The sequence below is a fragment of the Bos taurus genome, chromosome 19, assembly GCF_002263795.3.
Source record: "Bos taurus isolate L1 Dominette 01449 registration number 42190680 breed Hereford chromosome 19, ARS-UCD2.0, whole genome shotgun sequence".
In the NCBI taxonomy this organism is placed as follows: domain Eukaryota; kingdom Metazoa; phylum Chordata; class Mammalia; order Artiodactyla; family Bovidae; genus Bos; species Bos taurus.
The window spans coordinates 36,744,678-36,805,625 of record NC_037346.1 but is presented as its reverse complement, the minus strand read 5'-3'; the positions used below and the strand labels follow the sequence as shown (position 1 = coordinate 36,805,625).

Genomic DNA, 60,948 nt, shown 5'->3' with positions numbered 1-60,948 from the left:
GGCCCCAATTCTCCAAGTCCAAGGACACATGGATTTGGGTCCTTGAGGTTATGATGGTGGGTAGGCATGGGCTACCTGTGTCCCAAGCCCGTTTTCCCACCTCAGAGGACCGGGGCTATTTAGTGTTTGCCTTTACAACTCTGGAAGAGGTCTCCTGGCTGCTGACACGCCAGGCCCCTGGGCAGGGTGTTGAGCCCAGGTCATCCCTGTCCGCTGCCCTGCACCAGAGAAGAAATCATTCGCTCTTCATTGGTTTATTGAACACTTGCTGTGTTATGGGCACAGGATTGAGAGAAACGGGGGTAGGAAGGTATCAGTGGGACGACTCCTGCTATGCAGTGAGGTCCGAGTGTGTGGGGTCATTCACTAGTTTTCAGAGGTGACAACAGCACACTTGTGCACGACTGCTGCTTGAGACCGAGAGTCCTGGGAGGAGCCCAGTGAGTTCAGCGTGGTGGGAGGGACACACGAGCACAGAAGACCTGGAGCAGCGGGCTGGCCTGGTCGGCTGGTTGGCTGCCACGTCCAGGTAAGGAGAGGGGTTTCGTCCTCTGGGAGGCGGGGCTGGGGGCTCTCACTCTGACCCATGGTTCTCAGCCTCTTTGCCTGGGAAGAGTGCTGCACATAAGCAGTGGTTAGGGGAGCCTTGCTGCCGCCTCCACCCTTGGAGGCCTTCCCTGGTCATCCACTCAAGGCCCTCCATTTGCCCAATTCAGGTTTCTCCAACTGTAGTTATTTAGGGCAATCAAATTCCAGGTTAATCTGGCAGAGCTTCCGTTTTTCAATCATAAATGCCTCTAGATAGTGGATGAGCCAACCCTCACTAATCCTCTCTAAAGAAAGGGAGTGGTAATCCAGCACTTAAAATTCCAATGGCCCTCTGAGGGTCCCATGAAGTGCCTGGACTAGGGAGCAGGAGACGGTGTTTAGTCCTGGCTCTGTTAACAGTTCACCGTGTGACTTTGGGCAAATTGTTTCCATCCCTGAAAAATGATGATTTCTAAGGTTCCTGCCAGCGCTTTGAATGGAGGGATGTGCATTTCCATGTTGGCACTGGGGTGACTTCCATGGCCCTTCAAATGAAATGGCTCAAACACTTGGGAAAAACTCTTGGGGGGAATATAGAGAACTTTCCCACCTTGATTCCCAAGAGCCTCTGTTGGAAGGAGCAGGTGTTCTATCAGGGAAGCTAGAGAGGGGCCCACAGGTCTGCAGCTCTGGGGGGAGAGTCAGGATTAAGGAAGCAGACGAGCTTGGTGTCTGCTCAGCTATGTCACCCCATGCCCTTTCTCTTGAGCTTGCTAGCTTGAGCTCTGAATCTTTCTACAGCCTGAGTCACTTATCTACTGATTCACTTACCTTCTTGTTTATTTATTGAACATCCCCTTGAACGCCTTTGTGGTTGTGGCCCAGGCCAGAAAGCGTCAGCTGATGACCCCTCCCAGAGTGATATTGCCTTTATTTAGGTTGTTGAAGACAGAAAATACCTAAGACTCTCTAACAATTAGGGAATAAGGGGCGTGTTCCAGGGTCTGGAGAACCACACAGCATTCTCGGTGGCTTCAGCTGGCCCTGAGAGTGGGGAGCAGAATGTGCCTGTGTGTGCTGCTGGAGAAGCTATCACCTACCTTCTGTAGTTGCTCCTCCTCGCCCCTGGACCACTGGTTCTCGCTGATACCCTTGTGATGAAGAGAGGAGACAGAGAAGAAAAAGAGAAAGTGAAGCAGAGGAAGACTGTCTTGGGAACCAAAAAAGACAGGACCAGAACTGGGGACTCAGGAATAGAGTAATTTCTCTAGGAACTGAGGTTCTTCATTCACTGATTCATTCATTGATTCCTTCCTCTTTCTCTCCCATTTTCCCTCCCTTCTGCCCTTCCTTCCACAAATACTTCATAAGCGCCTCTAATAGAAACTGTGGGGACAGGAGATGGCAGACTTTTACCTGCCCGTGGGGTGGTTTTTACTCTCAGGACACCAGCCATGTGACCCAGCAGAACAGTGCAGGGCAGTATGCCAAGGAGGGCACCATGCCCAGGCCATGAAGACAGGGTTAGGGTTTTCAGTTTTAAGGTCCTTCTGGATTGATGGTTTCTTCAACTCTAGGCTTTAGACCCATGGTAATTTTGAACCTTTGGCAGAACTGGATTCATCGCCATCTCCTCATCCTTGCAGCTGCTCCCTCGGCGCACACAGACCACCTCTCCAAGGAACCAACCAGGAAGCCTATGCAGCCAAACCACTCTGGCCCCACCCTCAACAATGCCAGCCTGTGCACCCTGGCCAGAGCATCTCCCTCACCTCCCTGACAACTCGGTCTTCCCCAGGGAGCATGTGGGGGGAAGGTGTGGATAACACTTACCTGTTCCCTCTGACTGGATGGGAGGTATTCCTAGGGGAAAGAGAAGAAATAAGGGTTGCACTGCTTCCCTGGGGGCCCAGTGAGATGAAACAGCTCATGGCTCTTTGGGATCCATGCCTTTGGTGGGTCTTTGGGGACTCTGGTCTCCCCCTGTTGTCCTGGTGTGACTGGGCCACACCAGATACATCTGGGTAGGAGGCAGTTTAGGGTAGTGGGAAGTGTGCATACTGTGGAGTCTGCCTGGTGCTAGTCAGGCGTCCTTGGGAAAGTACTTAGCCTATGTGAACCTTAGTTTCCCTGCTGGTGATAAAGGAGATATTAGGAGATTTAACCACAAGTGAGCACAGCGTTCAGTAAATATTTCCCGTATACCCCCACCTCCTGCTTCCTGGGTTTCTGGATTTGAAAGAGATCTCTGAAATGGCCCAGGCCAAAACTCATTTTGTGGAAGAAACTGAGGCCAAAGTTTGGTCACAAGTTAATTTTCTCTATTTTATTTTATGGTGCATGTAGCAGGAAGATTTTCTCTATTTTTAAATGTGTTTTTTAAAGTTACAAAAGCAGTTTCTGAATAAATGCCCACTATCAAGTGGTAAGGTAGAGTTTAGTGTAGTAAAAGTCCCCCTTAACTTTTGCTCTCCCTCACCTTCACTTCTATCCTAGATGTAAAACACTGGTGACAGTTTGATATTTATCCTGGAACTCTCCCTATGTTTTCATGTGTGTGTGTGTGTGTGTGTGTGTGTAAGTATGCAGTGATTTTTTTAAACATGTAGGCTCGTATCTTATATATTGTTACATAACTTGCTTTTTCCACTTAGCCAATATCTTGGAAATCTTTATCTTTCCACAGATCTGCCTCATCCACTTCAATGGTCACAAAGGCTATGGATGTGCCAGACTTCCCTGGTGGTCCAGTGGTTAAGAATTCACCTTCCAATCCAGGGGACTCAGGGTCGAGCCCTGGTTGGGGAACTAAGATCCCACATGGTACAGGGTAACTAACTAGGCCCATGCTACAACTAGAAAAGTCCAAGTGCTGCAACCAAGACTCAGCACAGCCAAAAAAAAAAAAAGGCCATGGATGTGTCTAATATATTTTTATTATCCCCCCCCCATTGATAGTTTTTAGGTTATTTTCACATTCTTGCTATTTGGCACACATACCTCAGGGCTTATGTAGCAATAGCATTTCTATTTGATGGATTTCCTGAAGCGAACCTATCAGTCAGAAGGTATGCATGTTGCCAACTTTGATGGATATTGCCAAAATGTCCTCCAAATGGACAGTGTATTAAAGTGTATGTAAGTGCCAGTTTTTTCATATCCTCACAAAAACCACTTTTAAAAATTTAGTTGTCAATAAGAAAACTGCTCTCTGTTCAGACTTTTTTCCTCTTTGTCCTCCCAGGATACAGATTTCATGTCGAGAGTGCCCTCAGGGAACATAGATTCATTTTAATAATTCTACTTGAACCAAACAGAATCTCACAGAAAGCTTAGTCTTTGGGTTTACTCACATCAGAGGCAGATCTCAAGTTCTACCACCTCTCTCCATAGACCTCCACAGTACTGAAGGAAGGGCACCAGCAGGGTGCAAAATATTTGTCCCCACCCTTAGGGTCACTGCACTCCCCAGGTGCTGGAGTGGTTTTACCTGTTGCCTGGCATAATTAACACTCTCTGAAATGTCCTGATTTGGATAACAATTGATATGGACACTGTATCCCATTCCATAGCGTGAGTGACCACTACTGGACTGGAGTAAGGGATGCTGAGTCCTGGGCTTTAAGTTAGGGCCTCTGTTTGGGGTAACAGAACCCACCCATAAGCCTTTATCCCTGGGTGTCCGCCCACATCTGTCACTCACCTCCTACCTGCTTCCCCATTAGCCCAAAGAACTGGCTGGCTTTCCCCTTCTTCACGTTCCGGAGTTGAAGCAGGATGCTGGGGATGACATCTACCTGAAGAAGCAGAGAGTTCCTTAGAGTTGAGGGCAGGCTGACAACAAAACAGTCTGAACAATAACAATCTCAATAACCCATGCTCTGCGCTGGCATTGATCTCCTCACATTTTATACAATACTGCAAATAATAACAGCAGTAATAAATGGCTAACGTTAAAGTGTTCCTAAGCACTTTCATATATTAACACAATCCTTACCAAAACCACATAAAGAAAGTACTATTTGGGTCTCCATTTTACAGATGGAAACTAAGGCTCAGAGGGATTACCAGTCAGGATGTGAGATGAAGCCAGCCTCGAACCCAGGTCATCTAACTCAAAGGCTCAGACACTCCAGGCATAATCTCATTTACGCTTCACAACCACCATGTGAAATATCCATCTACAGATGGGGACACAGGTTTGTGATTAGGTGACTTGTCCAAGGTCATACAGGAAGTGGTAGAGTCAGAATCCAAACTCAGTCTGACTCTAGACTCCTGCTCTTCTCTCTCCCTCTGGCACTCCCCTCATCGTCCTGGATTTAACCTGGGCCTCTCATGGCATGTGGCCTGGGGCAGAGGCCACTCCCTCAGGCAAAGACATTTTCATCCTTAAGCTCAAAGTGAAGTCACTCAGTCGTGTCCGACTCTTTGTGACCCCATGGACTGCAGCCTCCTAGGCTCCTCCATCTATGGGATTTTCCAGGCGAGAGTACTGGAGTGGGTTGCCGTTTCCTTCTCCAGGGGATCTTCCCCCAGAGGATCTTCCCAACTCAGGGATTGAACCCGGGTCTCCCACATTGCAGGTGAATGCTTTACCCTCTAAGCCACCAGGGAAGTCCCTCATCCTTCAGCTGGTGGGGTAAAAGTTCTGGACCAAGGACTATAGATTTAAGTTCTCATTTCTCCATTAACCTTTGTGACCTTGGCCAACGGCCTCTCCTTCCCTGGAGCCTCTGATGAAGGGCCTGCTTGGCTCTGCTGAGACTGAGCGATGCTTGCTAGTGGAGAAAGTGATAGTGGGTGACAGTCATTAGACCATCTTCATGTCTTTGTATCCCCAATACCTGGCACAGTGCCTGGTACACACAGGAGCTCAGCATGTATGGGATGCAGGATGGTGAACGAAAGGCCCTTTCTCTGATAGTCTGGGAATAGGGAAGAGGATGGGGTTTCCTTTTCCAGGAAGGGTGAGACAGGTGACCAGAGCCCTAGAGTAACACGGGGTTGGGTCACGGGCTCTTCCATTCCCAGTTTCCCCAGGGGCAGCCCTGAAGCTTCAGGGACAAGCAGGGACCTGGCTGGGGTGAAGTGGAAACCCCCTCGGCTCTCCCAGCTTATCCCAGCTTTTGGGATCAGGAGTGGATTGTTTTCTAAGCCTTGGACTAATTCAGTCACTTCCAGTCTGTCTCTTCTCCAGGACATCAATGGCTGGGGCAGCTGTCTCAGGCTGGAGTCATCTAGCCTGGCCAGGAACCGGAAAAGTGTCTTTGGAGATTTGGACCCATTTCTGAAAAGCTTATGAAAAGCACTTTGCCTTGGTAAAAGGCAGTCTTCAAATGCAAGCTGGACAGAATGTTTTTTTCTTTTCTCCCACCCATTAGGTTTCTGGGGCCCGTTGGGAGGTGTCTTTTACTCAGGAAGGACTCTTGCCCTGACCAGAAGCTCTTCTTACCCCTTTAACTCAAATCCCCAGCTCCAGGGCTAACTGGGAGTCCTGAGAGCAAGGGAGAAAATCAGATCATCCCTAACAGAGGCATCATTCCTCATTCAGATGAGATGGTTCCTATATCCCAAATTCTGTGTCTTGGGAAGTAGAGGGATGTTAAATGAGAGTGAGCCAAGAAGAAGCTTCAGATGCAGCTGCAGCATGGAAAGCCCCACAAGGCACTGGTTGAAATCGATGATGTTTCCCACGTAACCGTGTAGAGTGGTCCCTATTACACAGCTTCCCAGCGCCTGGGCCATGTCCCCTGATGGGCACAGACTCCAAGTCAGAGCTGGAAAAAAAACCTTGGGGGCCATCTTTTTCCCCCCCTCTCCCATTTTACAAGTGAGGAAACTGATGTCCCCAGGTCACACAGAGTCGGTGGAGAAGCTGAGACTTGAACCTTTATCTCCTCAGCCTGCTGTCTTCTCAAAGGCACACACTTCCACGTTCAGACAAACCAGGAAGGAAGCCCACCAGAAGGAAAGCCACCAGGCATAGCTGTTACTTGATGGCTTGTCCTGCAGCCCCAGTGTCCTCACTGTCCCCGGATTAGGGGGAGCAGGCCCAGCCCTGTCCCATCTGCCCTCCCGGAGGCTTTCCCTGAGCACTTTGCCTGTGTGTCTCTAGTCCACTGGCCTCGTGCCCCTGTCTGATGGGAACCTCCGAGGCCAGGATCTTTGTCTCTCTGACTAGATGGGGTGGGGCACAGACGCTGTGTCTCTAGCTGTGAGATTTCTTCCCAGTGACAGCACTCAGGTCAGCTTAGTAGGAGAGGCTGGCAATCAAACCACTACTTGTCAGGGAATAAGTTTCTACACATGAGACAAAACAGTGATCCCACTCCAAGTTGACCCCCTTGAAAGGATGTGCTGGACAATGTCCTCCGAGGCACAGATACACAGAATAAGACATTGGGCAAGGTGTACAGTTGTGCTTTTGACGCTGTGTAATATTGGACGCACTGCTTGACCTTTCTATGCTTCAGTTTCCCTATCTGTGATATGGGGATAGAAATGGTGCCTTTCCCACAAGGTGCAGATGAGGATTAAATGGGTTAATATTTATGAGGCATTTAGGACAGTGTCAGGAACATGTATATGTTAAATAAGTTTGTTAAATGAAGCATGAACACACATACTGTTAATTCCATATATCACTAGGCCATTCAGGTATGAGATAAATCAAATCCCTTACAATTATACAGGTGACGTGACAAATAGATTCAAAGGATTAGATCTGATAGAGTGCCTGAAGAACTATGGACGGAGGTTCACATTGTATAGGAGGCGGTGATCAAAACCATCCCCAAGAAAAAGAAATGCAAAAAAAAAGGCAAAATAGTTGTCTGAGGAGGCCTTACAAATAGCCGAGAAAAGAAGAGAAGCAAAGGGCAAAGGAGAAAAGGAAAGATATATCCATCTGAATGCAGAGACCAGAGAATAGCAAGGAGAGATAAGAAAGGCTTCTTAAGTGATCAATGCAAATAGAGGAAAACAATAGAATGGGAAAGACTAGACATCTTTTCAAGAAAATTAGAGATACCAAGGGAACATTTCACACAAAGATGGGCAAAATAAAGGACAGAAACAGTATGGACCTAACAGAAGAAGATACTAGGAAGAGGTGGTAAGAATAAACAGAAGAACTATACAAAAGAAATCTTAACAACCCAGTAACCATGATGGTGTGATCACTCACCTAGAGCCAGACATCCTGCAATGCGAAGTCAAGTGGGCCTTAGGACTATGAACAAAGCTAGTGGAGGTGATGGAATTCCAGTTGAGATATTTCAAATCCTAAAAGATGATGCTGTGAAAGTGCTGCACTCAATATGCCAGAAAATTTGGAAAAACTCAGCAGTTGCCATAGGACTGGAAAAAGTTTTCGTTCCAATCCCAAGAAAGGCAATTCCAAAGAATGTTCAAATTACCGCACAACTACACTAATGTCACATGCTAGCAAAGTAATGCTCAAAATTTTCCAAGTTAGGCTTCAACAGTATGTGAACCGAGAACTTCCAGATGTTTAAGCTGGATTTAGAAAAGGCAGAGGAACCAGAGATCAAATTGCAAACATCCATTGGATCATAGAAAAAGTAAGAGGATTCCAGAAAAGCATCTACTTCTGCTTCGTTGACTACGCTAAAACCTTTGACTGTGTGGATCACAACAAACTGTGGGAAATTCTTAAAGAGATGGGAATACCAGGCCACCTTATCTGCCTCCTGAGAAACCTGTATGCAGGTCAAGAAGCAACAGTTAGAACCGGACATGGAACAATAGACTGGTTCCAAATTGGGAAAGGAGTATGTCAAGGCTGCATATTGTCACCCTGCTTACTTAACTTATATGCAGAGTACATCATGGGAAATGCCAGACTGGATGAAGCACAAGCTGGAGTCAGGATTGCAGGGAGAAATATCAGTAACCTCAGATATGCAGATAACACCACCCTTATGGCAGAAAGTGAAGAGGCACTGAAGAGCCTCTTGATGAAGGTGAAAGAGGAGAATGAAAAAGCTGGCTCAAAACTCAACATTTGAAAACAAAGTTCATGGCATTGGGTCCCATCACTTCATGGCAAATAGATAACAGTGACAGACTTTATTTTCTTGGGCTCCAAAATCACTGCAGATGGTGACCGCAGCCATGAAATTAAAAGATGCTTGCTCCTTGGAAGAAAAGCTATGACAAACTCAGCATATTAAGAAGCAGAGACATTATTTTGCTGACAAAATTCTGTCTAGTCAAAGCTATGGTTTTTCCAGTAGTCATGTATGGATGTGAGAGTTGGACTATAAAGAAGGCTGAGTGCCCAAAAATTGATCCTTTTGAACTGTGGTATTGAAGAAGACTCTTGAGAGTCCCTTGGACAGCAAGGAGACCAAATCAGTCAATCCTAAAGGAAATCAGTCCTGAATATTCATTGGAAGGACTGATGCTGAAGCTGAAGCTCCAATACTTTGATTACCTGATGTGAAGAACTGACTCACTGGAAAAGACCCTGATGCTGGGAAAGATTGAAGGCAGGAGGAGAAGGGGACAGAGGATGAGATGGTTGGATGGCATCACCAACTTGATGAACATGAGTTTGAGCAAGCTCTGGGAGATGGTGAAGGACAGGGAAGCCTGACATGCTGCAGTCCATGGGGTCGTAAAGAGTCGGACAGGACTGAGCGACTGAACAACAACAAAATACGCTTGCATCTCTTTGGAGGTCTATCAGGCCAGGGGCAACAGCCTTGAACATGCCCAGAGAGGGGAGGCAGACACCCTACCATGCAGTGTACAGCCTGCTCTCTTGCTATCATGCCCTGCTTTCCCCAAAGGTACCTACCTCCAGGGTCACAGCCACCCAGGAGCCAACTTCAGCATTGATTGCCAGTTCCTTGTCACCTGCCACAGTGCATGCAGACAGCCCCAGGAGGAGAAGCAAGGTGACGCAGAGCAGCATCTTGGGACCCTAGGGGACCCCTCTCAGCCCAAAGACTGCCTCAAGCAGGCTTGGTCCTCTCTCTGGCTCCTCTCAGCAGGTGGGGGAAGCTCCACCTGTTCCGTCTTTCCAGCTACTCGGCCTCTTTCTTCAGCTTATCTGATGCCCCAGGCCATTTCCTGTAACTCCCCACCCCACTTGCTGGAAAAGCCAGTGATATCATGAGCTGCCCAGAGAAGGGACCAGGCCTCCTCCACTGCCGCCCCCAGCAGCTGATCTTTGTTGCAACACCACCTTACCTTTGGCCGCATTCCCCCAGGAGGCAGGTGCACAATGGGGCAGTGTGTAGGGCCTAGTGCTTTTGGCTTCCTGACTAGAAGCCCCGAGGGGGCCTTGGCATCTTGGAAATGGAGAGGGGGAACTGCCTGGTTTCTTCCTTCCCCTGTAGGAGAGGCCTCTCCCCAGAACTTAGTATTCTACCACTAGTCTCCCTTTCCTGTCACTGCACCCCTTCCTTGGCATTCCCCGCCATGTCTTGCCCTAAGAGATCAGTTTAGTTCAGTTGCTCAGTCCTGTCTGACTCTTTGAGACTCCATGACTGCAGCACGCTAGGCTTCCCTATCCATCACCAACTCCCAGAGCTTGCTCAAACTCATGTCCATCAAGTCAGTGATGCCATCCAACCATTTCATCCTCTGTCATCCCCTTCTCCTCCTGCTTTCAATCTTTCCCAGCCAGCATCAGGGTCTTTTCCAGTGAGTCAGTTCTTCACATCAAGTGGTCAAAGTATTGGAGCTTCAGCTTCAGCATCAGTCCTTGCAATGAATATTCAGGACTGATTTCCTTTAGGACTGACTGATTTGGTCTCCTTGGTGTCCAAGGGACTCTTAAGAGTCTTCTCCAATACCACAGTTCAAAAGGATCAATTTTTTGGCACTCAGCTTTCTTTATAGTCCAACTCTCACATCCATATATGATTACTGGTAAAACCATAGCTTTGTCTAGACAGACCTTTGTCAGCAAAATAATGCCTCTGGCTAAGTTTGTCATAGCTTTTCTTCCAAGGAACAAACATCTTTTAATTTCATGGCTGCAGTCACCATCTGCAATGATTTTGGAACCCAAGAAAATAAAGTCTGTCACTGTTTCCATTGTTTCCCTATCTATTTGCCGTGAAGTGATGGGACCCGATGCCATGGTCTTTGTTTTCCAAATGTTGAGTTTTGAGCCAGCTTTTTCATTCTCCTCTTTCACCTTCATCAAGAGGCTCTTCAGTGCCTCTTTGCTTTCTGCCATAAGGGTGGTGTTATCCGCATATCTGAGGTTACTTATCCGCATATCTGAGGTTACTGATATTTCTCCCTGCAATCTTGGTTCCAGCTTATGCTTCATCCAGTCCAGCATTTTGCATGATGTACTGTGCGTATAAGTCTTGCCCTAAGAGATAAGACAAGACTTAAAAAAAATACAAGGAGGAATTGGGATTTGCCAGAAAAATGGCCTCTTGCTCAAATGTCATCAGCTCTAAAATATCTTCCCACTGCTGTCAAAGTGGTCTTTTCAAAGCCCTAACCTGACCCGTCTCTCCCTGCTTACAACCGTCCAGTGTCTCCCCATTGCCCATGGTGTAAAGTTCAAGCTCCCTAGCATGGAATTCAGAGCCCTTCTCCACTTAGTCCAACAGATATAGAACAAGGGTCCTGTGGTCGGAGAGCTGTGAATTCCATCCCCAGGGCCCTCACTAAATAGCTGTGTGACCTTAGGCATGTTACGTAGAATCCTCATCAGTAAAATGAGATTATTAATAGCACGTATTTCCAAAGTTGTTTGAGGATGAAATTAGATAATGCGTGTGGGGCACTTAGCACAGTGCATGATGGTAAATATTTAATACCCATTAACTATTATAGACGCTGGGTGAGGCACTGGGCGACAGAAGATGAATAAGGCACTGTCCCTGCCCAACAGCATCTCACAGCCTCTAGGAAAGAAGAACTCTGGTTGGCAGATAAGCTGCATTCAGTTTGCTTGTGCCAGCAAGAGGTGGAGGGGAGAGAAGGCTGTGCTCCATGTCCTCAGTCTGCCCATTTCTTGCCTGCAGACAGCTTCCCCACCTGTTCCCATACAGGATAAGATTCCCCGCCCCTACACACTGTCCTTAGCTGTTTCTCTGCCTGGACTTCCTTTTCCACGTGGTAAACTCCCACTTGTTAAAGGTCTGCTTAGTGGTCACCCCCAGTAGAGTTTTTCTCTTTCCTGACTCCAGCAAGAATTAACTGGCCCCTTTCCTGGGCTTTCCCAATGTCTCCCACTCATATCTCTCACAGCTCTGCACAGGACGTGGTCAGAGGCTGAGCAGGTCGTGTCCTGCGCTGAGGAGGCTGCTGACCGGGGGAGTGCAGGCAGAACCTGGCCCTCGCTCTCTCATTGTGCAGTACAGCCTGGCATGAAGCTTCACCCCCTGCACGAAGGTGTCTGGCTCCATTTCTCCCACAGGGTCAGTTGGGCTGAAGACAGCCCTGCCACGCTGCTCTATTATGCCACGAGCGCTCTGAGAGTGGGGCTGTGATATATGCGTGCTTGGCACACAGTGGGTCCTTAAGAAACATGCAATCACTCCACGCCCAGGCCAGTGAAGGCAGAGATGTTATAAGGGCAAATGTGGAGGTTTAGGCAAGGCCACGTTACTTTCTCTCCTTTTCAGGAATCTCCTTGGTGAATCCCAACCTGATAGTTTAGGGACTTCCTTGGTGGTCCAGTGGTTGAGAAGCCTACTTCCAATGCAGGGGACACGGGTTTGATCCCTGGTCAAGCAACTAAGATCCCACATGCTTTGGGGCAACTAAGCCCGCGCCACGACTACTGAATCTGCTCTCTAGAGCCCAATCTCCGTAACAAGAAAAGTCTGAGTGCCACAACTAGCGAAGCCAGCATATAGCAACAGAGAGTCCAGGCACCACAATGAAGACACAGAGCAGCTAAAATGAAAACAACCCCCCCAAAACCCTGATGGCTTCAGAATCCCTGCATTTGCTAAAATGCAGGTTCCCCAGCTCAGCCCCTTCTGACCTAGTCAACCCTAGTTTGTGGGTCTGAATCTACACAGCCCCCAGCCAACTTTCCCACGGGCAGGGCACTTAATAACTTACAGTCCACTTTGGTTCTCCACTTTTGTTAACAAGTTTTTCCGTACAGAGATGAATGGCCCCTTCACTTTACAGACGTGGAAACTGACACTGGATTTCACAAGCCAGCAGGTTGGGCTTGGTCTAGGTTACACTGAGAATTACTGGTTGACTAGCATCCCCGGTCCCTGGTCAGCTGCTTTCCACTTTCCCACAAGAGCAAGCAGTCCATGGCTGGAGGCAGAGTAACAGCATTCACCTGTAGACAGGGGAGATGGCTTCCCATTCTGCAGGTTGAAACCCAGTGACCTTAGGACCCAAGGGCCCTCTCTGAGCTTCAATTTCTCCATCTGCAAATTGGAGCCAACCCTCATCTGGTGGTGGTAAGTGTTTTATGAATGCCCATCCTTAAAGAGTTCAGCACAGTGACTTGCACATAGCATGAGTTGAGTTAGTCCTAACTTAAGTTTTGTGATTATTCTACCTCTGGAACCCTGGACCTTAGCGCTGGTCTCCTGGCCCCAGTTTGACAGAGTGTGGTGGGGGCACAGCGGGGACGGGGCAGGGGTCACAGGGTAGAGGAGAGGGCGGCAGGAAGAAGGGAGAGAAAATCCCGAAGGTCCGGAAGGCTGGGAGGGAGGCCGGGCACCAGCTGGAAACCGCGGCTATTTGCAGCTTTGCCCTCGGGCTGCGGTCAGGCTGGCGCTCTCGGCCGGGCTGCCGAGCCCGCCGCCCCGCCCGGTGCCCTCGGCCACCCGGGCACTTCCCTGGCCTGCGGGTCCCTCCTCGCCCGATCCTCGCGGCCCGGCGGGGGGTTGGGGAGCCGCTGCTGAGCCGGGCCGAGGCCTCTGGAGCTGGCAGAGCGCGGGGCTGGGGCGGGGGCAGCGCCGGGGGCGGGCGGGCCGCGAGGTGAGTCGCGGCCGCGGCGAGGCTGCCCGGGCGCCGGGTGGGCGCGCACGATTGTTAAAGGCTGCGGTTTGGCTAAGATTGCGGAGCCGAGAGAGGAAAGGACGCAGGAGGGAGGACAGCTAGGAAGAGGGAAACACGAGCCGAGGGCGGGATGCGGGCAGGAAGCTGACGTTTCCTGAGCGCCGACTGCGTCCAAAGGAGGTGGAAAGACTATCCCCACTTTACCGGCCGGCTCGGGGAGGCTGGGTGCCTCGGGCGAGGCCGTCCAGCTGTGAAGCCGCGGAGCCCGGAGCCTGATCGGCCTCTTTCCCTGCGGCTGAGAACGCAAACGCAAGCCGGGGCAGGGGCGGGGCGGGCCGGAACGGGAAGGGGACCGGGGGCGCTGGCTCTCTGGGTTCCCCAGCCCGGAGGACGCCACAGAGACCCTGTTTCAGTCTCTCCCGCGCCCTTCCAGCGCCCCCATGTGGAGGCTCCTTTTGAAGCCCAATCCACTCGCCCACCCCACCTCCGCGCGCGCGTTTCTAGAGCTTGGCGTTGGCGGATCCGGAAGGGGCCAGAGCTGAGTCCTAATCTCACGGCCTGTCCCTTGGACAGAAAGACGCGAGGAGAAAGGGAAGCTGGGCCGCCAGAGGAGGCGAGCCTCCCTGGAATGCGCAGCGTGGTCGTTCCAGTGGAGGGGGCAGGGTGGTTCCTGGTACAAGTAGCCCGGAGTGTGGAATTGGGGCAATAATCTTTGCACCCTGGGCTTGGACCCTTTCACCGGCAATGGCTTAGTTTCACTGCGAATCTTTGAGATTACATTAATGCATTCATCCATTGATTCTGGATTTGATGAGACCTTACAACGTGGGAGTTGCCCCACAACACAGCTGAAAAAAACAGACAAGCATTGTAACATTTTTAACAGTGTGGAAAGTGCCATGGCAGTGGTATCTGGGGGAGAGAATAAGAATCCTGGGCCCTCTTTACCCATGTTTACAGTGTGGTTACAGTATGGGTACACTTCAGAATCCGCCTACCAATGCAGGAGATGGCAAGAGACGAGGTTCCATCCCTGGGTCGGGAAGGTCCCCTGGAGTAGGAAATGGCAACCCACTCCAGTATTCTTGCCTGGAAAATTCTGTGGATGAAAGAGCCTGTCCATGGGGCCAGAGAGAGTAGGACACGACTGAGTGACTGAACACATGCACGCACACTTCAGACACTTGACCTAGACAGAACACTTTGGGTTCGGAAAAGAGGGTCTCTACACATGGATTATAGATGGAGCAAATGAAGCCATAACCCTCTGTGCCCACACATTGTGTAGGCATGGCAGACAATTTGGCGGTGTTTGTTGCCTGTCAATAATATCCCAAGGATTTCTGAGAGGGCCTGAAGGTATAGGTGGCCCAGTACCAGAAATTCTTGCGTCCTGAGAATGATTGAAAACAGTTCCTTTCTTGCCCTTTTCATGAGACCCCTCACCCACCATCAAAGGTGCTTCTTGGCCCAGGCCTATGGCCCTGGGACTTCTTATTCCATCTCCCTTCTCCATCACCTTTCTCCCCAGGTCCCTGGCCCCCACCTACCCACATCTTTTTCACAATTAAATTCTATGAGGAAAGACAAATGTGCACAGTGGCTGGGAGGGGGGGGCGGTGTTTATCTACAAGAAGGGTAGAAGTCAAGAGAAGCAAATTAATTGAAGAAAAAAGACTTTTATTAGGGGAAAAAAAAAAGAGTAGAAGCAAAGTGTAGTGTCTAAGATGACTCCGGGTTTGAATTCTGACCCCATCACTTAACAGTGTGTAAACTCAGACATCTAACCTTTCTGACCTTCACCATAAAATAGGAATAATAATATACTTACTTCAAAAGGTTGTAGAGATGTTTACATGAGATAGTGCATAAAAGAACTTCATGAAGCATCAGGCACATTGTAGGCCTTAGTAAATGGTGGCTATTATGATTGCCATTAATACTATAGTTAAACAATAACTCTCATCCCTATTTTACAGGAAAGCCAGGTTAAAGAAAGTCATTTCCGGCATTCCCTGATAGTTTGTCGTCAGGTCAAGAGTTTCCTAAGGACAGGAACTGGGTTTCTCTCAGACTAGGAACTCCCTGTGGCTAGGTCTCTCCGACAAGTTTCAGTGTGCCCGGCCTTAAAGTCAGGGTTCAGAAGCTTCAGGCCTGGATGCTGAGGGAGGTATGTCGATCCCCCACATTAGGGAATGTGGGTTCTGCGCAGCCCTTGCCTCATAAGTGGCGGTGAAGTCTCGCCTGTGTGTTTGCTTCTCCCGGAGCCTCTGTGCAATAATGGCCGCCAGAGCCTGACCCCATTAGTGGGAGAGGCGAAGCTCATGAATCCAATTGGCATTTTCTTCCTGGATCTTAGTTAGCGAGTGTGGCAGAGAAGTGAACTGCTAAGTGAAAACATAATTATAATGCACCATCCTTTGTCTACCAAGTGAGGCCTCCAGACCCCACTGTCTGCAGAGCAGTTTGTTTCTCAAGTCAGGGAGGACACTGGAGCCAGCCTCTCAGAAGTGGAAGTGGCACCCATGAGCGGGCTAACTTGGCTAGTGCGGGCGGGGCATGAGACTCAGGATTGACCCCTGTCCTGCTCTCTCTGACCGAGGTCTGGAACACGTGGGCTCTCAGAGGAACGCTGGTTCAGTAAGACCCTGTACAGGCTGCCTGAGGACTGGGGAACTGAGACACGAGGCCCTGAGTGCCAGAATGGGGAGTGTGGCTTTTATCCAGCAGACACTGGAGTTACTGAAGGTTTTAGAACAAAGGAGTTATGTGGGATTGTGTTTTTTCCCCTTCATGGGTTCCCAAATCCTCCTCACCTCAAATATGCATATGTTAATGCCTAGAAAAAGGGCTGGCAGAATACACATAGGTGGTCATGGTGGTAAATTTTGAGATAGAGAAGTAGGTAAAGGGAGGTTTCCATTATTTATTCAGTACCCTACATGATTTGAATATTTTACAGTGAGAATATGTGCACTTATTACCTTTACAATTTAAAACAAGGTGAGAAATAATCTAAATGTCCATTATCAGGAAAATAGGTAAGTCCATTGTGGCAGTAGAATACTACACAGCAGTAAAAATGAATAAATTAGAGTGTCTATATCAACGTGGATAAAACTCATAAAGTGTTGGGCTAAAAAAAACCAGGTTATATCAGGATACCTAGACTATGGGTCCATCTACATAGAATTTAAAAGCATGAAAAACATATATCTGTATTATAAATGGACATACACATGTAGTGAATGTGTAGGAGGAGGAGGGAGGGAAAAAGCAAAGCAGCCCCCCAAACCAACCTAGGTAGTGAGCATTGAAGTTTGCTGTGAGATTATCTATACATTTTTATGTGCCTGATATAACTGAAGCATTTTGAAAAAAAGAGGGATTATAAGAAAAAAGGAAAAACAAAGTTGAAAACAGGAAAGGTTAACAGTATGAAAAGTGGAGGAAGTTTTTGTTTTTCTTTCGAATTTTTTGTTTTGTGTTGGGGTGTAGCCAGTTAACAATGTTGTGATAGTTTCAGGTGAGCAGGGAAGGGACTCAGCCATCTACATACATGGATCCGTTCTCCCCCAAACGCCCTTCCCATCCAGGCTGGAAATGCGGAGAAAGATTCAGTGACAGACTTGGGGGCAGAAACCTGGCTGACCCGGGGTAGGCGGGCTCCCACCAGCGTTTGAGCCCACAGGCACAGGGTCTGCTTTCAGTTTCCTGTTAAGAGTCATGACAAGAGGGTCCTGAAGGCCCATCGTCAGCCAGTGGTCCTGGGGACTTCCTGTGGTCTGGATGCTGCTGCCCTGGGGCCCGTGAGGGGTGCTGACAGTCTTTGCTGCTGCTGCTGCTACAGTGAAGCTGTCCTTGTTTCTTACCAAAGAGTCAATGGAGTCATCAACCTGGGAGGGATTCATCTGAGGACCCAAGGGGTGACAGTGGCTGGACCAGTCAGTGCTGCTGGAGCCGTAGTTTGGCCCTGAGGCAGGGGGTGACCATGCCGACTTTGGCAGGAGTCAGCAAGTCTCTGGCACCCAGGGGGGCGGGTGGGCGAGGATAGTGTTGAGGCTTGAAGGCTCGGGGAGGCAAAAGCCAAACCCTGGTGCCTAGGCATGGAGAGTGGGCGATGCCCAGGCTTGGCAGACAGCAGGCTGAAAGATGCTGTGCCAAGATGGGGAGAGGGGCTGCCAGGGTTGGAGATCAGAGGAGCGGATGGGGGAGGGCCGGGACACTGTCAGGGCTTGAAGCGGGAGGCCGCCGGGGGCAGGGTGGCGGTGGGTGGACTGTGAGGATCAGTGAAGCCAGAGGGTGGCCAGGAGGAAGTGGGCAGTGCCAAAGGAGCAATGGGAAAGAGTCAGAGCCAGCTTGGGGCTGGGGGGCAGGGAGCCTTCACACTTATTCTTTCCTTAGTTCTCATTCAGTTTTGTAATAAAAAGAGATGCCTCTGTCAGTGAATTATAAAACCCTAGAGTTCAGGGTTCAGAGAGACCTCTGGGGTCATCGTTTCCAATTCCTTCTTTGTACTGGTGGGGCCAGTAATACCCATGATGAGGGACTGACCTTTCCGAGGCCACCTGGTGAATCTAGTGACATGACCTGGATGGAACTAGGCTTTGTGTCCTTGTCTGTGCCACACCAGTAGAGGGTAGCGTGGAGAGCTGGCAGGTGAGGGGCACCAAGAGTAAAGGACTCTGGTCTTGACTAAGGGGGCTAGTGGTCCTTGGGGAGGTGAGGTCAATCCCAGCAGCAGTGGAAGACCACCTGTGCCCCTGGGGAAATGTTCTGGGTTAATAGTGGAGTGTACCTCCTGTGAGCCGGGACCTTTGGGAGGGATGTCATGGAAATTGTAGTTTTGGTGGAACTCCAAAAAATAGAGAGGTGTTAAAAATCATTAGGAATTTATTTTCAATGGAAATCAAATATCCACAGTACTAGAAAGGATTTTACAAGGCAAAAATACAACATGAAGGTGGGTACCTGGAGCTGACCTTGGTTACTCTGCTGTCAGGGGGGATCAGTCTGTGGTCTTCCTGTTGGCAGATAATCCTAAGGCCTGCAGGCCTGTCGGGGGGACGGAGCTGAGGACTTTCTCTCAGCTTCCATCAGCTGCAGCCCCCCAAAGACATACTGCAGGCCAAGGCAGGTGTCAGTTAGGAACTGCCCCTGGACGACGTTGATCCCTCTTCTCATTTCAGAGTGTGGCAGACTGAGACCCAGGGAGAAGTATCATAATCTCCAGCACAACCACTTTTGCATCATTCCATTTATTTCTGAGATGTGTTTGGGGCCTTGCACATGACCGAAGGGGTGCTTGGCATTCTGGGAGGGCGTTGGTCTGAACCAGGATGTCCCAGAGGGAGGTGCTGCTCCTGGATGGGTGTTGAGGGGACCAGGCCTGGCTGGGCATAGATCAAGGGGGTCATCTGCCCTGTTGTCCTCTGGTCAGGGGAGGGGCCGGTTGGGGCCTGAGTCTGGGAATCCCCCTCCCCACCCCATCCTGATTGCTTTGGAAGGGCGGCCCACCATCAGCGAAAGGGCGGGGTTGCCAGCAGCTCCTGGGGGCTGCAGGATGGGACCCATTTAGCCTCTGCAGTCATCTGACCCTCATGACTCAGGCCTAGCCCTGCCCGTGGAGGGCAATGGGCCAGTCTGAGCTCATCACCATTGCTCAGAACAGAAGTGGTAAACAAGTTTGCCCTCTGCCTCCTGCCCCTGAGAGGAAGCAGGGAAGAGGGTGAGGTGGGGGCCTCCAAGCACTCCACCCGGCCTAAGCCATCTACGTAACACAGGTGCGTGTCACGGGTGTCCATGGGGCCTGTAGGGTGTGTGCTGGGCTCTTACATGTGGGCAACATGTACAGAAGCGTGTTTACCTTCACACGCGTCCTTGGGGGAGCTGTGGCCAACCTTTTCCAGGGATCATTTCACTTCATCGCTGGTGTCTGGGGGCCAACAGCTAAAGGCCCATGGGGGTGGCCTTAGAACTGGGGGTCCCTGTGGAATAACACCTGGTTTGACCTGCTGGATCTCAGCCTCCTGACCATCAGGCCTCATGGCTCAAACTCATGCTGGGGCTGGAGCCGCGTGGCCTCTGGGAACCTCTCAGAGGCTGCAGATCTTCCTGGGCTGTTGATCTGGGCTGCCTGGGCCTGTGACAACATCCAGCAGGCCCAGTCCTGGGCATCTCCCCTTTTGCTGTGGGCCCTGGCTTGCCTCCCTCTTTCCATCTCGCTCCCTCCTCCCCTCTTTCCTGGGTGCCCGTCTCTGTCCCCTCCTTTCCTTTTATACCCACTTTCCAGCTTTCCTGTCCTTCCTCTCTTCTCTCAGCCCAGTAACTAGCATTGTTATCTGTAGCCACCAGATGGCACCAGCGTACCATGTGTCCCGTCCTAGATGAGGGTACACCCGTTCCATGCCCCTGGCCCAGGGTGAGTAACCACCCTTAACCCTTCACAACATCCACACCCTGCCCAACACCTTCCTGAGACTTTAAACATGGAGGAAAACAGATGCAGCCAAATATGGGCAGGGCCAGGGTAGGGGCCCCGAGCTCCTTGGAGAGGCTCTAATGCCCCTTAGGGTAACACCTATCTCACAAAGGGTATTTGTACACATCACAGGGTTTCCACCTCAAACCCGTGAGCTCCTGGGTAGTGTGCACTGTACACACAAAGAGAATGAAACCCAAAGGAATGAAGTCACTCACCCAGGGTGAGACGGCAAATGCAAGGGAGCGTGAACCTCAGCTTTGCAGGTTCCCAAACCTTGGGGTTCCTGGGCTGGCAGCAGTTGGGCAGGGGTCACCAGAGCAGCTAGGGCCCTTGAGCACTCTCTTCCATGCTAAGGCCCCTCCACTGTCTCTTTGGTGTCTCTTTCAAACCTGACACAGAACTTCACCAGGAAAGTGCCCGCTATTATTTTAGTCTCTGGGTCGTCTCAGGATTTAGGCATCTTTACACTAACCGGTTTCTTCTTTTCCCTTTGGCCTCTCTATGTAGGTTCACGCTCTGTTTCTTCTAGCAAGGCTGAAATGCAGAAGAGGCAGCCCCTCTCTGCCTTCTGGGAGCCCCCAGGCTGGTGGGAATCACAACCTTGCTCCAGGAGCCAATCGAAAGGGGGACGCAGAGGTGCAGCTTTCTGGAAACCTCTCCTGGTATAGAGCCAGGGCCAGGTGAGGGTATTCAAGGCAGGCCTCCTGGAGGAGGCAAGGGTCAGGGCTAGGGAAAGGTAGGCTCAGTGAAGGCAGCACCCTGTGGCAGCTGCTGAGTGATCCTCATGAATGAGGAGCAGCGGGGGTGGGCTCACAGCCCTGGAATCAGGGGAGGGGATGACACTGTCCCTAACTTGGGCTCAACTTCCCTCCTGGCCCATCCCCCCACCCCACCCCTCACCCTCCTGTCCCACTGGGAGGCCTGTTGTGGGCTGGGGACAGGAGGCCCAGGGTGGGGTCCCTTCCCCAGGGCCGGAGCAGGATCCTGGGCCGGCTGTGGCAGTGCCCAGGAGCCAGAGAGGAGCCGCCGCCCCCCACCCCGTTGGGCCCCTCTGTAATTAGGGCTATTTTTAGGCCCTTCTTCCTTCCTATTTCAGGCCTCTGGACTGGGCCAGAGAGTGGGCTGTCCTGGGGCCGCGGGCTGGAGCCGCTAAACTGGGCCGTGGCGTGGGAGCTGCAGCCACAGCACAGACCACAGCCCGGGGCGGAGTTCTGGCAGGGGGAGGGAAGTGGGGACGTGGCCAGACCTGAGGCAGGGCCCAGTGGGGGCGTGTCCTTGGTTCATCTGACCCCTCCCGGGGCCCCTCACTGATTTGCCCCCGCTCCCACCTGCCAGGGTCCATCCTTCTGCCCCTCCTGGCAGCCTTGCTGACTCGAGGCTGTTAGCCCTGGGCCTGTCCCACAGGGGTGTCCAGAGTGTGTATAATAGTTTACTGGGCACTTACTATGTACCAGGCACTGATCCAGCACTTTACCTGTATGAATTCATTTACTGTGTACAACAACACTACGCGGTCAGTGATGAATTATCCTAATTTTACAAATAGAAAACCTGAGGCTCGAAAGGAGCCCATTTTTTGTGTGCGGGGCTCAGGGAGCATCCTGTGGAAGGATGGGGGTTGGGGAAGGGTGCTTCGTCCACTTCCTCGGATCCCAGTGCTCCGTCAGGCGCGACTCCCAGGAAGTGGCTGCTGATCTACCGGTCCCTGCTCTGATGGCCCATGGCCTGTCCTGCAGGCGGAAGGGTGGGTCTTGCCCAGCTGGTTCCAGTTAGGCACAAGAAAGCTGGCGAGGGGTATATTTAGCCCTGGTTTCTGGAGGAGCCAGAGGTCTTTCATCCTTGGAGGCGCTGGCCACAGCAGGACTCAGCTTGCCAACGCTGGGCTCCTGGGCTGCAGGGCAGACAGGCTTTGGGCAGGGAGCGGGGTCAGGGAGGAGAAGGGGCACATGTGATCCTGTGCATCTCTGTGGCTGGCGGGGGCAGTGTGAGTGCCAGTCAGGGCCTCTCAGTTCTGAATGCCATGCTCAGGATGTGTCTAGGTTTGCAGGCTCTGGAGAACTGGGCTACAGTCTATGGAGTCGCAAAGAGTTGGACACGACTTAGCAAGAAAACAACAGGCATTGGAGGGCTGGCCTGGAGGTAGACCTGCTGCCTGCCCCTGTGAGCCTGGGTCCAGTTAAGGCCTAGCGTGTCTGTGGCATGGGGTTAGCCGGGCCTGGGAGTCTGGGGGCCTGTACTTAAAAGTAAGCAAGAGAGGTGCTCAGGGGACAGAATTGCAGGGACAGGAAGAGGGTGGCCTTTCCATTCTCTCTAAGGAGACTGACATGTTTGGGCATTGATGTTTTGGAGAAGGTGGAAGGTTGTGGGGGCAGGTATATCTGTGTAAGAGAGAAACAGGCACACGGAGAGGCTATTACATGGTGCCAAGTGGTGCTAGGTGGTGAGGGTTTGGGGTGTGCGGAAGGTGTGCGTGTGTTTGACTCAGTGCCACAGGCTTTAGGCGGTGGGCACCCTCCGTGTGATGGGGCTGGTGGGCTGGGACCTGTGTGGTGTGGGTGACTGTGTTGCTGGGATCTGGTGGCGCCTGGGAGTGAGATGACACACCAGTGGCTGTGGCACTGCTCCGCTGTAAGTGACTAGAACAACATGTGACCCCATCGTGATGTTTCTGGGGGGCAGCCTGTGAGTATGGTGGTAGATGAGGGCTGTTTTAAACTGTCCAACTTTGATCCTGTGGGGTTGTGTAATTATCCCCCTGGATGTTGGTCTCTGTGCGTGTGAGCCTGGGAGTAAACACATGTGTGGATGCAGAGTTTGGGACTCAGGCTGTGTGTGTGTGTGTGTGTGTGTGTATGTGTGTAGGCTGTCATTCTGGGTGTGACTGGGTATGTGGATGTAGCAGGGCTGCCAGCTTCCCACTGCACATGAGTCCCGCTCCCACTGCAGGTCATGGCCCACTGCCCTTCTGGGGACCCCTACCCCAAAGCCACAGGCCCTCTGGGCTGGAGGGAGGGAACCCTACAAGTCATAAGCGCCTGTCTCTCTCCTAATCCTCTCACCCCCACTCCCTCCGACCATCCCCACAGACGGCAGGCTTCTACCTGCCCTGGGGCGGGAGGCAGGGGAGAGAAAGAGGAGCCTGCCCGCCTGCCCGCCGCCCCTCTGTCGTCTCTGCACTCAGACAAAGAGCTCACCCTGGTCTCTGTGGGCGTCTGGGAGACGCTGGGGGGATTAGCTGCCCGCGCCGCCCTCTCCCAACCTCATGCCAGCCCACCCGGCTGGCACCGACACCTCCGAGCCCAGGGGCGGTGCCCTCACCATGGAAGCCTCTCCCGCCTGGAGGGTGTGTGTGTGTGTGTGTGTGTGTGTGTGTGTGTGTGTCCCCTGCCCCACACCTGGATGGGAGCAGAGGTGCAGCCTGATGAGAAGTGGGGTGCACAGCTTCCACTGCTGGTGGCGCCACCTTCTCCCCTAGGTTCCCACTTCTCTGTCGCTCAGCATGTGCTTGGCAGGCCTACATCTGGGGCGGCACCCCTATGTCTTTGAACCTCTCATTCCTGGCTCTTGCACCCCTCCCCCACAGTTGACTGCAGCTCCGACCTCCCATTCCTTCCCTCTGCATTCCTGGGGGAGGGTGTGATCTGGCCAGTAAGTGCTGAGAGCAAGGGAGAGAAGGCTGTGGGCGCCAGTGGGCGCCCCTCTGGGGAGGTCTCGGCCCACCCTAGAGAGGTGAAAGCGAAAGTCACTCAGTTGTGTCCAACTCTGCGACACCATGGACTATATAGTGGAATATATAGTCCATGGAATTCTTCAGGCCAGAATACTGGTGTGGGTAGTCTTTCCCTCTTCCAGGGGATCTTCCCAACCCAGGGATCAAACCCAAGTCTCCCGCACTGCAGATGGATTCTTTACCAGCTGAGCCACCAGGGAAGCCCAAGAATACTGGGGTGGGTAGCCTATCCCTTCTCCAGGGATCTTCCTGACCCAGGAATCGAACCAAGGTCTCCCGCACTGCAGGCAGATTCTTTACCAGCTGAGCTACCAGGGAAGCCCTAGTGAGGGCAGACTGTTCAGAGGAGCTCAGTGCAGGAGACATGGGAATGACATCGGGTCTCCTCTTTCTGGGGAGCCACCTATGGCTTCTCCATGGGGAGGGTGACTGTAGACTGGTCTGGTCGTACCACCTAAGGTTGAGGCTTTAAGTCTAGCACTTCCTTGGTACTGTGCAAAATCAGAAATGATTTTCAAAGTTCTTTCACATTTACTCTCAAGGATTTTCTCAACAGGTAGGGCAGGTATTGGGGTTTCCCTGGTGGCTCAGTGGTAGAGAACTGGCCTGCCAATGCAGGAGACGTGGTTTCGATCCCTAAATTGGGAAGGTCCCCTGGAGAAGGGCATGGCAACCCACTCCAGTATTCTTGCCTGGGAAACCTCATGGACAGAGGAGCCTGACTTCAGGCTACAGTCGGGTTGTAAAGAGTCAGACTCAACTTAGTGACTCGACCGTAACAACAAAGGATGGGTATGGCTGTGTTTCCCAGTTCAGAGGCGTTTGGATTGAGGCTCTGAGAAGTTAAAGGATTTACTCAAAGTTACACAACTGGTGAGCAACAGATACAGCCAAGATCTTGGTCTGTAAGTGTCAGGGGATACCCTTTGGATCCCTCCTAATCCCCGTGGCTGGGCCTCTGCCTCGTCAGTCCCTGCCACCCCTGAAGACTCTGCTGCTTCGGGAGACTCTGGAATGGGGGCAGGCCAGTGGGAGCTGGGTGAGCGGACCCTGCTCCGCCCTGAGTCACACCCCATCCTGAAGCAATCGGGGGCCTGTGGCTTGGACAGTCCTTGCATCCATCCTGGGATTTGCAGGTATTTACGGATGCTCTCGTCCTCCTTTTGACAAATGCGTTGGGATCTACTTTGTCCCATATCCTTCTTTTCTATCAAAATATTATTCCGAGGTTTAGTCCCCTCCTATCTCCTTTCATTCAGTCTTTAGTGGAGACAATGAGGCACCAGCCCCATTCTGTCCACGGAAGGGAAGCTGCCAAGCATACCAAGAAGCTGGGATTTCCCAATAACTGCAAATGGTCATGGAGGTTAGGGATCTGGCTCCATGCCTTCAATATAAGAGATGATCAGTGTGTGAAGATGGACGAATAGTGGTGAGTGGGTGGATAAATATATAGAAGAGGGTGAATGCACAGGTGAGTTGGGTGGGGGATGCATGTGTCAATTGGCAGGTAAATGGATGGATGGATAAGTGAGCAAGTGGAATGTGTGGATGGGTGAGTGGGTGGTGTTAAGATGGATGGGTGGGCAGGTATTTAGATAAAGTGAATGATTGAATGGATGGATTATTAGGTGGGTGGAGGATAGTTGGATGGATAGATAGATGGAAAAGTAGGTGAATGGTGGATGCATGGAAGGATGGATAAATGGATAGAAGAGTGGATAGATGGATGGATAAATAGGTGGATGGATGAAAAGGTAGATATGGGAAGGTGGGTAGATACGTGTGTGAGTGGATTTGTGGTGAGATTTGAGAGCCTGAAGGAGCTTTTGAAAGACAGGCTATACATAGAAAATGAATTTTTCACAAGTATTTTGGTTTTGATCAGCTCTCAATCATCTGAACTGATGGAGAGAAACAATGTTTAGAAAAATCTAGAATATGCTGGTTGGTTGCAACCTGATTTGTATCACACTCAGGGGTAGGTTTTGTCTCTGAAGTCTGAAGGTCTGAACGCTGGTGATGTGTCAGTCTTACGCGCAGGTACGGCTCATCTTGGGAGTCTAGACCTCAGGTTCCTCTCAGCCTGCCGTCATCTTTCTCCCTCCCATGCTGGGCAGGACAGCACCTCCTCCCAGATGGTTACAGACTGCAGACAGGGTGGTGTGATTCTCCTGCACTCTCTGGTGGGCTCCTTCCTTCTCTAGGGACAGTGGTTGTACTTCCTGAGGATCTAGGGCTGTCCCTCCAGGTTTCCCTGAGGTTTAGTCAGCACTGGAGGAGCCCACGACCACAGAGATTAGCCTGGCATCTGCTAGGTGGTGTGATGCTTGATAGTGCACTTCTGCTCTAACAATGGAAGGTGGACACTGACCTGCATTCCCAAACGAGAGGAGGCAGATGGAAGCTGTAACAAGACATGTGGAAGTCAGATGCCAGGAGGGGGTGTGCTTGGTGCGGGGATAGGCGACGTGGATTGTGTAATCATTTCTTTGCCCCTTCCCAGGTGTCAGGCCTCTTCTTGGCTTCAAGAGGATTCTCATTTGCCTTTCTCTTGGGGAAAATCTTCCCTCTGGGACCCTGGATGGCCTGACTTCCATAATTATAGGAGCCTCATGCATCGAGTACCTGTTGGAGGCCGGGCACTTTACATACAGCATCATGTTCAATTCGCACAATATGCTTTCAAGTGAGTATTTCTCACATTTTATAGATGAGGAAACTGAGGTCCAGAGAGATTAAAGAATGTGCCTGGTGTTGCCCATTTAGGAGGCTGTAAAATCAGGATTCCTATTCATGTTGGCCTGGCTTCTCTGCTGGTGCCACTTCTTATACTGAGCCCACCACCCCTTCTCTGCATCCTGCTCCAGTTGGTTAGAACAGGTTTAAGGAACAGCAGCTGGGAAGACACACCAGAGGGTAGGTGGTGCCCCAGAGAATGAGAAGGCTTGAGACCAAGGAGATAGTCTCTAGCAAGGACCTTCATGTCGTGTGTCTAGGCCATTGTACAGAGACCTGCTAGCCTCTGTCTAAAATATGAGGCAGCATGAAGGATTTGGGTGAGAACACCAGAAGGCTTTTCTGGCCTAGAGAGCTGTAGAACTCTGGAAAGAGCAGAAGAGGAAGGGCAGAAACATACATTCTTTGGGGAAGGTGACGTATAGTGGTTCCAGCATAGCTGATTTGCTGACCTGAGACAAGGGGGTGGCCCAGAGGTCATTTCAGGACATCCTCTTGCAGCCAAAGAGGCCAGAATGACCTGGGTGGGAGTTTTCCTAAGAGCTTTCCCAACTGAAGGTGAGACCAATCATGGGGACTGGTGCTGAGATGCCGAAGCTGGAATGGTTTGGAACTCATCTCAGGATCCCAAAAGTGGGGGGCCCAAAAGATGCCAGTACATACTTTTTGGGAGATAGGGAGGGGACAGCTGCAGGAGCCACAAGGGAAGCTTGTCCCTCCCGAGTCCAGGCAGTCCCTGAAGCCAGAAGCTTGCCCTGACCCTGGGGATGCTGAGAAGGCAGCAGGGATTTGCAGGAGCCTGAGCCCCAGGCTGGTGACCAGGTGGCCGGACCTCTGGCCTGTCCTGAGCAGATGGGTGGCGGGGAGCTGGAGGCTGGGCAGGACGGGGGTGGAGACTGGGAGGTCCAGGTGGGCCCGAGCAGAGGGTGGCCCCTCCTGTGTCTCCCCCTCGCCCTGCTGGCCTCCCTCCTTTCCCTTTGATGCTTCTCACCACAGACTTCAAACAGGCTGCCCTCTGCTCCTGCCCGCCCGCCCATAATTAGAGCCTGGCTCAGGCTGCCTCTCGCCCTCACTCCCTTCCCTGCTCTCAGTCTGGCTCCAGCTTTCTGACTCGTCTTTATCTCTCTTCTCTCTCTCTCTTTCTCCATCTCTCTCTCTCCCTCTTTTCCTGGTCCTTTGGCTCTCTCTGTCTCTGATCCTCTGTCCCAGGCAGGGACCAGCCTGGTCCCCATGCTGAAGTTCCCACAGATGCACACTCTCTCTCTTGTGTGTGTGTGTGTGTTTGTGTGTATATGTGTGCACGTGTGATTTGACTTGGGTCTCTAATGTGAGAGGATCTATGTATACATGTTTATATATAAATGTGAGTGAGAGCAGGAGGGAGCAGACAGGTGTGACTCTGTGTGCACATGTGTGTGCATGCATGTGCTGCTGTGTGAGCGGCGTCCTCCCCTTCTCTGTCTCCTTCTGTGTATTCTCACTCTGACTGGAGACTTGACTTCTCTGTCTTTATTGTCATATCTTCTCTCCATCTCTATAAGCTGTTTTCATCTTTCTCTTTTCCCCTTCTTTCTAATGTGATCTGCATCCCCTCCCCACACTGAAGGCTGCCCTCCTTCGCGCCTTTCCCACCCGGAACCTGGGTCTCAGGCCCTACCCACTCCCTGGTGGAAACTGCCGCCAGGGGCAATGAGCTAGGCCAGCTCCAGGCTGCCCACCTCCTTCCTGGTTGTGCCCTCGGCTCCCAGCACAGTCCCCGGGCCTCCTGCCCCTCTCTGGACTTATTTTGGGCCCTCCCAGGGTCTGTTTTTTCTGGGCCAGGCTGACCTCCCACCCCTTGGGCCGCCTTTGCAGCCCTGTGGCAGGCAGCACCATGTCATTCCCTTTCCTGGGGGGAAGGAGGTCTTGCCAGGAGCCTCTCCATGACCTAATATGGGAAGTAGGGGATCGAAATCCCTACAAGTCCCCGCCCCTCCAAGGCACTGGGCTCAGGCTGCACCTTGACCCATGACGGAGCCCACATATCTCAGTAGCATCTGCCCTCTGGTGTAAGGGCTTCATCCCCATCAGAGAAGAGGCTGACGCTCTCCTCCCTGTTACCCCCCGGGGCACCTGGCGGCACAGACCCAGGCCCTTTTGGAGAGAGTGACCTTGAGCATTGAGTGGTCTGGGTGTGGATAGACCCCCAGGGCTGAGAAAGCCCTCCCTTCTTGCTGCAGCTCTGGACTAGCCTTGGGGCCTCCCTGGGCCTGTTTTGCAAGGATGCCATGAGGAGGGTGATACTAAGAAAGAGATGACTAACCGGAGGTTAAACTTGATGTTTTCCAGCTGACAGTGCCCTTTCCTGGTCACGTGGGAGCCTTGTGACTCCTGACAGGAGCGTGGAATGAGGTGACCCCATCTTTTTACAGGTGAGGACACTGAGGCACAAGGATGTTCTGTGCCCCCTTCAGAGGGGGAGGCAAGTCTGCTGGGCTTGGGGCTCAGGGCCTGTGGGAGTCTAGGCTCCAGAGAGGTGGGGGAAGCAGGATGCATGTCCCGGCTGGGGCCTCACCTCCCTCTGGCCTCGGTAGTTCTGGCCAGTTTTAGGTTCTAGGCAAAGATGGGCACCCGTGGGTGGATGCGAGCTCGTGAGTCAAGGGCTTCAGCAGGGATTTCGATTTGGGGCATTTCTGGGCAGGACCCAGGAGATACCATGCCTGGGGGATGCTTAGGGGATCAGGAACTCCAGAGGCTGGGGGGCACCCCCTCTGAATTGGCAGCCCGGGCATGTGTGATTGTGTGTGTGTGTGTGTGTGTGTGTGTGTGTGTGTGTGTGCATGGCCGTGAGGGAGTGATGCTGGGTGTGTGTATGAGTGTGTACACAAGCATGAGTGACTGTGGGTGTGTGTGCACACGTGGTGTGCCTGAGAGCAAGGGTTTGTGGCTCTATAGACAAGTGTGTGAGAGGCTGTGGCTTGTGAGTGCCTGTAATCCTGTGAGGTCATTTTTGAATGTGAATGAGGGAGAGGGTTGTGTCTGTGAGTCCTGAACATCCATGTGTGGATGTGAGAATTGACTTGGGTCTCTGATGTGAAAGGATCTATGTAGTTTCTATGTACACACATTTACACATAAACGTGAGCGAGAGCAGGAGGGAGCAGACAGGTATGAGTCCAGGTGCAAGTGTGTGTGGATGCGTGTGCTGCTGTGTGAGAGGCGTGATGCCCCGGCTTTCTCCATCTTTAAGGTCCGCACCACCTCCTCCCTCTCTGCTCTGTCGTCCCTCCCTGTCCCCTTCTTTCTCCCTTTCCTACTTAGCCACCCTTTGGGGATCAAGTGCCAGGACCACTCCCCAATTCCAAAGGCGCCTGGGGACACTCTTTTGTCCCTTTGCTGACAGGAAGGAGGTCCTCGGGGCCCAGGTGGGGGTGGTTGGTTCACGATGGAGGGCATGGCAGCCCCTGTCTCTAGGCCTGGTTTGAGGTGGAGTGGAGAAGTGCCTCCTGGCCTCTTCTCCCGCGCACCATCCCACGGCCCAGGGCGGGAGGGGGATGAGATGGTTGTCCAGCGTCAGCATCCAGGTCCCGGTGGTCGGTGGTCATGGAGGCAGCTCCCAGGCCCGGACACTGGCTCCAGCTCTGCCTGAGTCTCACCAGCCCGTGCATCTCCGAGCCTCCGCTCCTCACCTGTGAATCTTCTCCTGAGTTAACACCTGGCTGCCTGGGTCTCACCCTCTCCCTACCTGACAACTGTGGCCTAGTTCCCCAGCTCTGCCAACTTGGCAGAACCCCCAGTCTGAGGTTCTTGGCTGAGGAGAAGTCTGGAGGTGTGAGGGAGTTTTTTCTGCCCTAGAAACGGGAGATTTGGGCTGAGATGGGCATGTTCTCCCCAGACAGACTTGTTCTAGCACACCTCTGCAGCAGGAAGGGACCCTGGGGGTGGCCATCTGAGGGAGACACTGGCGCACTGGCTCTGGGGAGCCCCAGTCTGAGGGGGAGCCCCTCAGTTTCATGGGAGCAACAAGACACACTGGATACCTGGAGAGCTGGGCCCATGCAGTGAAATAAGGACATGATTCCCAGCCACACAGAACTGTAAGATCCACAGTACTTACGGAGGGCTGGGCTGAAGGCAGCCGGTCAATTCTTTGAATAGATGAAAGGAGAAAAAGGAAGGAAGGGTGGGTAGAGGGAGGGTGTCAGGGTGAGAGGGACAGAGGGACAGATGGAATTGAGCTGTGAGGCCCTGGGCAGCTTCCTGAAGGCTACAGGGATGCAGGGACAGCTGCGTCTTCCCCCTGAAACTCCGGGTATTTAAAGCCTCTGGCATTTACTGTGAGCATCAAGGCCTCTCCAGGACCCTGGAGCCAGGACCTTGATAGAGTCCCTGCTTAGTTCTTTTCCTGCTTCAATCTCCCACTAATATTTTGAAGAGACTCCCTCCTGGAAGCCCAGAATCAAAGGTTCCCTTCCTGCCCTTGCTAGGAGAGGAAGGGGGTCCATAGCAGGGGGTGGTGGGGTCAGCCTGGGTTCCCTACCTTCTTAAGGGCTGCTCACTCCCCCTGGCTCCACTCTCTCCCTCCCTCCTAAACCCAGGAAATCTGGGGGCAGGCATCTCTGCCCTGCCCCTCCCACCGCCTGCCAGGGGGTGACTGCCAGTGGAAAGGGCCTCCAGCTCATCCCTGCAGGGGTCTCCACTTGCAGAGCCCAGGAGAACAGGAGCCCCTGGGGTGTCTGGAACCCACTCATTCCCAGGTAGCCTGCTTGGTCACAGCCTCAAAAGCAGGCTCAAGGAACCCCAGAGATGAGTAGGAGGGTAGAAAGCACGACCCAGGCCACCCACTCCCTGCCAGAACCATCCCACCCCCCATCCCACCCCCCACGGGGATCTGCTCTTTGCCCGGGGCCTGGTCTCTAGATTCAGGTGGTGGGAGCTAGTCCTGAGACCTGAGGCTGGCCCTGCCACATCAGCTGAGCATCTCAGAGAGAAGGGGGTATGTGCCCTCATCTGACAGGTTCCAGTTTCAAGGAAGAGGAGGCATGTGAGACCAAGGATAGGCAGATCTAGAACTAAATTGTGATGGCAGATCAGCCCGTTCTGTTCTTGATAGAAGATCAAAGTTCTGGAGGGCTGAGACTGGGCCACTCCTTTGCCAATGTTGAAAGCTCTTCTGACCCAAACCAGCTCGTATAGCAGTAGCTCCAATAGCTATATTTGCAATTGACTGATGCAACCCATCTCAGACAGGAACTACTTCAGTTTGTGATCATTTTATAGTTTGCACATTCACACACCTGATCTCATTTTGAGCCCCTGGCAATCCTGAGATGCAGGCAGGAGTTATGTTATGTCTCCCATTTTACAGGTGAGGAAACGAGGAGGAGAGCCCTGCTCATTCAGAAAATATTCTTTCATTCAGAAAGGTTTTGGGATCTCAGGCCCCCTCTTTCCCACACTCTCATTACTTACCACGTTTGGGAAATAATTTGGTTCAGTCCTTGGAGCCGGGGAAGCCTTGGATCCCTTGTGGGTGGGCTGTGTGTCTGGTTTAGACCAGGGTGATGAGGCCGAGGGACAGTGGATGGGCTCAGCCCGGCTGAGTGCAGACCCTTCCCATCCCAGCACAGCTCTTAGCCCCTCAGCTGGGGCCACAGCAGACTCGGAACTCAGGACTCCTTCTGGGGTAGTTGTGTGTGGTAGCTGCCCACTCTCCTCCAGGAACAGGGCCTCGTGGCTCCAGCCAGCATCCGGTGGGCTGCCTCCTGACTCTGGTCTTGCAGGGCTGGTGGGAGGCATAGGGTCCAGGTTTGGCCCCAGACTGGGTGGGCTGTTCCTCCTTGGGTGGGTGGGAAATGGGATCTGGTGCCTTCTTATCCTGGGGGAAGAATGCCAGAGTGGGTCCCTGCCCCCCGCTGGTGACTGGCCAGGCCACTGCAGAGCACAGCTTTCTCTGGGTGATGTCCCTCTCTTTACCCTGGGCCCTGGCAAGAGACCCCTCTTCTTCATGCCCACCCAAGAGTCCAGCCACCTCAGCTCACTCCCTCAGAGCTCTCTGTCTTCCTCCTTCCTTCCTACTCTGGACTGAGCTCCTACCAGTGCCAGGCACCTGGTGGGTACTTCATCCAGGTGGTCTCATTAACTCTGCCCGAGAAGAGGTATCAGTAGCTCTCATGTTAGGGTTGAGGAGCTGAGGCCATAGAAGGTAGAGTGACTTGCCCAAGAGCACACAGTTAGGGTGCTGGCAGAGGTGGGATTCAGTTCTTTAAGCTCCACAGAGAGTGGAGGTGGAAGAAATGCTACAGAGGGAGCTTGGAGCTTGAGAAGGGCTTGGACTACTTTGGTGGGGATCCCCAGCTTGATTTTGTGGGTGCAGGGCTTTTAAATAGGGAAGTTTCACAGAAGAGCAGAGACCCAGACTTCCTGGGTCCAAATCCTGCTCTGAAACCTAGATGTGTGTCTTTTGGCAAGTTACTTAACCTCTCTGTTCCTAGTTTTTCTCACCAGCACAAAGGAACCAGTCATAGTGCCTATCTCAGAGGCTGGCTGGGAGGGTTGAGAGTCCATGAACCTAAGGTGTTTTGAGCAGAGAGCAGTGCAGGCTGCATGTTATGCACCATGGGTTTGCATCAGCATAGGTGGCTCCTAGCTGGACCCCTTCCTTCTCCCTTTCTCACCACCTTGCCCTCCTCCCACCCATCATCCTGTTTGAGGACTGAGAGATGCTGCCCTGAGCAAGGAACTGAGCCCCTGCCCTACCATGGACACAGGCCACCATGTGCCCTGCCCATCTTTACTATGGCTGCTAGGCGCCTGGTGGGCAGAAGGTATGTAAACTAGACTCAGGTGGGGGAAGGGGAGCAGCATGGAAGAGTCTGAAAGAGCCTCCCCAGTGACTGCGGGTGGCTGCCAGGGTACAGAAGGGGCTGCTCCTTGTTCCGGCTGCGAGATGAGAGAGGGGCTTCAGGTGCTGGGTGAGGAGGAGCTGGGGCTGGCTTCCAGTAGGAGGACAGGGGTAGCTGGGCTGAGAAGGAGGGAAGTGGGGGTGACGGAGAGTTGGGGCTGGGGTGGGAGATGGGGCAATGGAATAATGGAGGTGCCGGGGAATCCGACTGAAACCCACCCTGAAGCAGGGAGTTGAGGACAGGCCTGGAGGTGGAGGAGGCTTGGCGAGAGCGTCGGCCTGGTGTGTCCCTTGATTTCTGTTTGCTCCTGCAGAGGCTGGGGCATTCTCCCCAGAGCCTGACAGCTCCCTGGCCAGTCCTCTCTCATCTCTCAGGGGCACACCCCGCCCAACCCCAGCCAAAGCCAGGAATGGAGCTGTGGGCAAGGGTTTGGTTGTCTGGGTGACACTGGCTGGAGAGGTGTGCCTGAGAGGCACCTGGCCTTTTCTGATGGTGGGCAGGGGCCAGTGGGGTGAAGGGGTCTGGACACAACCTCAGCTGCAGAAAAAGTGTGCTCTCCTCAGTGGGAATCAATAGTAGAGCAATTAATAGAAGAGCACCTTCAGTTCAGTTCAGTAGCTTGGTAATGTCCATGTCTTTTTGACTCCATGGATTGCAGCACGCCAGGCTTCCCTGTCCCTCACTGATTCCCAGGGCTTTCTCAAACTCATGTCCATCAAGTTGGTGATGCCATCCAACCATCTCATCCTCTGTTGTCCCCTTCTCCTGCCTTCAATTTTTCCCAGCATCAGGGTCTTTTCCAATGAGTCAGTTCTTTACATCAGATAGCCAAAGTATTGGAGCTTCAGCTTGAGCATCAGTCCTTCCAATGTATATTCAGGACTGATTTCCTTTAGGATAGACTGGTTGGATCTCCTTGCAGTCCAAGGGATTCTCAAGAGTCTTCTCCAACACCACAGTTCAAAAGCATCAATTCTTCAGTGCTCAGCTTTCTTTATGGTCCAACTCTCACATCCATACATGACTACTGGTAAAACCATAGCTTTGACTATACAGACCTTTTTTTGGCAAAGTAATGTCTCTGCTTTTTAATATGCTGTCTAAGTTTGTCATAGCTTTTCTTCCAAGGAGCAAGTGTCTTTTAATTTCATGGCTGCAGTCACCATAAGCAGTGATTTTGGAGCCCAAGAAGATAAAGTCTGTCACTGTTTCCCCATCTATTTGCCATGAAGTGATGGGACCGGATGCCATGATCTTTGTTTCCTGAATGTTGAATTTTAAGCCAGCTTTTCATTCTCCTCTTGACCTTCATCAAGAGGCTCTTCAGTGCCTCTTCGCTTTCTGCCATAAGCATGCTGTCATCTGCACATCTGAAGTTATTGATATTTCTCCCAGCAATCTTGATTCCAGCTTGTGCTTCATCCAGTCCGGCATTTCACATGATGTACTCTGCATGTAAGTTAAATAAGGAGGATAACAATGTATATGTATATATATAACAATATACCAGCCTTGTATATTGGAAGGCTTTCTCAATTTGGAACCAGTCCATTGTTCCATGTCTGGTTCTAACTATTGCTTCATGACCTGCATACAGATTCCTCAGGAGGCAAAAGGTGGTCTGGTATTCCCATCTCTTGAAGAATTTTCCACAGTTTGTTGTGATCCATACAGTCAAAATCCTTAGCATAATCAATGAAGCAGAAATAGATGTTTTTCTGGAATTCTCTTGCTGCTTCTATGATCCAACGGATGTTGGCAATTTGATCTCTGGTTCCTCTGCCTTTTCTAAATCCAGCTTGAACATCTGGAAGTTCTTGATTCATGTACTGTTGAAGCCTAGCTTGGAGAATTTTGAGCATTACTTTGCTAGCGTGTGAGATGAGTGCAATTGTGTGGTACTTTGAATGTTCTTTGGCATTGCCTTTCTTTAGGATTGGAATGAAAATTGACCTTTTCCAGTTCTGTGGCCACTGCTGAGTTTTCCAAATTTTCTGGCATATTGAGTGCAGCACTTTAATAGCATCATCTTTTAGGATTTGAAATAGCTCAGCTGGAATTCTATCACCTCCACTAGCTTTGTTCATTGTGATGCTTCCTAAGGCCCACTTTACCTCACATTCCAGGATGTCTGGCTCCAGGTGACTGATCACAGCATTGTGGCTATCTGGGTCATTAAGATCTTTTTTGTATGGTTCTTCTGTATATTCTTGCCACCTGTTCTTAATATCTTCTGCTTCTGTTAGATCAATACTGTTTCTGTCCTTTATTGTGCCCATCTTTGTGTGAAATGTTCCATTGGTATCTAATTTTCTTGAAGAGATCTCTAGGCTTTCCCATTCTATTGTTTTCCTTTCTTTGCATTGATCACTTAGGAAGGCTTTCTTATCTCTCCTTGCTATTCTCTGGAACTCTGCATTCAGATGGGTATAGCTTTCCTTTTCTCCTTTGCCTTTCACTTCTCTTCTTTTCTCAGCTATTTGTAAGGCTTCCTCAGACAACCATTTTGCCTTTTTGCATTTCTTTTCCTTGGGGGTGGTTTTGATCACTGCTGCCTCTATGATGCCTCCTCTTATGAACCTCCATCCATAGTTCTTCAGATACTCTATCAGATCTAATCCCTTGAATCTATTTGTCACTTTTACTGTAGAATCATAAAGGCTTTGATTTAGGTCATACCTGAATGGTCTATTGGTTTTCCCTACTTTCTTCAATTTAAGTCTGAATTTTGCAATAAGGAGTTCATGATCTGAGCCACAGTCAGTTCCTGGTCTTGTTTTTGCTGACTGTTTGTAGCTTCTCCAACTTCAGCTGCAAAGAATATAATCAATCTGATTTTGGTATTGACCATTTGGTGATTTCCATGTGTAGAGTTATCTCTTATGTTGTTGGAAAAGGGTGTTGGCTATGGCCAGTGCATTCTCTTGGCAAAACTCTGCAAGCCTTTACCTTGCTTCATTTTGTACTCCAAGGCCAAACTTGCTTGTTACTCCAGGTATCTTCTGACTTCCTACTTTTGCATTCCCGTCCCTGATGATGAAAGGACATCATTTTTGGTGTTAGTTCTAAAAGGTCTTGCGGAGAAGGCAATGGCACCCCACTCCAGTACTTTTGCCTGGAAAAATCCCATGGACGGAGGAGCCTGGTTGGCTGCAGTCCATGGAGTCGCTAAGAGCTGGACATGACTTGAGCGACTTCACTTTCACTTTTCACTTTCATGCATTGGAGAAGGAAATGGCAACCCACTCCAGTGTTGTTGCCTGGAGAATCCCAGGGACAGCGGAGCCTGGTGGGCTGCCATCTATGGGGTCGCACAGAATCGGACACAACTGAAGTGACTTAACAGCAGCAGCAGCTAGAAGATCTTGTAGGTCATCATAAAACAGTTCAGCTTCTTTGGCATCAGTGGTTGGGGCATAGACTTAGATTACTGTGATATTGAATGATTTGTCTTGGAAACAAAGAGAGATCATTCTGTCTTTTTTGAGATTGCACCCAAGTACTGCATTTTGGACTCTTTTGTTGACTATGAGGGTTACTCCATTTCTTGTAAGGGATTCTTGCCCACAGTAGTAGATATAATGGCCATCTGAATTAAATTCGCCCATTCCGGTCCATTTTAGTTCACTGATTCCTAAAATGTCGATCTTCACTCTTGTCATATCCTGTTTGACCACTTCTAATTTACCTTGTTCATAGACCTAACATTCCAGGTTCCTATGCAATATTGTTCTTTGTAGCATTGGACTTTACTTCCATCACCAGTCACATCTACAACTGGGCATTGTTTTTGCTTTAGCTCCATCTCTTAATTCTTTCTGGAATCATTTCTCCACTCTCTTCCAGTTGCATATTGGGCACCTACAGACCTGGGGAGTTCATCTTTTGGTGTCATATCTTTTTGCCTTTTCATACTGTGAATGAAACATGGATCACAGCATTGTCTAACTCAAAGAAACTATGAGCCATGACGTGTAGGGTCATCCGAGATGATGGGTCCTGGTGGAGAGCTGATAAAACGTGGCCCACTGGAGAAGGGAATGGCAAACCATGTTAGTATTCTTGCCTTGAGAACCCCATGAACAGTATGAAAAGAAGAGCACCTGTCCTTCTCTTCTTCCCTCCCTCTCCCTCCTCCTTATATTCTTTCTCTAGCTCTGGCATTCAGTAATTGTTTGAATTTATATGCAGAGCTAAGGATGTGAATTCTATGGTTTCCAGGATCCAGTTCCTTGCGCTGTGAGGAAGGAAGTCAGGACATGAATGGATGGAATTGGTGATGGGGAGGTAGGGATGTAGGAGTGAACTCCGCCTTGAGACCCAGCGAAAATGAATCACCTGTCCTGGATCTTTTCTCATCTTCTGGGATTGCGCAGAGGAAAGCAAGGGAAATGGGTGGAGATATGAATAAAAACATTCATTTATTTTTAAATTAATCTTCACAAACAATTAAACAGATAAGTAACTGGACATAAAATCCCAATTATGTGCATTGAATTCAGTGCTTCCTACCCCTTGGCTGTGGGAATACTAATGGCCCGACTTCTGCAGTGAGATCTTTCAAGTTGACTGATTTGATAACAACCTGCTTTTTAAACGTAGCTTCTCCATCAATTCCTAGCTTTGCAATTTGGGCAAGTCCCTTCTCTGTGCCGTTGTTTCCTCACCTGTGAAATGGGATAACAATGTACTTATCTCATGGGGTTATTGTGAGGATTAAATGAGTTAGTGTTTATAAAGCAGTTGAAAGAGTGTCTGGCTCGTGGAAAGCGCTGTTTGTCAAATAGAATGAGTAAATAAATACTTCCGAGCAATAATAGCTGTGACATGGTGACTTGGTGAGTTAGATTTTCTCACGTACATTAAAACAGAGAACTAACTTGAGTTCCCTGCCTGTCCAGTAGTTAGGAGTTGGTGCTCTCACTGCTGTGGCACTGGGTTCAATCCCTGGCCAAGAAACTAAGATCCCGCAAGTGGCCAGCTCCGCCAAAATGAAAAAAAAAAAAAAACCAACTAGAGAAAACTAGGAACTATTACTATTACTAATACTGCCAATGGGCAATTGTCCCAGATGAATCTTCCACACTGTCTTGCTGCAAGTTCATTTCACATGGTTTAATTCAATCCCAGTTGCAGCCTATACTGTCTTCCCGGGGGCAGTGTCATTGGATCCATATCAGCCTCTTTGTCACCATGGCTTTGCCAGAGCACCTCTGCCATGAGATGTCAGAGCTGTTTGGATCCCGTGCTCGCTGTGGCCCGGCTCCTCCGCGGGAAGGCGCTGTTCCCAACGAGGCATCAAAGCAGGTGGGCCGTCTGTGCTGGAGACCTCTCCCAGGAGTACCTACTCTGGATCCCAGGATTCCATGCTCTGTCCCAACCGAGCCCCTCATTTCAACCTTCTGCTTTTTATGAACCTGGAAGAAAAGGGAGCCTGGGAGTTGGGAAGGGAACAGGATGATTCTGAGGCCTGGGCAGGTTGCCTTCAATTTACCCTCTGGGCGCCTCCTATTTGATCGGCTTCAGGACTTTAATTTGCTTGTTGTTTGAGGTTAACCACCTTCCTTAATGAAGCTGGGGATGGAGAGGGCAGGTGGGGAGAGAAACCCCTGAAGGTGTGAGGGTGCGAGGGCTTCTCTCGGAGGCCCCCGGGTGGCTGCTGGGCTGTGAAGCAAGAGGCGGTGCCTGCCAGCACCCAGCTTTCCTCCCCGGTGTGATCCACGGAGGCACATCCTGACTGTCATGGGTGGGGAGGGGAGAAGGACCTCTGCCTTCTGGAGGCTCTGCCCAATTGCAGCAGGAAGGTTCAGGGAAGACGTCCCACCAGACCAGGGTGGGCAGAGCGGCTGAGGTGGATTCTCAGGGGATGGGAATGGCTGTGTTGGTCAGACTCGGGTGGGAGTCTAGGTGGCCAGTCATACAGTGAGTCCTCAGGCTCTGCTGGGGCTTCAAGTCCACCCCAGGGTCGGCGAGGGGACAGCTGGGCTGCCTTCCTCAATCCACAGCTGGAGGTCTGAGGCCCTGGTGTACAAGAGAGTCACTTTCCACATTCAGGTCTACCTGTCCTGGTGTCTGTGTGTGTGTGAGGGAGGAGAGAGCTGCCTCTTGCATCAGACCAGGGGCTCCATGGCAGGGCGGTATTTCATCGGAAGATGGGGGCTTTCTGAGGGCAGAAGCAGTGCTGCGTCAGTGATCCGTTCCTGCTTCCAGAGGGTGCTCACCAGCCCCGAGGCCCCCCACCAGCAGTTCTCGGCCTGCCCACTCCCCTCCCCCCGTCTTCCCCCCTTTCCCCCCCTCCCAGCACACACACCATCAAGAGACTCCTTTGAAGTGCTGAGTGTGTTGTTCCTAGGACATAAACCGCGCAGGCACAGCCGGGTGTGGAGCCCTGGTAATGAGGTTTTTCGGAGTGGGGCTCCCATCAGATAAGCAGTCCTTCATGGCTTTCCACTTACTATTCTAATGAGGGACGCTGCTGAGGGACAGGTGGGTCCAGGTCCCACGTGGTACCTGCCTTCTCACCTTGGCTGAGTTGAGCCCTGGGGCTGTACGACCTCTGGGGTCCCATGATGTCCTGTGTCCAAGAAGGCCTTTGGACAGTTCCTCTAAATGGAGGCAGGGACTGTGGTTGCCTTTCTTACCCCATGTAGAGCCTCCGCCGTGCTGTTCAAAAAGGCTTTGGGTCAGACGCCAGGAAGAACCTTCCAGGTCACAGAGGTACATGATAATAAGCCTGAGAGTTTCAGGTCCACGGGGAGGTAGAATTAGAGAGTCAGTCCCCTGCTTCAGGTTTTGGAGGGCCACCCTGCTGTTGTGGCACCGGGCAATGTTTGGGACAGGCAGGCAGGGGACAGCAGAGGGAAGGGGGCACCCGCATTAGCACCAAAAAAGACCTGAGGGTCATACACACCCAGGAAAAGGGAGACATTGGTCCTCTTCTGGCTTATTTTCCTCTCCCAGACATAAAAATCAGGTTCTATGAAAACACTGAGAAAAAATGTCAATAGTGTGGTGAGCTGAGGCCTGGCACCTGCAGCAACAATTAGCAGAGGTGTGGGAGACCCGGGTTCGATCCCTGGGTTGGGAAGATCCCCTGGAGAAGGAAATGGCAACCCACTCCTGTACTCTTGCTTGGAGAATCCCATGGAGGGAGGAGCCTGGTAGGCTACAGTCCATGGGATCGTAAAGAGTCGGACACGATTGAGCTACTTCACCCTCCAGACCTTGATGCTGGCAAAGGTGGAGTGCAAAAGGAGAAGAGGGTGGCAGAGGATGACATGGTTGGACGGCATCACCGATTCAATGGACATGAACTTGGGCGAGCTCCAGGAGATGGTGAGGGACAGGGACGGCTGGTGTGATGCAGTCCATGGGGTCACAAAGAGTAGGACCTGACAGCAATTAAACAACCCTCCCCTCGATGGACACCTAAAGGTCATTCTACTGGCTCCTCCAGGAGGACGGACCGGAGGTCGCCCCAGCCGTGCTCCTGCCTCCAGACTGACTGCTCTGTTGTTCCACCAAGAGGCTGCCCCACACTCCCCCTTGCTTACTTCGCGGTCTTAGACAAGTGGTTGCCTCAGTTTCCCCATCAGTTTCCCCATCTGTAAAGTGAGGATAAGAGAGTGGGAGAGGGATGACATAGTCCCTGTAAAGCTCTTAACACAGAATCTGGCATTCACTGGGTTTCTCCAAAGGCCCCTTTCGAGTGCCCTCCTGGAGGTTCTTTCTGCTGTCTGCCTGCCACCCCTCCTTGGTGTATGGAGTACGACACAGTGTCCCCTTCCCAGCCTACGTGGGGAAGCAGGGTAGGGGGATGTTGGTCCTTCCTGCCCTCAGTTTCCCTTTCTTAAATGTGGCTCCCCTCCTCTCCCCCAACTACCCACTGCGCCCCCCTCCCAGGCCTGCATGGTGAGATAATGTCTAAGAGATACTTGGAGTTACTTGGAGGAAGAGGCCAGACAGTGAGTGACCAGAGGTGATTATCTGGCGTGACTAAAGCAGCGGTTTCCCTCCCCCCCAGCCCAGGCAGAAGGGAGGGGGACATCCGAGGTCACGCTCCAGAAGGAACTTCCCAAGAAGGGCTAGACCTGGGGAAGCCGACCTTGGGAGAGAGGATTCAGGTGATTTTTCACAGGAAAAAACAATAACTCATCCCTTTTGGGAGGGGTTTTGAGGCAGGGGGCTGGCCAAAATGGCTCCATTCTCCCCTTGAACAACCACCCTATTTCCTGCTCTCAGCCTGTCCCTCCTTGGATGCCACTGTTCACCCTGGCCCTTGGCTCCTGCCCTTCTCCTCTCTACCTCTCAAGGGGACCTGGCTCCCTCCCAGGACCTCCTCCCCATCCTGCCGGGGTCCCCACTATGGCAGCCCAAGTTTAGACGCCTCTCTCAGCAGCAGAGATTCCTCTGCAGGAGGAAGATCCATTTTCCTCTCTCTCTTTACTCCTCTGCCCACCCCAACCCGAGAGGCCTGCAGAGGACCCGAAGGCTGCCCACTGAGAGTGGGGGTGGGCAGCAGGACTCCCATCAGCTCCCCCAGCCTCCTGTCCGTGGAGTGAGCCAGCAGGCAGGAGGGCTGCAGTTCCCACCCAGACCTCTGGGTGCTGCCCAACTGCTGTGGTTGGCTCTCCCCTGAAGGACCTGGCAGGTATTCACCTTCACTCCAACCCTCCTCTTACACCCTCAGAAGGGGCCGCCTTCATTTAGAAAAGAGAAGCAGCCACTAATACGAAATATTTTCATAAACATAATCTCTTTGATCCTAGTTATTAGTATGGCCGACTCCCATTTTACACATGGGAAAACTGAGGCACAGGGAAGCCAAGTGGCTCACCCCGGGTCCCACGGAAGCGTGAGGAATCCTGACAAAGCCTCGGGAAGACAAGAATGAGCCTGCAGAGCCAGGCAGCCTCCAATGCCTGTGTGTGGGAAGCAGATACTCTGGCTTGTTCTGGTCTCCCAGTGCCGCAGAAAGGAGAGTGGAAGGTGTGCCTAGGGGACTGAGCCTTGGTGAGGGGCTCCAGTCTAGCCTTTGCTGTGGTCTTACTGCTAAGTACATGCTTAGGATACAGAATTTCTGTAAGCAGTACTGAAGTCGATAGAATACAAAGTGCTCCATAACTCCATCAGGTAACTCTGGTTAATGGTGTGCTTCCTGCCAGAACTTTGTAGCATTCAAAAAAATTTTTTCAACACAAATGGGACTTTATTAACAAACAGTAAAGAACAAACAGTTCCTTGACTGGGTTTTCCATCATTCCTATCTCCATACACAAACAGCGATCTTTCAAACAGAGCACCCACTGTGGACGAAATCTAATTTGGTGAACCTTTCTTACCAGGAGGCATCGGGCAGTCCCATCACAGGTGATGATCAACAAGGAGGTCGGTCCCTTCACATTGGTGGGAGCATACTTCTACAAAACATTCGCTCCAGCTTGGGTTTCCTGAGACATTGTCCCGAACGAGCTGTGTGTATGTCACCATCCCTAGAGGAAGGTATCCTGGTCTCCTCCTTGGTGGTTTGATCCTGGGAGCAGGGTCTGCCTTTCAGGAAGGCCTTCCACAAGTCTGACCCAAATCCCGGTGGATGGATTGAGCTGTTTCCTCCTCGCATCTCCTGGGCAGGGTCTTCCTGGGCAGCCTGGCTCCCAGCTGGCTGCTCTGTTCTATACAGCAGTGTGAGTGCACTGGGAGGAAGGGAGCACTCCTCTCCTCTCCTTGTTGGAAGCTTCTTGCAGAAAAGAGGAGAAAGACTAAGGGAAGTCTGAAGAATCACTCCTGGTGTGTTCACTGAGAGCTGGGGGTGGTAGGCCCACAAGGCACCTTTTAACCTGCCAGTCTTAATGTCTGGGAAGTGCACAGAAGTCCTTTTAAGGCTAGAAATTTCAAAGCACTTCTCAGATACATACAAAAGCTTCTCTTGGGAGATGAGGGGGTTGCTGACTGTCGCTCCCCGCGACAGTGGGGAGGTGAAAGGAAGCAGACTCAGGTGTCCCTCTCTCCTTAGCTGTTTCTGGCATTGGCTCCTGCTCCACCACCCGCTCTGGTCCAGCTGGAAGATTGGAGTCATCCTGTATGCTGTGTCTGTCTCCACACTCACCTGGCAACTTAGAATATGTGGCTCCTTGGGACTAATCAAGTCAGAGGAGTCAGCATTAACCCTTCACGTGTTAACCTGATCCACAGGTCTGTGAATTCTCAGCCAAAAACCTGCCGATAGATCTAATCGAAGGCAGAACCTTCCGGGCAACACCCAACTCCTTCCGGAGGCTGTTGCTAATTTCACTCTTAATCTTCGCACCCAGCACTCATTCACACAGCAAGCTCTTACTGCACACCTAGGTGCTGAGATCCACAGTCTCATGTATGAGTTGTGTGTGTGTCCCAGAGACCAAGCTCTCACGATGTGATAAGCGCTTTGACTGGAGAAGCTGCAACAGGAGAAATCAATGATTAGAAACTCACTCACTGATGTGCTATTAGCTCAATTATCCCTAATTGACACTGTTCCTGGCACACTAACAAGCCAGGGGAAGTCCCAGGTGGAAGAGCCAAAGCTCTGGCTGGTTTTCCCCAGGAAGCCAGAAGGCTGGATTTGAACTGCAGACCACCTGACTGCAAAGCCCTTGCTCTTTGCACCCTTCTACTGCCGGCAACAATGCCAGTGGGTGGAGACAGTCAGGCCAAGGACCTTGTGTATGGTGCACAGGTGGGTGAATGATTAACTGCCTGAACACCTTGGGTCGCAAATGTCTGTTTCCTGTGAGCCTCTCTTGGTGGCACAGATTATGTCTTATCTGTGCCATAAGTCTGTTCGAGTCCCAGGCTGGGACTGGAGCCTGGTGCATAAATGAACGTGTGAATGGATGATGAAGCCATCAGTGAGTTCCACTTTGGTAGGAACATATCAGTGGGATATCAGACTATAGAGCCAGAGGCCCCTTCCCCTCCATGAGGCTCAGCACCTTCAGGAAATGTCACTCTTGTCTGGATGGGGCAGTGCCGTGACGAGGCAGAGAGAAGACTGGCCCATCCTGGAAGCCGTGGTGGGAAGGTTGGGCAAGTTTGGTCTGGGTCTCCAGGGGATCTCCAATGGTCATCTGTTCATCCTCCAGCCTTACCGCTCCTTTGCCCCTCAGGCAGGCGAGCAGGACCTCTTCCGAGATGACCACTTAGTTGCTGAAAACAGAGATTATTAAGTGAATATCAAGTGAAAAGGACAGAGACATTGGGAAAAGGTCTTTGTTACTCAGGTCACTTATCATGGGGAAATTTCTCCTCCAGTCACACTGTTCTCCCTGGGACAACAGAAGGCTTGAAGGCTACTGCCTACCTACTGTGAGTTCCCCAGGTTCCACTCTCTAGGAACTGCTCATTGGGCTGGTCCTTTGCAGAAATTTTTAAACTTCTCAGAATCATTGATGGACTTGGGGGTGGGGACCTTGATGGGGAAAGCATATAAAACACAGGTTCCTGGTCCAGTGAATTTCAGTGGGGACATTGTGGGAACATTTTGAACAAGTGCTCCCTGATTCTGAGGCAGGTTGGTGATCTGTGGCCTACATTCAGGAAAGGACCTTGAGCAGAAATTTGGTCTTTTTCACTCCAAGAGGGGCTGGGCTGGAAACCTCAGGGGCTTGGCCGTGGTCCATTAAAGCCCCCCCGCCCCCCCACCCACCCCCCACACACACTGGGACTGCTCTGCACCAGTATCACAACAGGCCTGAGGAAGGAAGGTGGTGGGGCTCCCACAGCCCAGAGAGGGCTTGACATGTCCCTGGGCCGATCTGGGGACTTAGCTTTGGTCACCAGTTTCCTTCTCTGGGTCTACAGTAAATCTCTTGCTGCGAAGGATATTCTGAAATAGGTAGTACTAGGGGCTGGAGTTTTTCTTAGGTCTAATATGGCCCAGGGAGTGGCAGCGATCCATGCGGACAGGAGGACAGCCCCCCTACCCCACGGTAAGGAAGGAGTTGGTGAGGAACCAGTCAGCTCATCCTCAGGCTGCACTTCCTGGGTTCATCCCAGGCTGAAAGCCATTCTCTCCTTTTCTTCTTAGAAAAGTTCAGGGGGCAACTTCTTGATGTCTATCCTTAAGCTCTCCTGCTTCTAAGCAGGACATCTCCCCTGTCAGGCCGGGAGAGGGAAAGCCATCTGACCCTCATCCCATCCTGCTTTTGAATCTATTAAAAATGCCCCCACCATCCCATCAAGCCATGTTCCTCACAGGCGAGAAGCTCCTCTCTGCCCTCCCTGCTCCACAAGTGTGGAAAGGAGGAAACCTCCAGTTCCTGTGACCCCCTATTCCTCAATCCTCGAACTCCAGGCTAGTGTGTATTGGGGTGGGGGGGGCAGGAAGACCAGTTTTTCCAGCCCTGAGACCAGCCTGCCCCTGGGGGTGCATGCGAGCCCAGTAGGATGGCAGCCTGGGCCTCTGTGGAATGCGGCCCATCCGGCTCTTGCTGCCTAAGTAAGGGAGGTCGGTGTAGCAGGAGTCCAGGGCTGGCTGGTCCAGAGACATCCCCTCCCACTCAGGCCAGGAATGAGTGCCAGCAGCATCCCTCCCAGCAGCCTTTCAGATCCTATTCCACTTGGCCAGGCCATTCCTCCTTCCCTTCCCCCTGCTTGGGGGAGGTGCTCAGATTGGCCTGCTCTGCCTTCCCACATTACCTTCTCCAGCCCCTGCCTCCTTACCCTCCCTGTCTGTAGGAGGGCTTCTTCGATTGAGGGGTCACTGCTCCCTCCAGGTTACAGGCACCCCAGGCTCAGGGACCTGACAGTCTTGGTCACTGTCTATGCTCAGAACCTGGCAATCAGTGTTCAGTAAATAATGCCCACTTTCATTGCCAAACTGCTGAATTAAATGCATGAAGATGAATACATTTGTAGAGGCACAGGTTGGCTGAGAAGCCAGGCTTCCCCCACCTGACGCTAACATGGCTCATTGGTACCCAGCGTGTCCTAGCCAGCGTGGGGCCTGGAAAGAGCCAGGGTGAGCTGCTCTGCCCGCTCCCCTGCTTGCTGATCTCATCTCTCCATCCCCTTACACCCTGTTGTATTCCCCCAGCCCTCCCCACTTCTAACCTTCTTTGTCCCCATCCTATCTCTGGCCCAGGATACACAGAGCCACTTCCCCCCATATATTCCCCCTGCTCCTGGAAGCTTTGTCCTCCTTGAGGCCTTCCTGGAACTTGATTGGCTAAGACTCTCTCTTTGGTGCCCTTTTCTCCCTCGGTGAGTCTTCACCATATGTAGCCCATAGCCACGTGCCCCCATCGACCATTCCTGCCTCTGCCTGGGGCCTTGGAGTCCCTTCTGGTAGATAGCAGGGTCAGTCTGAATCCTGAGGGTTGTTACTCTGAGATGAGCTGCAGGTGGAACAGCAGTGCAGGAGCAAACACTGATTTGAGTAAGGCCGGAACCCACTCAGTTGCAGAAGTCCAGACTGGCATATGTGGTTCTCCAAGTGGTCTCCCTGAGTCCTGTTAATAATCATAGCAATGACACCTGCCATTTATTGAGCACTTACTCTATGCCAGGCTCTGTGCTAAGAACTTTTATGTGGTATTTCACCTAATTCTCATAACAGCCTTATGGTATATACTGTTATTATCTCCATTTTACTGATCAGCAAGCTGAGGCTATTGGCTTCCTACAGGAAGGAAAAAAAAAAACCTTAGCCTTTTTTAAGCCCTTGCACTCGATGGTCCTGAGCACCTGGTGCTGAGCATAGGAATGTGCAGATGTTCATCTGACATACAGTCTGGTGAGGTGGCGGAGGGCTCTGTGAGAGGGTGTGCCTAGGACTCCTGTCTCAGGTTCAAGGGCCCCATAGTCCCAAGGAGCTGGTGCCAGCCTGGGGACTGTCCTACTCTGTGTTCATTTCCTCAGGATTTCAGACAAAGGATAGACAGACAGCAGGAAGTACTTTGGGACAAAGCTAAGTGTAGCCTCTGAGGCCCAGGATCTCATCTCTGTCCCTATGTAGCCGAGAGCTCGGTGGGTGTGCACGTGGGTGAAAGGGTGTGTGGAGACTCAGGGTGCTGGGGTGGGAGGATCGGTAGGATGAACTGCCAGGCGCTCTGTGCCTCGAATCCTGGATCTTGTGTCTCAGGTCTTTCTCCGGAGGCCCTGGGGGAGTCTCTGATGGGTGGAGCTGCCGTCAGGTCTGTGTCGTGATGTTCTGGGCAGAGGGCGGGGTGCAGTGCAAGCCCTGACCTGGTTGGGCAGGTTGGCCCACCCTGAGTGGCACCTGTGACCAGGCGCCAACCCCACCTACCGCCCTTTGAAGTCATCCAGCCTGCATTTAAGGCCCGGCCCCTCTTCTGGGTCAACTCCCTGAAAAGAATTGGGGTCCTCTTAGGAGAAAGCTCCTCTTGCCTGGGGCTAGCTCCAGCGAGGGAGGGGGAAATTTGCAGGCCTGGGCCTGGCTGGAGGAGGTGTTAGCCTCCTTGGATGGGTCTCTGCAGGGACTGGCAGGGGCCAAGGCAGAAGGGGCCACGTGAGGGGAGGCTGAGGCAGAGGGAGGGGATTGGTGGTGGGGGTGGTAATGAAGGGAGAAGGCTTAAAGTAGGGGAGAGCTCAGTGAGGGGCAGGGGATTCTGCCAGCAAAGATGGGGACTGTGGAGGAGGCAACCCCTTCCCAGGCTCAACCCACGGAAAAGTCCTCTCCAGCAGGCATTGGGGTAGTTTAGTCTCCCACACCCTACCCCCCCATGCATTGCTCTGCACTTGGCATTTCTGTATTACATAAGGTACCCCCTCGCCCCACCCTCCACCACCGCCAGCACCTTCTCTTGGGTAGATCTTCATTCCTCCCCAGGGTCTAGAGCCAGCAGCTGTCTGTGCAGCCTCTGGGCACTGGGTTAGCACGAAAAGCCACCCCAACTTGTGGCCCCACTGGGCATGTGCAGGCCCTGGCACTATCCCATTCCCAAAACCGGGGTCCCTCTCCCCAGCACGGCCCAGCGGCTCCTGCCTGACCTCTCCCTTGGCCCTGCCCTGCTCAGAGCAGACCTCTAATCCGCCAGGCACCTCCTCAGAAAACCATTAGGCCGCCAGGCCCTGCGGGCCTCCGACAGGCCCTCTCCCCCACCCTCCACCTCCCACTTCCCACCTCCCGTCGACGCCACACCCACCCTGCAGTTCTGGGCGCAGGGCCCAAGCGGACCCCTCGTTTTTGCTCACTGCCTAATTTCTGCTGCAGGCGGCTCTGTCCTTAGACCCGGCCCGGCCTGAGGCTGGCCCCGTGCCTTCTGGCCCTCACGCCAGCCTTTTCCCAGGGGCCCCCAAGTCGCCAGGGAACGCTGGAGGAGGGAGCTTACCCCTACATCTAGGCTTCCGGGCTCTGCTCCGTCCTCCCCCAGTCCTGCCAGTCTGGGGGTGGCCGGGGACGCGCTGTGGGCTGGGCGGCGGCAGGGCTCGCGCGAGGGCCTCTCCCGGGTTGGGCTCACTCCACCTCGCCTTCGAATCCCAGGATCGTGCTGTCCAGGCCACACCCGACCCCGGCCTTCTTCCTCTCTCCTCCTAGCCGCCCCTTTCCCAGCCCTGAGCCTCTTCTCCTCCTCCAAGTCTGCCCAGAAGGCTGCACCTCCTCTCCTGGGGCCTACGCTTCAGTGATGGAAGTGCCTCACGTTCAGCCCTGGTCATGGGGACTTGGCTTTGGTCCTGTCCTTGGACGAGTCGCCTGACCTCTCCGAGGCTGTTTGCTCAGCCAAAATAGGGCTATGAACCCCACCTGCCGCGTTTGGGTGGTAGATGAGCCTAGCCCAGTAAGTGGTGAATTTATGGTAGAGCCGCGAAGGGCTGGGACCTGTCTCTCCCTTCAAACTGGTCAGGGATTGTCACCTTCAAGCTTTAGCCCACCCAGGGCCCTGTGAGAGCAGGGAGGACCGCGGGGACCCATTTATCTCCAGGTCATACCAGACATTGGAACCAGGTGCTTCCCCTTCCGCCCTCGCTGGCCAAGACAAAGAAAGGCCTCGTGTGGGGGTGATGGTGATGGGCGTCTCAGCATGGAGGGGAGGGAGGGGGTGCGGCATCCTCCTCTCCAGAGCTCTAGGTTGAGGAGACTCCAGGCTGGGAGGGGCAGTGGGGACTCCCAATGAGAGGCAGGAGACCCCTCATGGGGCCTCTTCCATGGCCCTTTCTTTATTTGGGGCCCCAGCCAGGAAGAGAAATGGCTCCGTTTGGTCACAGTGATTGCCGTCTCAGCTCTGTGATCACTTAGCAGCATTGCGGCAAGGGGTGGGGGTCAGTCCCCCTCCCAGGCCCAGGTGGCCATAGAAGAGACATCTTGCTAATTTCTTCCAAATCGCACCCTCATAAGTTGGATAACAGGTGCTTAAAGAAGATGAAGAATTAGTGATTACTGAGCAGGCTGAATTTTTGGAGTGTCGGGAGTAAACCATTTTCTAATCGAGATGGATGACACAAATGGCAACAGAAGTGTTTATTGCGTGAAGTAATATATGTAATTTTGGCTGAATTTTATTTTTCTCCTCATGAAATTCCAGTCCCTTTCAGTCAGGCTGTTGGTATGTGTTTAATATTAACAGTTTCCATTATTATCACTCACCCTGTGCCAGAGACGGGGCAGCACTTTACTGGCTTTACCTTGGTTTTCTTCCCGCATCTCCACTATTCATTTATTCAAGATTCATTCAAGGAAACATTTATTGAGCATCTACTATCTGCCAGGCATTATTCTGGATACTGAGGCTGGGGATACAGTGAATTAAAACAAGAAGTCAGATTAAAAACTCTGCCCTCTTGGCACTTACATTCTAATGAGGGAGGGAAAAAATAAACAAGGGAGAAAACAGATATATAACCTCAGGTAAGCGCTCTGAAGAAAACTGGAGCAACATGAGAGGACAGAGAGTGGTGAGCTGGGCCTCCTGGAGAGAGCCAGCCATTTGAATATTGGGGACCCAGCAGTGGAGGCAAGAGGAACAGCGAGTTTAAGGGCCCTGAGTTGGGTGTTTGCTTGGCTTTGGCACGCGGTGCAGCAAGAAGACCAGTGTGTGGGAGCAGAGAGGACTCAGGGGCTGAGCGGGGGTGGCAGGAGGCTGGATGGAGTGAGGCCACAGCAGGAGAGGAGTCTGTGGGGAAGCACTATTATCAAGTCCAGGTTTCATGGGGAAACTGAGGTCTGAGGAGATTCTGTAGTGACTGCAGAGACTGGAGACAAACCAGGCTGCCTCCACTGAAACCTGAGTGCTGACTCACTGCACTCTCCTGTCCCACAGTGAGGGGTCTTCACTCTGCACAGGGGCAGGACCAGGACTGGGCTGCCACCTTGGGTTTCCTGAGGCTCTGGTACTTTAAGATTTGTTGAGTGATGAAAAAAGAAAGGCAGGCTTCCAACATCATGCTAATCCCTACATCTGAGTGTTGTGTGGGCGGGAATCGTGCTTTATCTGCAGCCCTGGTAACTTGCATGGAGCCGGGCATATGGTAGTGGCTCAATAGGTGTTAGTGGAATGAATGGAAGAATACTAGTTTTGAAGTAAAGAGACTGATTTTTTAGTGAAGCCTACAGTTTCTATAAGGAGATTAAGATTCGTGCCGTAGAAAGATCCTCAGAGAGCAAAATTCAACTCCACCAGTTTGCAGATAAGGAAACTGAGGCGTGGAGTGATGGAGAGGAAGAATGCTGTTGTGTGTGAGAGGGTCAGGGAGAGTGCTGGGATGGAAGCATGTGCTTCGCTACTCCCCCAGAATTGGAACTGCCAAGGGCTCTTCTCTGGATCAGAGCAAAGATTTGGCTTGGCTGGAATTGGGGGTGGTGAGCCTTGGGGGGAAATCCCACTGCAGAAAAATCTGAGATAAATGGGGCATGTTTGGGACTTACGGCTAGAGAACTTGGTCTCAGATAAGGTCAGTTTAGCAAAGGAAGGAAAGAAATAATGTTCTGTTCAGCCTCAAGGATCAGGTGCCAGAATTTCCTGCAACATTCCCTGACTGCTTGTTCACTGGCTTCATTCAAATCTCCTCCTCCCTGTTCCCTCAGCCTGAGCTTCTCTGGTAGAGGCACTGATATGCCCTGTAGTACATGGGCTGTGCCATTGCATGTCTTTCTGATATGTCTATTTGACCTAAAGATTTTTGGAGAAAAAATAATTCAACTATATATTTTAGAGCATCCTTTTTATTTTTATTTTTTTACTTTTTATTGGCCACACAGCTTGTGGGATTTTAGTTCTTCAACTAGGGATGGAACCCCGGATCCTCAGCAGTGAGAGCATGGACTCCTAACCACTGGACTGCCCAGGAATTCCCAAGAACATGCTTTTCATGTTAAAGCAAACTTGGACATAATATAGAATAAAACATGCATGTACATACGTACTGGTCTATTACAAGTAAACCAGAGGCCAGAAATCAAAGTGTTTATGACTGAGTTGCTCTGAATGGCCTTCCCACTGGCCAGTGGACCCTGCTCTTACAGGTCCCCCACAGGGAACTTTGAGAAATACTGTTTGCCCAGAACCACCATATTTCCTCTCTGTCATTTACGATAGGGCCCACTTCAAGTCAGTTCAGTGGGGAAGGAACGTCTAGAGAGGGCCAGAGCCCAGGCAAAGGGCACAGGCCCCACCTGAGGTGACAAGCTGGCAGAATCATCCCAGGACAGGATCTGGTAGGTGCGAGTGTTGGTTTCTAGGCAAAGGTGTTTGGAGCTCACTTCCTGGGGGCGGTGGAAGGGGATGAGTGTGTGTCCACAGGGGCTGGGAGGTTGCAGGTTTCAGCAAGAGGAGGCCTGAGCCGCCGGCCTGGGCTGGTTCTGGCACCCCTTGCTCCTCCCAAGACCTGCTGCAGATTCAGTCTACACACAACCACCACCCGCCACTGGGCGATGGAGGCCCAGGTGCCAGGCAGAGGGGCAACGGGGAGGAGGGCTCAGAGGGAGGTGACTGGTCGAGAGCAGGGCAGGGACGTGGGAAGGATCCGTCCTGGAGACAGGGAGGGAGGGAAGGGCAGGTGGCCCAAACTGGGTCCTGGGCGGGGCAGGGAGGGCGCTGAGGAAGTGGAACTTGTCTGGAGTTTTTTTAGTCTTGGGGAGAGTATTTCTGAGAGAAGGTGTTTAATGAAGAAAGGATTTTCTGATCTCCAAGGTGGGAGGACTGGGCTGGGTGGGGGCAACAAGATGATAAAGGGAAGAAGAAGAGTCCTGGGGCATCTTGTTCCTTAGCTGTTTAAAGACAGAGTGGTATGGGCTGAAGGGAAGGCCCTGCTCTGTGTTGGGGAAGAGACAAGATAGCCTTTAGCGGACCAACACCTACAGAACTCTTGCTAAGTACCAGGTTCTGCTGGAAGGTCTTTACCTGGACTTACGAATCAAGCCTCACAATAACCCCAGGAGGCAGGGAGGCTCATTACCACGCCATTTTACTGCTGAGGACCCTGGGACACAAGAGCTTAATCCCTGTCGGAAATCCAGATGGTGCCCACGAATCTGTAAGGAAGTCAAGCAAAAGACATAAACAGAGAGCTCTTCAAGTCTGTCCATCTGCCCATCCAGCCATGCATCCAAGGATACTTAGCCAGTAGCTCCGTGTGCCAGGTACCATGAAGCCAAAGGCTTCTGTGATCTGCAACAGTCCTTACAGAATCCTCTGTGGTAGGTTTCCAACATCACAGATGAGAAACCTGAGTCTCTAAGGGGGTTACATAATAGCTCAAAGTTATGTAATAATAGATCATGGTCACAGAGCAAGTAAGTAGCAGAACTAGAATTCATACCTGGGTCAGAGTGACTCTTTGGGTAGGAGCAAGAGCTCTTGTTCTGAGGGAAGATAAGCCCACAAGTCAAATAGGAACTGTGTGAGTGAGAAAACAGAAGGTAGAGAGTGTTTCTACAAGAAATCAAGGGACTTTCCTGTATTCCTCCCTTCCTGGTTGGGCTCCGCTCTTTGGAAGTCAGGTTGACAACCCTGCCAGGAGGGGGCGCTCCGCTTAGCTGGGAACAGCTAAGGAGGCAGGTGAGGTAAGGAGGAGTAGGAATTATTGATAAATAAAATTAAGTTGCTGATGGAGCAGGGTGGCCTCTATTTGGTCCTGTGCTCCTTTCTCCCCAGGATGCCCCCTGACTTCACCGACAGAGTTTGGCTGCCATCTTTGTCTATCTCCTAAGCCTCCTTCTTCCAACTCTGTCTTCTTCCTTCCTGCAGGAGCAGGCCACACCTGGTCCCACAGGTTATCACACCAGGCGACCTCCCTGCCTTCCAAAAGCCTGGCGGCCTATCTCCCCCTCAGGGATGGCCCCACCCCCCTGGCTTCCTGAGTGGAATTCCCCTCAAGGGGGTAGCACTGATTACAACAGGATTGGGCCTTGGAAACGTTGGGATTTGGGGTGAAAGGTGACCTAGGAAAGTTCTTAAGAGCCATGCCCAGGGGCTGCAATTGCTTAGCCTAGAGGAGGCCAGAGCAAAAGGAAGGAAAGGGGCCTGGGAATGGGAGCTGTCCTCTTCCCCAGAGCTAGCCGGGCTGGGGTGCCTGGATGCCCTTCACCTTCACCCCAGCCCTCAGGCAGGGAGCATGGGCTAGCAGCTGTACTACTCTTAGGCTGGGCTGGGAGGCCCCTGTCTTAGGCCTCAAGGTTACTAGCCCTGTTCTGGCCCTCTTCTAGCTGGATCCCCCTTCCCAAGAATGAGGACTCCATGAAACCAAGGGGAAGACTGGCACAATTTCCTTTCTAGACCACAGAATGTCAGAATTCCCTGCCCAAGCAGCCCTGAGCCTGCTGTCCAGGTCTACACAGGCGTTCCCCTCCACTCCCATCTTTCCTAGCCTGGGCCCACTGAAACTTCTAGGCCCCAGTGGCTGTTTGGGTGGGGGTGGGGGTGATGTCAGGAGGGCAGGGGGAGGATGGACCCTAGATGGCGGGCTACAGCACCCAGAGCCACGCGCATGGCTCCCTTTCCTGGTGCAGGGCAGAGAAGAGAGAGTTCCAGAGGCTGGGGCCTCCATTTATGTCCCTGCCCTGGCTGACCTCTCATCATTGCCCCTATCCCACCTCCTGGAACCCCCAAACCCCCATAGATGCCCATCTCATTATTGCCCCTGTCCTATCTCCTGGAGCCCACAAACCCCCGTAGATGCCCATCTCATTATCGCCTCTTGATCTGCATTGGAGAGAGGCCCAAGTGAAGTGGAAGGTGAGGAAGTTCTTCCCACAGTCTCATGGCAGCCCTCCTGCTAGTCCCACCTTCAGGACACAGTTTTTAGCAGACGCATTTAAGGGGTCAGTTTTCCTCAGGGCTGGAGAAAGGGACCAAGGGCTCTCCTTTGCCTCCTCTCACCACCATTGTGGCCCTAATGGGACCTGGAAAACATTGCTGCCTCCAAGAAGTGACATCATCTTGTTTGAAGTGATCCCCTAGACCTTCCCAAGACCCCTCCCTGCTTTTCCCAAGAATATCTCCAATTCCCTAGTTCCTACCTATGAACCTGTTTCCCAGGGAGCAGATGCCTTAACCCCCTTCTCTTGCTTGCCCCCTTCCCCAGGGTCCCTAAACTCCTCAGCACCCAGGGCCTTGTGGATTGGCAGAGATGGAGGGGAGGCTGGCCCAAGCCAACTTTTGGGCTCCCACAGGGAGGGGTGTGTGTAAATCTGGCCTCATCCCCTTCCCCCCCAGCCTGCTGTCAGCTGGCCAGCCTCATCCCTAGAGCAAAAGCACTTCCATGCGGGAGGGAGGGAGACTGCTCAGTGGGAGAAAGATGAAGCCAGTCCCCCCACGTGTCAGTGAACAAATTGGGCCAATTTGGTGTGATTAGTGAAGAATTCACATCTGGCCAGCAGAGTCCTCCCCCCACCCCTAGCCCAGGCTGGCTCCTGCTCCCCATTAGAAGCTATTTTCTCTGACGGCTCCATTTGTCTCTGTAGTAGGGGGTTTGACAGCTCCCTGGCCAGCCTGGGGGGCCTGGCTCTTAGTGAGAGGCCCAAGGCCAGGCTGCCTGCCCACCACCCCCTTAACCTGCTGCCATGGGTGATGGCATGCTCCAAACAGGGCCCAGGCACCTGTAAGCCCTGTGTGTGTGTGTGTGTGTGTGTGTGTGTGTGTGTAGATGCACAGCTAGGTGGGGCCTGGGGAGCAGCATTCTCTAAGCTTTCCACCAGGTTTCCCTTGGCCCTTAGTTTCTCATCTTACACAGTGATGGTTATGCTTTGAGATCAACAGAGATTCATGTATGTGTGTCTGTGTGGTGGGGGAGGCAGGGTCTGGTGTTTCCTAAGAGAAAACAGCTAGGCGTGTATAAGGGAGGGCCTGCCCCCGCTTCCTTTGCCCCTTCCCTGCCCCTCCCAGAGACTGCTGCTGCAGCTACCCCTCAGGAATGCCTGTGGGTGACTGTTGCACAGCTGGAAGGCTTGCCCCTAGAAGTAGTTTCAAGGTAGTACCATTGGGGGTGTGGCCTTCAAAGTCTTGGGTCTTCCTCCCCCAGCAGTGACCCTAGGTTCCCCGTGTCAAAGGCAATTTGGGGCTATTTAAAGGAGCCTGACCTAGAGGTCACCTGGGCAAATCTCTTCCCTGGGGAATTACCACCAGATGGCAACCTGGGGCTTGTCTCCTCAAAGATTCTCCCTGGTTGCCAGGGAGCACCAGGGCTCTGCTGTTGCCTAAAGTATGTGAAGGAGCCCAGGACCAGTGTCCCTGGATGAGAATTCTCCTGGAAGAGAGATAACTGGGGAAAGGGGTCCTAGCCTACAGCACTGGGGAGAACTGCTTTCCATTGTGATGTCATATAATTTTGGGGTGGAAGCTTCTCAGGCTTCCAGCATTTTTCCATTGCTACATGGATACCTAAAGAAAACCGAGAGGTGTAAAGAGAATCGGACATCTGTGATCTCTCCAACCTCCAAAGCCCCTGAAAAAGGGTGACCAATTGTCCCAGGTTTTCCAAAACTAAGAGGTCTCCAGGGATGTGGTCTTTCTGTGCTGAAGCCAGAACAGTCTTGGGCAGACTGAGACAGCTGGTCACGCTATCTAAGCATCAGCCCCGGCAACCAGGCAGAGAGTTGGTTCTTCTGAGATCTGCTGCCTGATTTCTCATTTGACTTTGTTTTGTCCTTACCTGATTGTGCCTTATGCCTTATTATTATTTGTGGGTTCCTCAGCTTTCTTTTCAAGGTAGTGCCTGGGGTGTTGGAAGGATCCCCTGACTTGGGGGGCCACTGGGGCAGGCAGTGGGTAACTTAGTGATTCATCTCATTCATGCTGAGGACCATGGGCTTGGGGTGTGATCACAGCAGCCAAGCTGGCCTGCTCTCCCAGGGCACCGACCACCCAGCACCCATCTCTAATTAAGAGAGGAACCTTCAGAACACCCACTGTGTGTGGTTTCTGGAGTTATTATCCCATTTCAGAGATGGGAGAACTGAGATGGAGTCATTGGCCCCAGGGCAGAGTTGTGGCAGTGCAAAGCAAGATCTCCTGGATATCTGCCCCCTACAACCCCTTACTCCATCTCCTGTTCAGACAAAGACTGCTGTTTTCTTGAGGTCAGGAATAAGCCCTCTGCCCTAAGTTGGGTGGGGGTCTTCCCTGGTTCAGATGGTAAAGAATCTGCCTGCAATGTGGGAGACCTGGGTTTGATTCCTGGGTGGGGAAGATTCCCAGGAGAAGGGAATGGCTCCAGTATTCTTGCCCGGAGAATTCCATGGACAGAGAAGCCTGGTGGGCTACAGTTGGTGGGGTTGCAGATAGCTGAACTAACACTTACACTTTCTTTCCCAAGTCAGGGAGTCAGTTGCTCCTCCCCTGAAAGCGGCCTCAACCCCACTCCCCAGGCATTAATTACATAATTAACTGAGGACAGAGAAGGAGGAGAAGGCCATCCTGGCAGGAATCCAAAGGCCGCGAAGACTTCTGAAAATCTAGATATCAGACCAACTTCTACCTGTTCAGCAGCAACTGGCGTCCCTGAGACAGAACTGAAAGAAGCCAAGATGTAAAGAAGATGGCTGAGAACCCTGGAGCGGGGAGGGAGACCAGTGGGGAAGTAGTGCTTCCATGGTTCCGGAGTAGGGCTGCTCAGGGGCTGGCCCCCACCTGCTCCTGCCCTGACCCATCTCCCCTCCACGTGCCTCTTCCCGCCAAACCCCTCTCTCCCTCTCCTCTGCACATAAGCCCAGGGCCCTTGGAAGCCAAACAGAGAGGCTGGAGACAAGGGCTGAGCTTGCACTTCAAACTGTGCTTGAAGTGCCAATTTGAAAAGGGATGTGGAAAGTTCTCAGGAGTCTCTGCTAGTTTCCTGGGTCTGATGACCCTGGGGCTACTAAGGCATTTGGGGGGCTGCACAGCTCCTTTTTCTGGGCAACCCTAGATGCCACCGGGGGGAGTTCCTCTCCAGGAGTGGTGCCACATGCTCTAGTCTGGAGGAGGGGTGCTGGGCCTTGGGCTGAGCCCCACTTCAGGCAGAGGCTCTTCCTGAAGAGGAGGACCCATCTGCGAAGCCCCTCTCTAGTCCATTTGGCCTTCGTGGAGAATCCCAGGCCTAGGGTGAAGGGAGTGCAGTTCTGCCTCTGTGTCAGAGCAAAGACGCACCTCACTGTCTTGACACTTGGTCTCCACCTTGGGGAAGCCTGCAGGTGGGGTCCTTGCCTGTTTACACCCTGTCTGAGTTTGCTTCAAGCCAAAGGCAACTTCCTCTTTCCACCAACAGGCCCCAAGAGGAGATCAAAGGCAAGAGCCCTGAGTTCAGGGAAGAGGAACTGAGGCTGGCCCATGCCGCCACTGTGTAATAGGAGGGTTGAAACCTATGGGGAGAGCTGGAGCAGGAGAAGGATACAGGGAACAAAGGCAGAAAGCCCAGGGACCCGGGCCTAGGACTTGGCTGTGCCTGTCCCATCCTGACCCTTCCTCCAGGAAGCCCAGGTCATCTGTCCATTCCTGAATCCTGACCTCGTGGCTCAGGGTGCGCCCTGCTCCTCCGCTGTGTCGCCAGCAGGGTTTTCTTGGTCTCTCTGCACTTTGGGACTCACTCCAGAGCACTGGTCACAGCAAGAGGAGAGAAGAGGGGGCGCGGTGTGTGTGCGGGTGGGGGTGGGCTGGGGGTGGCAGGGCGGAGGGGGTGTCCTTCCCTCCCCTCCCCGGGGGCCCGCCCCCACCTCTGCCCCGCTCTAGGCAGGAGGGCGGGGCGCCCGGAGAGGGGCTCAGGCGCGGCGGCGGCTGTCACTCACGCACTCACGCGGGAGGAATGCAGACGGCAGGGCTGCCCTGTGGTCACGTCTCCGCCCCACCGACGGAGGTAGGCGCCCAGGTACCCAGCCTGTGGGCCTTGGGAGCCCGCCAAGCTGCTGATGAAAGGCTCCACAGATTAACCCTTTCTTGGCCGCACCCCTTCGCTGCCGCCAGCTGCCGGGTGGTCGCCAACCACGAGGGGCAGAGGGGCGGGATGCTGGAGCGGCGGTTGGGCGGGAGGCTGGGCGCGCCGGCTAAGTGGGCGTCTGGGCGCTGGCGGGGGGGTGGTCCCCCACCTCCACCCCGCTGGCCTCAGGCCCCTTTGGTCCTAGGGCTGACACAGCTGAGAGCCAGGTCTCCTGTGACAGATGATGCCGCCTCCCCCGCAAGGCTCTCCGCGGGGCGGGCCAACCTCCCATGATGCTGTGCCCTCTCTTGGAAAGTCCCTTGAAGCTCTGAGCACTGGACCGGGAGTCCAGAAATCCATATATTCATGCCATGCAGACATCGAAGCTCTAAGAGGATCAGCTCAGCTGTTAAGAGTCAGGGAAAGTGGGCTCTTAGACTGAGTTTCTCCAATGTATAGAATTAGGTCAGTAATTAAAAATGTGGGATTATGTATTTGTATGTTTTAGTAGCAACCTACATTTCCGTCCCTCCCCTCCCACACCCCCCAGGCAGGAGTCTCAGGCAGATGCCTAGTATATAAATCAAACAAAGTGGAGAGTTTCTGGTTGGAGTAGAGGGTGAAGTCCCCTTTCCCTCCCACCCATCTGATGGAAACACCTAGGGAGGATTCCAGGGAATGTGGTTTGGAAAGCTGTGAGGTCTAGGTGTGGGTGATGCAGAATGCATCTCTTTTCACTGGGGGTCTTGCCAACCAGGCATTTGCTCTCTGTCCAGGGCTCACCCTGGGGCATACTGGGATGCCCTGAGGTCTGGGCTCCTGCTTCCAGGGTCTGAGAACTGAGTCCTGAGCCCTCCATAGAGTACTGCAAGTTCAACCTTGAGTTTATCGTTCAGGGTCCATGTCTGGGGCCCACACTCCCTCTTAATACTCTGCATGTGGCTGGACCCAATGCCTCCCCACAGCCCTGTGTTTTTCCCAGACCCTTCTCTTATCTCTTCTGCTAAGAGTTCCAAGAATCCAGGTGTGCACAGGGGTATCTAGTGGGCAGGGGTGAGGAGGGCAAAGCTCTAGGAGCTAAACTTGCTTCAGAGTTCAGATCTTTCCTTCCTGATCTCTTCCCCATCTTATCCAGCCTCCCTGGGGAGCTCCTCTTGGAGGGGTGGTAACACCAAGAGGAGCAGGAAGTCAGAGGTCCAGTCAAAAGGCAGTGCCAAGCAAGGGCAGGAAGAGAGAAGGACTGGTGCCCAGCTCCAACTCCCACCTGCCCACCCCCACACTCTCCCCTCGTATCTATGAGCATCACCACCCTGGGGGAAGCTATGCCACCCTGAAGCCTGTGTGGAGGGGTAAGAGAACACTGACTTTGGCTATAGTAGGAGAATGGACAGTGGATATCAGGAGTATGTCCAAATATAGCTCAGTTCAGTTCAGTTCAGTCACTCAGTCATCTCTGACTCTTTGCAACCCCATGGACTGTAGCACACCAGGCTTCCCTGTCCATCACCAACTCCCGGAGCCTATTCAAACTCATGACCATTGAGTCGGTGATGCCATCCAGCCATCTCATCTTCTGTCGTCCCCTTCTCCTCCCGCCTTCAATCTTTCAAATATAGCTCATCTTTCTCAACAACTGCTGCCTTAGGTATGCCTTATCCAGCTTGAAGGCATCACCATCTCCAAAGCAGTATGACTAGAATTTGCAAGTCATCCTTAATGTCCACTCCTTTTACCATCCAACTGGTCACCAAACCCCATCCTTTCTATAATATCAGTAGTTCGAACTTGCCCACTTTTCTTTCCACTTTGATTGCTCCAGATGCAAAACTGAGGCCTTTTAAAACCAGTCCCTGAGACTACGGCAACGAAGGCGGGTTCCCCTGGCTCCAGGGGGGCACACCCCAACCCCCCACCCCTCCTCTGCACTGTACTAAGGGATCCTGGAATCTCAGAACACAGGTTGGAACATGCCACTCTCATGCTCAAAAACCTTTGATGGCTCCCCACTGCCAGCAGGATAAAGTCCCAACGTTGCCTGGCATTTATAGCCTGCCCTGATCTGGTGCCAATTTCCCCTGCCCGTCTAGGCCGCCACTATGCACTTCACCCCCTTAACTCCAGCCACATCTAGTGGCTGGTTTCACCCTGGTCATGCTGCATGCTTTCATGGCCCACCACCTTGGCTCACAGACAAGCTTGTTCCTGGCACTTACAGTGCTCTGGGGGAGAAGAATTAATCACATAATCCCATAAATAAACATATCCTTACAAACTGTGATAAGTTCAGG

The 60,948-nt window shown here is 52.3% G+C and overlaps 1 protein-coding gene and 1 long non-coding RNA gene across 4 annotated transcripts; one reads left to right on the top strand and one right to left on the bottom strand.

Annotated features, from left to right (window-relative positions):
- Positions 1–238: 238 nt before the first annotated feature.
- On the bottom strand, positions 239–13,537 carry TAC4 (tachykinin precursor 4). 3 transcript variants are annotated; one of them, XM_059878513.1, is made up of 5 exons: positions 9,356–13,537; positions 4,239–4,325; positions 2,362–2,391; positions 1,629–1,679; positions 239–618 (listed from the first exon to the last, which is right to left on the bottom strand). In XM_059878513.1, the coding sequence occupies exons 1-5, from the start codon at positions 9,470–9,472 to the stop codon at positions 367–369; spliced, it is 537 nt and encodes a 178-aa protein (XP_059734496.1). In that variant the 5' UTR covers positions 9,473–13,537; the 3' UTR covers positions 239–366. The 3 variants fall into 3 exon arrangements, with proteins under 3 accessions (XP_059734496.1, XP_024836918.1, XP_059734497.1); XM_024981150.2 differs by having other exon boundaries at positions 239–606; XM_059878514.1 differs by having other exon boundaries at positions 485–618; positions 4,232–4,325.
- A 262-nt stretch (positions 13,538–13,799) lies between these two features.
- On the top strand, positions 13,800–39,628 carry LOC104975064 (uncharacterized). Its single transcript, XR_003030886.2, has 3 exons — positions 13,800–20,670; positions 26,227–26,409; positions 28,788–39,628. It is a non-coding gene; the product is annotated as an uncharacterized lncRNA (long non-coding RNA).
- The last annotated feature ends 21,320 nt before the right edge of the window (positions 39,629–60,948 follow it).

What these genes read in the sequence shown, in the direction of transcription:
- TAC4 (XM_059878513.1), bottom strand. Translation starts at nt 9,472, where the DNA reads ATGCTGCTCTGCGTCACCTTGCTTCTCCTCCTGGGGCTGTCTGCATGC. An exon ending in GGGTGGCTGTGACCCTGGAG is followed by an intron (nt 4,326 to 9,355) that starts GTAGGTACCTTT and finishes CTGCTTCTTCAG; the next exon opens with GTAGATGTCATCCCCAGCAT. An exon ending in CATCCAGTCAGAGGGAACAG is followed by an intron (nt 1,680 to 2,361) that starts GTAAGTGTTATC and finishes CTTCATCACAAG; the next exon opens with GGTATCAGCGAGAACCAGTG.